The 60,948-nt window shown below is 39.0% G+C and overlaps 4 protein-coding genes across 8 annotated transcripts; 3 read left to right on the top strand and 1 right to left on the bottom strand.

The window, feature by feature from the left end:
- The first annotated feature begins 834 nt into the window (after window positions 1-834).
- Window positions 835-5,775, top strand: LOC121242552 (pyruvate kinase, cytosolic isozyme-like). The gene is made up of 3 exons (XM_041140430.1): window positions 835-1,092; window positions 3,822-4,283; window positions 4,763-5,775. Exons 1-3 carry the CDS (start codon window positions 835-837, stop codon window positions 5,573-5,575), a joined length of 1,533 nt encoding a protein of 510 aa, XP_040996364.1. The 3' UTR covers window positions 5,576-5,775.
- Window positions 5,776-10,167: 4,392 nt separating this feature from the next.
- On the top strand, window positions 10,168-29,678 carry LOC121242841 (alpha-galactosidase 1). Its single transcript, XM_041140819.1, has 15 exons — window positions 10,168-10,492; window positions 10,951-11,009; window positions 11,491-11,547; window positions 11,884-11,918; window positions 12,029-12,132; window positions 12,252-12,327; window positions 18,658-18,716; window positions 18,835-18,900; window positions 19,009-19,092; window positions 27,958-28,022; window positions 28,138-28,220; window positions 28,319-28,409; window positions 29,017-29,066; window positions 29,157-29,297; window positions 29,372-29,678. The coding sequence occupies exons 1-15, from the start codon at window positions 10,284-10,286 to the stop codon at window positions 29,462-29,464; spliced, it is 1,272 nt and encodes a 423-aa protein (XP_040996753.1). The 5' UTR covers window positions 10,168-10,283; the 3' UTR covers window positions 29,465-29,678.
- Window positions 29,679-30,493: 815 nt separating this feature from the next.
- LOC121242842 lies at window positions 30,494-35,101 on the top strand. The gene is made up of 8 exons (XM_041140820.1): window positions 30,494-31,148; window positions 31,226-31,313; window positions 32,075-32,160; window positions 32,973-33,051; window positions 33,231-33,290; window positions 34,432-34,553; window positions 34,659-34,730; window positions 34,874-35,101. Exons 1-8 carry the CDS (start codon window positions 30,790-30,792, stop codon window positions 34,974-34,976), a joined length of 969 nt encoding a protein of 322 aa, XP_040996754.1. The 5' UTR covers window positions 30,494-30,789; the 3' UTR covers window positions 34,977-35,101.
- A 2,338-nt stretch (window positions 35,102-37,439) lies between these two features.
- On the bottom strand, window positions 37,440-57,075 carry LOC121242839 (katanin p80 WD40 repeat-containing subunit B1 homolog KTN80.4-like). 5 transcript variants are annotated; one of them, XM_041140814.1, is made up of 20 exons: window positions 56,922-57,075; window positions 56,669-56,784; window positions 56,316-56,530; window positions 55,897-56,027; window positions 53,756-53,873; window positions 53,382-53,608; window positions 52,535-52,637; window positions 51,803-51,873; window positions 51,605-51,679; window positions 51,373-51,516; window positions 51,018-51,249; window positions 50,313-50,843; window positions 49,588-49,647; window positions 49,381-49,502; window positions 48,200-48,334; window positions 45,189-45,263; window positions 44,985-45,097; window positions 38,299-38,415; window positions 38,139-38,207; window positions 37,440-38,026 (listed from the first exon to the last, which is right to left on the bottom strand). In XM_041140814.1, exons 3-20 carry the CDS (start codon window positions 56,341-56,343, stop codon window positions 37,954-37,956), a joined length of 2,424 nt encoding a protein of 807 aa, XP_040996748.1. In that variant the 5' UTR covers window positions 56,344-56,530; window positions 56,669-56,784; window positions 56,922-57,075; the 3' UTR covers window positions 37,440-37,953. The 5 variants fall into 5 exon arrangements, with proteins under 5 accessions (XP_040996748.1, XP_040996750.1, XP_040996751.1 ...); XM_041140816.1 differs by having other exon boundaries at window positions 37,440-38,023; XM_041140817.1 differs by having other exon boundaries at window positions 50,313-50,837.
- Window positions 57,076-60,948: the final 3,873 nt, after the last annotated feature.

Here is a 60,948-nt window from a genome sequence, read left to right as displayed (position 1 = left end):
TTGAATAGTCTCATTTGTTTTTATAGATAAATTGAGATAAAAGTTAAAAATTGAATAAAATATTATTATAATATATTTTTTAATCTTATTTTTTTAAAATTTAAAAAAATTAAATTATTTATTATATTTTATATAAAAATTTTAAAATATTGTAATAATAAGATAAAATAAGATAAATAAATTGAAAATGAAAAATGTTACTCTCACCGATAATTGGATCCTATTGGTTCCGAAAATTATTTTTTTAATTAATTATTTTTTATTGATATTATGAATTTTTTTAAATATTTAAAAGAAAAAAAAAATGAATGAAAAGAAAAAGTTTTAACCCACCATCTCGTACTACAACCGGTGTAGCACTGCTCATTGAGAAATAATCGTGAAAACAAACTATACCCTTTCCTACAGGCTACACCCATAGTTTTTATTGAATCCCATCGACTCCGCACCACACGCGGCACATAAAAACGAAAGTCGAAAGTCGAAAGTCGATACTTCGAAAGTCCCAGAAGCCACACACGAGAGAGAGAGAGGTGGCGGCTGAGCCTGGGCGAGAAGAAGAATAGGCGTGGTTTTGCATTTGCTAGCCGATTACGCACGCACGCACCCACCTACCCACGAGTTCCGTTGGGTTTAACCGTAAGTCAGATGAATCTCTCCTCCCACAGCACAAACCCACACCCACTCCTGTGGTTTCTGATCTGACTTTAAGATCGCTTTGTCTTCCTTTTATTTTTCTACTTTTATTCTTATCTGATTCACCTCTGTTTTATTTTCTTTTCTCTGTCTTTTGAATTTATCTGAAAAAAAAGTGAATATTTTGATTAAGAAAAAATGGCGAACATCGACATTGAGGGAATACTCAAGGAGCTCCCGAACGATGGTCGTGTCCCCAAGACCAAGATCGTGTGCACTCTCGGTCCCGCATCTCGGTCAGTGCCCATGCTGGAGAAGCTTCTCAGGGCCGGTATGAACGTCGCCCGCTTCAATTTCTCCCATGGAACTCACGAGTACCATCAGGAGACCCTCGACAATCTCAGGATTGCCATGCACAACACTGAGATTCTCTCCGCCGTCATGCTCGATACCAAGGTTCTCCCTTTTTCAACTTTCTTGATTGCCCCTCTTCATTTATTTTTTATTATTATTATTTTGCGAATCGAGTTTCTAAATATTCATCGATTCCTATCTGGTTTTCCTGATGGAGGGTACTATTGAGCTTCATGGTATCTCTGACAAGAATGTTCAAATTGCTGTTTTACATTCATGTAGAAAGAAAGAAAAATACGCGAGGAAATATATACATTTGATCCATTGAACTGAATAAAATATTAGAAGACGATGAATTATTATTAAAAAATAAATTCGAAACCATGGTTTTAAATCAGGATAATTATATCAAGATTTTACGATGTGTTTTTTTTAAATTTATAATTATTTTGAGAAAGATATCTGCTTCGGATTTCTAATTTCCGGCCAACAGATTGAAGGGAAATACACAAAACAAGTTAGACAATATATAAGCATACGGAGCAGAAGGAATAACTAAAGAATATGATGTGCGTTGAATTTCTTGATGCCAATAGACATTATGAGTCATTCCGGGGCAAAACATATGTCTTTTCCTTTCTGATGAATACACATATATGTTGATTCCCTTGGTTATCAGGTGTATTCATTCAGCATGATCACGTGTTATTATGCTTTTGGAAGAATCTAAAGTTTTGTGTCACCTTACAACAAAGGGTTTGTGTAACCTCAAAATACATAAGCGCCAAATAGCTGCACATAATTCTTCCTTTTCATTCCATAATGAATGTTACTTTGATATATACACACATAGATACACACACATATGTATATGTTGCATGGGCTCAGATATGGGCGTCAGTTCTGGTCATCAGATATGTTTTAAGTCTTGGATTCTTTTGATTTCTTAATATTTCTTCCCATCTCCTCTTTTAGGACCCCGACTTGAGTGGTACCGAGTACCAATGCTTGGCAATGGCATTCTATTATGTGCAAGTTCTCTTGAGAATTAACGAAAGGTTGTGGATAAGCATTTAACTAGACATTTGGAATTGGAGTACTACATTCTGCCTGTAATAAAATCATAAGTTTTTCTAACAAGATGTGAAACTTGAGAGGGGTTTTTTTATTTAATTTTTTTTTTCCTGTTGGTGGATCAAGAATTTTAACTTTAAATGCTTAAAACTCCAGATTTTTTCATTCCAGGCAAATCAAGAGGCAAAAGCCCCATTTCTCAAGTAAAAACTGGTTTTCCAAGAGGTAAAAGCAAAACCACCTTAATATGGTGCTGCTGTAGATTAGTAGAAACGAGAACTACTTTAGTAGTAACCTTGTCCAACACCTTTCATGACCATTTGAAAGAAATATTTTGATGCAAAGCAAAATTAATCGCCTTCTATACTCTATTTTTCACTGCTAAGTTATACACCTCTTGTTGATATAGTTTCGTGTCCTCACTCTCCACTCGGTTCTTATGTGGGAAGGAGGCTCCAATTGACCTACAACTCAGTGAAAATTCCACACTGCCTACTGTAACAGTCGAATAACCCACGGTGTATAGGTTATAAAAGCAATCATGGGTGTTAAGTCCCATATTAGCTACTTACTAGGTGATGTTAGACTTTATAATTGATTCGAGGGAAGTTTTAACTTGACTAGTAGCACATATGTGTCTAGTGCTTTCCTTGAGTTCTTTCAAATGGTATTAGAATCACCTAATAATGTTAGTCTCATGATACTAAAGTACGGCATGACATGATCCCGACGAGGATGTCAGAAATTTAAGAGATGCAGTTTGTATCACCCTCACATGAGAATATGAATATAACTCACAGAGTGATAGGCTATAAAGGTAGTAATGGATATTAAGTCCCAAACTGGCTACTTACTAGGTGAAACTGGACTTTATGAGTGATTCTAAGGAAGTTTTTTTCCCCTGAATTTCCTTGGAGAAAACTCTGTAATTGTTCTAAAATTCATTGATGTCAAAGTATGTTTTGATCAGTCCAGTGGATCACATGTTACATGGAAACAAAGGAAAGAGAGGTATTCCAATTTAAATTCTGAAAATTTGTATGGTCCCTTTAGAGCATTGGCAATGGCCAAGTCTAAATTTTGACTAAAATTTGAGGTTTTGGCTAAAGCTAAAACTTTTGGAGAGGGTAATCCATATTGGACTAGCCATTTTAAAGTAAAAATAATAATATAATATTATATTTTAATAATTTTTTTATTTTTTATATTTTGTAAATACACTCCATATATTAATTAATAATTAATTTTTACTTAAAATTATTGTTTCCCAACCATGGGGGATTATGGTACTTACAGGTTTGTTGGGAGTAATTGTAGAGTAAAATAATAGTTTGTAGATGAACAGTAACTAGTCAAATTTGGAGAAAGATATAGATTTACAGTAGCTCAAAAGTGGAGCTTTGGATGTTTGCCTAGTCCAATGCAGCCCACTTTTGAGCTACCTAGCCAAATTTTGACTAGCTATTGGCATTTAGCTAGGCCAATGCTAGTGCTCATCATTCTAAGTCAATTGATGCATTGAATGCTTGATACGTCACGTTTTGCAATCCCCAGGCTAAAATTCTCATATTATTCCTTTTTCAGCACTGAGTTTAATTTTGGATCCAGTAAAAATTGCTTAAATTTGTCTACAATAACTTCTCCATTTGTTTGCTACCTCTAAGTGTGTCTTACTTCTCCATTTACAAATTTAACTTGCTGAGAGTCCTGGTCACTGGCTGATCTGCCTCGTATTTATGTTTCACTTTTCCTTGCAGGGACCTGAGATTCGAACTGGTTTTCTCAAGGATTCAAAACCTATTCAACTTAAAGAAGATCAGGAAATCACTGTCACAACTGATTACAGCATCAAGGGGGATGAGGGGATGATCTCCATGAGCTACAAAAAGCTGGCCGAGGACTTAAAGCCTGGGAATACCATCTTGTGTGCAGATGGTACCATCACCCTCACGGTCTTGTCTTGCAATCGAGATGCTGGGACTGTGCGTTGTCGTTGTGAGAATACTGCCATGCTGGGTGAGCGAAAAAATGTTAATCTTCCTGGTATTGTGGTGGATCTCCCCACTCTGACAGAGAAAGATAAGGAAGACATTCTGGAATGGGGTGTTCCCAATAAAATTGATATGATTGCTCTTTCATTTGTACGCAAGGGCTCAGATCTTGTTAATGTCCGTAAGGTTCTTGGGCCTCATGCCAAAAATATACAATTGATGTCGAAGGTGTGTTGTTTCCTTTCTATGTCAACTTTTAAGTCATTCATATGAAGATATTTAACCTGATTAGATTTAAATACTTTTTCTTGTAGTTATTACCTTTATCTTATATATGATTAATGTACAAAACCTGATTTCTCACCCTCTGAGCATGAGTTACCTCTCTATCAGCAAAAATATAAGTAGTGTGCGGGGGAAACTTCAAAATAAAAGGCTTGCTTTGACTTTCGAAAGAAGCAAGCTATTTTTTTATTATGTGGCATCTCATCTGGAAGTTTGTGTGTGCGAAAAGCTATTCTCTCAATCTACTTGTCTTTATGCAACCTTCTAATTTGCTTAGACACATGATGGGCTCAGTGCAATGCTTGTTTGTTCTCCATGAATTTTGCTTTTCTTTCTTATCAAAGTGAGTTTCTCTTGTTGCTGTACCTTATTAGTTTATGTCAATCAAGCGCTGATTGTTGTGGCTGCTGTGGTTTTCTCAGGTTGAGAACCAGGAGGGAGTAATAAATTTTGATGAGATATTGCGTGAGACCGACTCATTCATGGTTGCCCGTGGCGATCTTGGAATGGAGATTCCAGTTGAGAAAATTTTCTTGGCACAGAAAATGATGATATATAAGTGTAATCTTGTGGGCAAACCTGTTGTCACTGCTACTCAGATGCTTGAATCCATGATCAAGTCACCCCGGCCAACCCGTGCTGAAGCCACTGATGTGGCTAATGCTGTGCTTGATGGTACTGACTGTGTCATGCTTAGTGGTGAGAGTGCTGCTGGGGCCTACCCTGAAATAGCCGTGAAGATCATGGCTCGAATATGTATAGAAGCAGAATCATCCCTTGACTATGGGGTTATCTTTAAGGAGATGATTAGATCGACCCCACTTCCAATGAGCCCGTTGGAGAGCCTTGCTTCATCTGCTGTTAGGACTGCCAACAAGGCCAAAGCAAAACTCATTGTTGTGTTGACACGTGGAGGAACCACAGCCAAGTTGGTTGCCAAGTATAGGCCAGCTGTTCCAATCTTATCGGTAGTGGTTCCAGTTTTGACTACAGACTCGTTTGATTGGACCTGCAGTGACGAGACACCAGCAAGGCACAGCCTGATATACCGTGGATTGATTCCTCTACTAGCTGAAGGATCTGCCAAGGCCACTGATGCCGAGTCCACAGAGGTGATTTTGGAAGCTGCCATGAAGTCTGCAACACAGAAGGGGTTGTGCAAGCCTGGTGATGCGGTGGTAGCGCTTCATCGTATTGGAGCTGCCTCAGTTATTAAGATCTGTGTTGTAAAATAATATGGTATGCAGAATACAATGCTTGGCGTATGGTGGACTTGTGTTTTGCTTTTATCTCATTTCTGCTTATGCTGTTTTTCCTCTTTTTCAAGCTATGTTGGAGGGTACCCAAAGTTGTCTTGGCTTGTTTTTCCTGTTAGTTAATGTAATGAAGTGCTCTACCAGTTGCTGGTAGAAATAAGAGACAGGGCTTCCTGTTTGATGTTTGGTGTTTGCACCGCGTCATTTTTTTTTTAATGTTATTATTAGTTTTTTTTATTTTTGTGCGAGAAGTCTTATTATTTTTATCTGGGTTTTCCTGTTTTTTCTTGTTGATAGTGTCACTGCCTGGCTTCAAAAAGATGAGTCCGTGACCTTAAAATAAGCGGGAATAATTTTGGTGCAACATATCCATTTCTAATCTAATGGTGCATCTGAGGCTGATTTCAACTTGATGATGTTTCATTGCTGAATTATAAAGTGGAGAACTTGGGAATTAAGACCTAATTTTGTTTGTATCTATATTTTTCCAGAAGCTTGGTTTCCCAGCTCGATTATTATTTTCTCAAGGACAGCATGACTTTAGCATTCAATAAATTGAAATGTAAGAAGCGATGAGAAACGGTACTCTTCATTTTCCATCTTGATCTTGGTCATTGGCCAAATAGCTGAATTGGTAATTGGCACCTTGTAGGCACAATTTTGTTTCAACAACACTGTACATGACCATCTATATTGTGATTTCCTTATGTCCTTAAATGCTCATAATTCTCTCGTTATTGCATCGTCCAAACTGCAATTACTTGAAGCCCTACCCAGGTTGATATGAGAGAAGCTCAGGAGTGTCCTCAAAGAATCGAATTTTATGAGAATTATCAGCCAAGTGGTAGATGGCATTTGCATGCAAAAGGGGAATTCATTTGAAGTATCAGAGGCTTGTTCTGGAGATATCGAAAAAATATATAAAAATATACGTCTCTTTCGGCTGCCGAGCTTAATTTTGTTTGAAGGACCAGAGCTATATTGCCTTGGTTGATTTATCGTGGCAATAAATTTCCAAATTCCATGGGAGCTTTACTGCTTTAGTACAGAGCGAGTTTTTTTATTTAATATTTTTCATAATTAAGCAACATCAATGCATCATCATAGCAGTTGAGCCCAGTACGAGCTGTTATCCATCTTCAGCGTCTCTGTAATGTTGGATTTTATCAACGGCACTTCCATACCTGGCTTAGTAATGAATCCCTTGATTTCTTTTTATTGAGTCGAATCAAAAGCCAGTCGGCTGTCACGATGATCTTTTTATCCTTTTCAACAATGTTTTTTTTTTTTTTAAATGATTGAATAGTGATCCAATGAAAAGTTGAAATAGGTATTTTTTATGAGCATGAGTCTTTTTTTTTTTTTTTTTAATAGTCTGAGTCAACTTATCTTATCTTTTATTGACTTTATTTCTAGGTTAAATTCTTGACTTTATCTATTTTCTTATTTTTAGGGATGGGTTGAACCTGGTCAATTCTATTCTAACAGTCCCGCGATTTGTAAGGTCGATTTATTCAACAAGAAGGCGTTGAGAATTTTCAAGTCAATAATCTGCAGAACAAATAAACTTCGAAAATTAGTCCTTGGTTTTCTTGTTTGTTTTGTGCTAACAGTGAAGAGCTCGGCTTGGAGAGATATGTGGGAGATGTGCTCAACCGTAGTAGTGATGAACATGGAGCTCGGCTTGGGCAGGAGATGCACTCGACCATGTGGTAGTGGCGAGCGTGGAACTTGGCTTGGACGGAAAATGTACTCGACCGCAGTAGTGGCGAGTGTGGAGCTCAGCTTTGGCAGAAGATGTACTCGAGCGCATTAGATGCGAGTGCAGAGCTTGGTTTGGGCGGGAGATTTACTCGACCATGATAGTGGCGAGCGTGGAGCTCGGCTTTGACGGGAGATGTACTCGATCACATTAGGTGTGAGCGCGGGGCTCGGCCTTGGCAGGAGATATACTCGACCGCGTTAGTGGCGAGCGTGGAGCTTGGCTTTGGCGGGACATGTACTCGACTGCATTAGTAGTGAGTGTGGAGCTTAGCTTTGGCTGGAGATGTATTTGACTGCGTTAGTAGCGAGCGTGGAGCTTGGCTTTGGTGGGAGATGTACTTGACTGCGTTAGGTGCGAGCACGGAGCTCGGCTTGGGCGGGAGATGTACTCGACCCCAGTAGTGGCAAGCTTGACTTTGGCTGGAGATGTATTCGACTGCATTAGGTGAGGGCGTGGGGCTCGGCCTTGGCAGGAGATGTACTCAACCACATTAGCTGCTAGCGCATAGCTCAACTTGGGCGGGAGATGTACTCGACCGAGGTAGTGGCAAGCGTGAAGCTTGGCTTTGGTGGGAGATGTACTATTCGGTGTGAGCGTGAGGCTAGACCTTGGTGAGAGATGTACTCGACCGCATTAGATGCGAGTGCAGAGTTCTGCTTGGGCGGGAGATGTGCTCGACCGCGATAGTGACAAGCATGCAACTCGGCTTTGGTGGGAGATGTACTTGACGTCGTTAGGTGTAAGTGCGAAGCTCGATTTTGAGTTTGTTTATTTGTATGGATATTTGCCTGAGAGATTGTTTATTGTCGGTGAATAGTGCATATTTCCATGATTGGTTTTTTGTGTGTATTTCCGTGATCATTTTTGCTATTGTTGGTAGTAGTGGATTTTTTGTCCCTTGGTATAAATCGTCATTTGATTTTCCTATTTTGGGGTTGATGTTATAGTTTGTTTGTAGTAACCTATGCTTAAGTGGTCAGGTAACCCGTCGATTTCTTGAGTCCATATTAGGCGGTTGCCGAGCCCATCGATTTGTTCTTGAAGGAAACCTGCGTGAGGCGGTTGTGGAGCTCGGTGGCTCGTTCCCAAAGGTAACCAACCCGCTGGTGACAATTGTGCACAAGTGTAAACACTTGTCGTTTGTTGGACTCGTCATTGATGCTTGGGGGTCACGAGGTCTTCTGACTTGCGCGCCCATTTGGTCACCGTGAATTTTTGGACTTGTCATTGATGTTTCAGGGGATGCTCGACCACACTATTGTGGCGAGAGGCTGTATTCGATTGTGCTGCTGTGGCGTGAGGCGAAGTTCGCCCGTCCTGAGAGGTTTTCACAAAAAACCAAATAGGTAAGGATAATACAAATTACAAGTTTGAAATTTATAAACTTGAATCATTTCCTTAGAGCGTGATGAAGGCTTGGGGGTGCCTGTGATACTGAGCAATCTATTCTAATGAAGACGGATTAGGATGCCCGAGAGGGGCTTTGTAGGCGGTGTTTTGCTTCGCGTGGGTGATTTTCAGCAAAGTGCATTCATGGGTCGTGTTGCCTTTGGGATTCTCATGGAATGTCGAGGAGTTTGGTGGGGAACCTCCAAAAATCAAATTTGTTAGTAGAAAAATGAACTTTACAGTGCATGGCACGGACCGCGCCTTCGTGGGTAAGGGTGGTCGAGGACCACCCTAGCGGGGGTAGAGGATGCCGACGGTCCACGTGGTGGCTGTCGACGCCTCTGCTGAGCCTGTGGCGGGTTGGGCCGAGTGGCCCTTCCATGCATGCACGATCCAGATGTCCCTCAGTGCACTATGCACTTTTAGTGTACAATGCATGTGGCAATAGTCTCTCTTTGTGGTGTGTTGGGGGCACTCTTAAGTGCAAAGTGCATGTCCCATTTTGAGTCGTCGCCTTTTAATTTTCAAGCAGCCATATTTATAAAAATAAGAGGTGTAAGGTTGAGAGCACTATCTTAGGTGAGTTCAATCTGCTTGTTCAGGGATGATTCTGTATGCTAGAAAATCTTCATTCTCCCACTCCAATGTAGAAAATAATTGTATCCCACAGACGACGCTAACTGTTAATACTTAAATTCACCCAACAGATCAAAATGGAAGAAAGAATTATTCCCGGCCTATGGGTTGTTTGGGAGGCAAAATTCACTTTAATGAGTGATTTTACATTCTCTCATGGTTTCATGTATCTTTCAATACAATGGAAGAATTTAGGAAAAATCCTTTAGAGTCATTATATTTGGTGGGGTTTGGGCGTAGGGAATTTCTCTAGAGAGCCTGTTAGATTTGTGAGATCTCCGCTTTATATAGAGGTATATTTTCTTGAAGTGATTGAGTCTGACTTGTTTTGTGAACCCCATTCATTTTAGGATACAGAGTCTCTTTTTTTTTTTAAGAGTAGTCAACTTATTATATCTCTTCTTGGTTTTATCCTTGGGCTAAATTCTTGACTTTATCTATTTTCTTATTTTTAGCAATAAATTAGACTCGATTAATTCTATCCAACAAATAGTATGATGTATAGAATTTTACTTACATATTATGACAATATGTTGTTATTATACATACGTATTAAATAAAGGAAAATATTTTATTTATAAATAAATTACATAAAAATAATTTTATAAATTGATATGATTTGATATAGTTTATCAGATTATAAAATTATTTTTATTATAAAATAGACCTAATAAAGATAAAGTTACGTCAATTTATACAAGAATGAGTCGTTATCGCGAAGTGCCCGTGACCAAAAAGTCACATCGACTCCTTATCCACAGGACCACAGAGTATAAACACGGTCAATCGAGTCATCGACTTTATCCTAAAAAATATTTCCATAATTCTCCGACACTGCCACTGTTTTCATTCGGTCAAGGATAGAGCTTTCGTTTTTAGGCGGAGTGAGTGTGGGGGATGGGTGGAGAAGCAATGAAGATGGAGAGTAGGGGTGTGTGCATTCTTGTATTGATGTTGTGCTCATTGTCTTCAGCCATTGCGGGTGTTTCTGCAACATCAAGAACAGCCGGGTTGATGTTGCCTAAGAATAGCAAGTACGAGTACTACAGAGAGAGACTCAGACGAAATCTGCTTGCCAATGGGCTCGGCTTGACTCCTCCCATGGGGTACTGCGTGCGTCACACCATATAACATATATATACTGCCTCTCTCTTACTTTTTTCTTTCTTCCTTTCTTTCTCTTATTTTCCCCCTCTTTTAATGAGCATTCTTTCTCTCAGTTTGATTGCTGTTGTTTCTTGCTTTGCTTTTATTGGTTGGTCTGACTGAGGAATGACCAAATGAAAAACTTGGTCAGATCAGATCAAAATCTCCTCCTGCACAAAATAGCTGAATATCAACGTAGACCAATACGCACTTCCATCAGATTTTATCTTATTGGGGATTCTGTCGAGAGATTTGTTCAGCTTTTGTTTATTTACCTGTGATTATTATTGGATGAATGCTCTTAACGTCTAACTAGAACAATTTTTCCATTAGCTTAATGAGGCATTGACCGAGCTAAAAGAAAAAGGCTTAGCAATAAAGAGAGGGACATGGGACTGAACATTTTCTTCTTTTGCAGCTGGAATAGTTGGAATCACTTCGGCTGCAAAATAGATGAGAAAATGATCAAAGAAACCGGTCAGTTTACTACCCAAGTTCTATTGAAATAATTAAATTTATCTTTTTACCTTAAACTTTGGAACAATTATGGATTTAACAATAGTATGAGAATAGAGATCTTGAATTCGAACCTGACTCCACACTTTATTTCAAATTAATGAAGTACTTCACATGTTGTGCCTACTTACTTAGAGAGTCTGGCCACACGTGTGGATGATTGTTAGAATATAGTTGGAATAATCAAATTTATGTCTTCCTATTATAAGTATTTGGAACAAGTGATTTAGCATCTACACCCCATTTTTTCCCAATTTTTGAATTTTTATCCTCAGAAAAGGAATTTAGCTTTCCCTCACCTCTCTCTTACTTTAGGAGTCCTGTCAAAGTTAGATAGCCCATTGGTCCCTATAAAAACAAGTTTAGATAGCACAACGACCAACTGCATCTATCAAGGTGGGTGATATCGACTCATAAGAGCTCTTGTTTCTTGGTTTTACAGCTGATGCTCTCATCTCCTCTGGTCTTGCTATGCTTGGATATACCTATGTTAATATTGGTAAGTAGCAATCATATTCTGTTGTCTCACTTTCATTATGAAACTTAGCAACAAGGGGCTGAAACCCTAGGGGTTGACTCAAGTGGTAAGAGCCTTGGTTTTGGTGGTATGCTTCCTCCAGGTTTAAGGTTCAAACCCTTGGGTGCAAACAATTTCTATGAGCCATCGGATTGGGAGAATTTCCCTTTGAATTATCCTAGATGCCCTTGTGGCCTACGGGAAACTCCTTGCCGAGGTCTTATGCACCCCTGGGATTAATTGGGAATTTGTTCCGGATATCCGGTGCCAAAAAAAAAACCAAGAGGCTAAGCAGACTGTTATTTATTACTTTTCCAGATGATTGCTGGGCAGAAATAGCTCGTGATGGAAAGGTATGATTTCCCTCACATTTTGGGTTATTGAAGTAATTAAGAGTGATAAACATTTTGAAGTTTTTGTGGTGAAGTTATAGTGTAAATAAATATTAGATTTTACTTTGCAGGGTAATCTAGTGCCTAAGAACTTAACATTTCCATCTGGCATAAAAGCCCTTGCGAACTATGTTCACAGCAAGGGCCTTAAGCTGGGGATCTACTCAGATGCAGGGTAACATGACTCTCCTACACCCTAATCCAAATTCATGCTGCCTGATTATTGTTCCATATTGATATAAACTAATTCTTTCAAGAAGTAAGACAACGAATGCATTCACCTCCACTTTGCAGCTATCATACTTGCAGCAAAACTATGCCTGGTTCACTTGGTCATGAGGAGCAAGATGCCAAAACCTTTACTTCATGGGTAGGAAATTTAGTTTTCATTTTCTTTAAGTGGATCCAATGTTTACTTTGTGCCTTTGTCTGTAGTAGCTGTCAGTGATGAAAATTTTGTTATTTTTTTATAGGTAAAAATAACTTTATTAATGAGAATGAAATAGGCGTTGTCCAAATACATAAGGAGTATACAAAAGAAAACACCCACTACATTCTAGGAACCAGAAAAAAAAAAACAAGAAAATCATGAAGCACTAGTTCCATTGAGTACAATAGCAAAAAACCAAAGCGTTAAAGTGTGCACAAAAAGCCTTCGAAGTTCCTACAAAGTGTCTTCAAAGTATCTATCATTCATTTCTATCCAAATACACCACATAAGACGCAAATGAACCATCCTCAGAGTCAGTCGTATAGAGAGGTTCTGGTGCAGCAGAAGGTCCCGAATCATGGAGCTAGTGCAACAGATTGTGTCGACAGGGATGGAAAGGCTCCACTTACCTCTGGGAAAGCAAGTGCATATTGGAGAGGTGGAGGTGGCAAGCCTGTCATGGGACTGACAAAGGAAGATGTGCACAGTTCCTTCCTAGAAATGAAAATGCAGCTGTCGGATATACAAGAGAAGGTTGAAGCTCTAATACAGTGCATTGAGGAGGGGCATAATGGGCCTGGGTAATGAAAAGGGCATGGGAAATGAGATCCGAGTGTTTCTAAATGAGGATGGGCCAGGCTCCAAGCACATGAATTTGGGTCCAAACCAAGTTAATGAGGGTGGAGTGAGGCTAGGTCCAAACCAAAGGCATCATAAGGCTGGGCTAGACCCAAACTTAATGGGCCGCGTGGAGGGGGTGAAAAATAAAGAAAAGTTTAGGGTTGAAACCCAGCCGTGTGGAGGGTCAGGGAGGGTGGAGAGGCGGGGACTTCTACCAACGGGAATTAGCCAACCTTGCCGGAGAAGGAATTGAGGTATCCATTGGACCCGCGAGACACCTATTGGAGTCGCAAATAGACTACGGTGGTACAAATGAGCTCTTTGACGGCGATGGAGGACCTACGAGACGGAGACGACGTAGTTAAGGTGTCGATGACCACGGGTCAGGAGCCACTCAACCCATCGGGACCATGAATGACTAAGGAATCATTGACAGTGGCTCAGAGGGTGATCGAGGAGTTGCCAACAGTCAATCTAGAAATGGATCTTAACGTTATCTCATCGGCAGACGTGGGATCTCCAGCACAACACACACAGACAGTGCGGATGGGTAGCAGGGAGGAGGCTCAGGTGCTTTCTTCTCTGGCGAGGGTCTCTGGGCAGTCTCAACCAGTCCAAGTGACGGTAGTGGGGGCAGAGGAGGAGGCTCAGGTGCTCTCTTCTTCGGCGAGGGCCTCTGGGCAGTCTCAACCAGTCCAAGAGACAGTAGTGGGGGGTAGAGGACATGAATTACATGCTTCAGTTGGCACACAGGGAGGTCGAGGTGGACCCAGAGCCACTACGCACCTTGTCTACCTTGCTTACATTGGGAGGCTCACCATCGGACTGGGTGGTTCAGAAAGTGAAGAATATTCAGGAGTGTGTGGGGATCTTTTGCGACGGGTTTGAGGAACAATTCAAGGCATTACTTATCGCCATTGAGGAGGGTCGGATCCAATTCCCTAAATTTGCTTCTAGGAAAAAGAGAGGGCTGAAATGTCTTACTTGTTCAATCAATTACGACGGAAGGGAGGGGAGTACTAGCAAGGGAAGATCTAAGGGAAAGGCTATTTCTCCCTATGAAGCCTAGAATTCTCTCTTGGAACATTCGGGGTCTTAATGATCCCAATAAGCGTATGCAGGTGAAGAATCTCTTACATCAATGGAAGTTGGCTATTGTTTGTTTGCAGGAAACAAGATGGAATTCATCGATCGTAACTTCATCACTAGCATTTGGGGCTGTCCATTCTTGAGATGGGTGTATCTTGACTCGGTGGGAGCATCCGGGGGCATCCTTATTATGTGGGATTCGAGGGTGGTTGAGTCTATTGAGGAGTGTGTTGGAAATTATATGGTAGCGTGTTCATTTAGAAATGTGGAGGACGACTTTTGTTGGGCTTTCGTTGGTGTGTATGGTCCAAACATGGACACACATAGGAAGGTCTTGTGGGAGGAGTTAGTGGGTTTGGGCAGCTGGTGGAACTTACCATGGTGCATTGGTGGTGACTTTAATGTCACTAGATTTCCTAGTGAAAAATCGAGAGAAGTCCGGCATAGCCAGGCAATGAATGAATTTTTTGAATTTATTTTTGATGTGGATTTGGTCTTACCACTTGTTGGTGGCGTGCACACTTGGTCTAATAATTGGGCGTGGTCTCGTTTGGACAGATTTTTGGTCTCCTTCATGGGAGGCACATTACTCTACCGTGTTACAGAAGAGGCTGGATAGAGTTTGCTCGAACCATTTCCCCATTGTACTGGATTGTGGAGGCATTCACGAGGGTAAACGATACTTTAAGTTTGAAAATATGTGGCTGAAAGTTGAGGGTTTTGTAGAGAAAGTGAGGTCGTGGTGGACCTCGTACTCTTTTGAGGATTCACCCAGCTTTATTTTGGTTGGAAAATTTAAAGCACTGAAGAGGGATCTGAAGAGGTGGAATGCTGAAGTCTTCGGACTCATTACTAGTAAAAAAAAGGTCTCATATGGAGGATTTAAAGGACTTCGAGGAAAGGGAGGTGAGTGCTCCTCTTTCTGGAGAGGACTCTTGCAGGAAACTAGCTATCACTTCGGAGTTGGAGAAGGTGTTACTAATGGAGAATTTCGTGGAGACAAAAGTCAAGAGCCCTTTGGTTGAACGAAGGGGACCGTTGTACGAAAATTTTCCATTGGTTGGCTAATTCTCTCCGTAGGAATAATGCTATCGAGGTGCTTTAGGTTGAGGGACAGGTATACTCTGATTATGGTGCTATTAAGAACCATATTGTCACTTTTTATGAAGATCTACTTGCTGAAAAATCCCTGTGGAGACCCAAATTGGATGGTATACCTTTTGAGGTTGGAGAGACCTTTTGAAGCAGAGGAGGTTCTTCGAGTGTTTCGTGGGATGGCCAAGGATAAAGCCCTGGGGTTGGATGGGTTTTTGATGGCCTTTTATCATGATTATTGGGATGTGGTGGGGGAGGATATTATGCAGGTCTTTCAAGAGTTATACACTTTTGATAGATTTGAAAAAAGCATTAATGCGTATTTCATTGCTCTTATCCCTAAGAAAGTTGGGGCAGTGGATGTGAAAGATTTTCGGCCTATTAGTCTCATTAATGGGGTGTATAAGATTATTTCAAAGGTGTTTGCCAATTGCATAAGTAAGGTTTTGAGTAGTATTATATCAAAACCCCAAAACTTGTTTGTGAAGGGGAGACAAATCTTGGATTCGGTGTTGATTGCCAACGAATGCCTAGATTGTAGACTCAAGGAGGGTACACCTGGACTCTTGTGTAAGCTGGACATGGAGAAGGCCTATGACCACGTTAATTAGGATTTTGTGTTATTTACTTGGGAGATGCGGCTTCGGGGAGAGATGGATTTCATGGATTAGGCATTGTATAACTACGGTTCGCTACTCGGTTTTGGTGAATGGAGCACCGGAAGGATTCTTTAACAGCTCTAGGGGATTAAGATAAGGGGATCCCCTCTCTCCTTTGCTGTTTGTCATTATTATGGATACATTGAGTCATATGGTGAGCGCAACTGTTAATAGAGGCTTTATTGCTTGATTCTCGGTGGGAGGTGTTACTATATCTCAATTATTATTTGCCGATGACACATTGTTGTTTTGTGAGCTGGACAGTGATCATATGCAGTGCTTGAGGGTTGTATTACCTTGTTTTGAAGCGGTTTCGGGCCTGAAGGTAAATTTCTTGAAGTCTGAAATGTTTCCTATAGGTGGATTGGGGGCTGCGTTCAAGACAAAATCTATTTGGGATGGTGCGTTAGAAAAAATTGAAAGAAGATTGGCCGAGTGGAAACGGATATATCTGTCCAAGGGTGGTAGATTGACTCTCATTAAGAGCACTTTATTTAATCTCCCTTCTTATTTTCTATCCTTATTCTCAATACCTGCAAGTGTGGCTTATCGTATTGAGAAAACTTTCCGTAACTTTCTTTGGGGAGGAAACTAAGTTCCATCTTGTGGGTTGGGATAAAGTTTGCTCACCAATAATATGTGGTGGGCTGAGGGTGCGTAATGTAAGGGTTTTCAACAAAGCACTTTTGGGGAAATGGTTGTGGAGGTAGCATAGGGAAGGAGAGGGCTTATGGAGAGAAGTGATAGAGTCTAAGTATGGGAGCATTCGCGGCTTGGAGGGTGGGTGGGGGGGGGGGGGGGGGGGGTTGGTGCTCTAATGAAGTTAGGGGGGCACATGGAGTGGAATTGTGAAAAAACATAAGAGCTGGATGGGGAAGATTCTCTCAGTTTTTCAGATTCGCAATTGGAAGAGGCAACAATGTTTAGTTTTGGCACGACGTGTGGTGTGGTGACACGTCTCTTAAGCAGGTGTTTCCTATGCTTTACCAAATTGCTTGTGATAAAGAGGCTGTTGTGGCTGATTTATTGGTACTTTCCAATGGAGCTGTCAATTGGAATGTGAGATTTTCAAGAGTGGCTCAAGATTGGGAGTTGGACATGTTTATTGGTTTTTTTGATTCGTTATGTGCTATGTCGATTGGCAATGAGATGAGGGATAGGTTGTTGTGGAATCTGAGTGGAAATAAAAAATTCTCGGGGCGCTCCTTTTATAAGTCTCTCTTGGGATTTTCTAATGATCATAGCTATCCTTGGAAGGCTATGTGGAAGTGCAAGGTACCTTCCAAGATTGCTTTTTATTTTGGACTGCATCTCTTGGGCGAATTCTCACCTCGGATAATTTGAGAAAATGCGGTCTTGTTATTTTAGATTGGTGCTTTATGTGCAAGAGTGATGGGGAGTCAGTTGATCATCTTTTATTACATTGTGAAGTGGCCCGGTGTTTATGGAATGTGATCTTTAATAGGATACGGGTGGCATGGGTCATGCCTGGAAAAGTTAGGGATGTTATGTGCTCCTGGAGAGGTATCGGTGGAAATGCCCACATCGCTGCTGTGTGGAGAATGATCCCTCACTGCATTATGTGGTACTTGTGGCTGGAGCGAAACAAGAGGGGCTTTGAAGACATGGAGCATTTTGTGGATGAGCTGAAACGAGTTTTTTACAATACTTTCTTGGGCTTCGGCCTTTATTTGTAGTACGGACAACTTTCATGATTTGCTTGTAACTCTCACTAGTGCTTAGATGTAATTAGGTATGTTCATTATATACCACTAGTGTACCTGGGCAATGCCTCTTATATCAATAAAATTTTACTTTTACCTATTAAAAAAAAGACGCAAAGGAAACATTCTCCAAACTGCAACTTCCTGGGGGTAACCTTGAAGATCATTCCAGCAAGCTAGGAGATGCACCACCCTCCCTAGCATTACCCATGCGATATCCGATCTACTGAAAATCTCATCCCAAAGCACTCTAGCCACCACCTCACAATGCAATAATATATGATCTAGAGATTCACCATTCTTTCGTACACATGTATCACCAATCCATGACAATAAGACCACGCTTTCTTAAATTGTCCATAGTCAAGATTTTATCCAGAAAGGCAATCCAAATAAAGAAAGCAACTTTGGAAGGCACCTAACTCTTCCAAATACACTTCCAAGGAAAAGAAGGATGACTGGATGTCAAGACCTTATAAAAAAAACCAAACAGTGAACTTCTTGCTACCATTAGGCCTCCAAAGGTCCAACACCATGGCCTCCTGATCAGAAGCTAAACGAGAAAGGGAAGGGAATGCTGTCTTGAGAGCGAGGTCACCACGCCAAGTATCTTGCCAAAACATGATTCTGGATCCCTCTCCAACTGCAAAACATATAAGAATTGTAAACTCTTCCAGCCCTTCCTAACGTTTTTCCATAAACCCACTCCATACGCACCCCTCACGTTCTTAGAACACCAACCCCTTAACTACTTCCATATTTGAAGTCAATAACCTCCCTCCAAAAAGTCCTGTTCCAGGTACCTCCACAATCATTTCCCAAGAAGAGCTTTGTTAAAAATCCTCAAATTTCGAACCCCAAATCCTCCATTATAAATTGGGGAGCAAACTTTGTTCCAACTGATCAAATGGAACTTGGCATTCTCCCCAATTCCATCCCACCAAAAAGCTTGAAATAACTTCTCAATTCGCTTGGTCACACCTACCCACAAAGGAAACAAGGATAGAAAATAAGTGGGGAGTTTCTGTTCTTAATTTGCTTTCATTATTAACAAATCTTGCAATAATGAACTTTGTTTGCAGGGTATTGATTATTTGAAGTATGATAACTGCAACAATGATGGATCAAAGCCAACGGTTAGGTAATATAATTAGAATGACACCAAAGCAGGCCGCCCTATCTTTTCCTTACTTTGTGAATTGCTGCATATACACTCTGACATTGAGATATTAGAGTATAAGGTATATTTCTTCTTTCAGATACCCCATGATGACCCGGGCACTAATGAAAGCAGGCCGCCCTATCTTTTTCTCACTATGTGAATGGTAATTCCTATGTCTCTAAGTATGGCTTTTCTCCATCGTCTTCTCCTATTTTTAAAATTAGATGGAAAAGCCACTCCCTAACTGATTATTCTGGATTTTAATTAATAGGGGAGACTTGCACCCTGCTCTATGGGGTTATAAGGTAGGAAATAGCTGGAGAACCACTAACGACATTGCTGATAACTGGGAAAGGTACAATAACTTCGTGCTTCTCTCTCTCTCTGAACAGAATCTATCATTGCATCAGTCTCATTTGGTGGAAGTAAACACCAGAGTGCAAATCTCAACCAAAATGCAATTGAGACAGCTGTAGAAACCACAAACTATACCAAAAAAAAAAAAAAAAAACTTATTTACATCCCAAGCATGGTAAGTGAGACTGATCAACCACCAAGCACCCTTTCGTCTCTGTTGGAAGCTTAATAAAAACCAGAAACTCCTGAGAACTACCGCATGCTCTCAAGTTGGCTAGGAAATCGGCAACCTAATTTATCTCTGCATATATGTGCCTCAACTGTACAACTAACTTTTGACAAGTAAAAATCTGTTCCAGGAAATCAAGCATTGGCCAGTGCACATAGCCTTTACCCAGCAGCCAATTTACTGCAACCGAGAATAAAATTCAAACTCTACATAATTCAGCTGTAACTCGAGTTATAAAAGTAATACATCCAATATAGCTCTGATCTCAGCCATATTATGAGAACAAAAACCATAGAAAGAAGAGGATGCAGCCAAGAAACTACCATCAGCACCCCCTCGAGGGCATGGATTACATAACTGCTCCCATCTACATTGAGTTCAATCCAGCCTGTTTCGGTCTTTGCCAACTTAAAATCTGCACAAGAAGACAAGCAGGAATGCAATAAATCTCACGTTGCTGAAGTAAATATGAATCTGCCCTATTCATAATGCCAACCTTAGAAATGTTGATCATAAAGCTCGGGCACAGAGCTATGATTCTGAAACAAACAGCAAGCTTCTCCTTTTTAGAGCCCTCCATATGAGCCTTACATCTCCTTAGTCATAAAGACCAGGAAATTGGGGAAGGTAATTTATGATACATACAACACTTGAGCAGACCAACCTTGCTGAGGTTAATTCTTATGTACTATAGATCTGCAATAAATCTCCAAACAAATTCGACAACGTCACCATTCAATAGAACATGGTCCAAAGACTCTACTCCCTGACCCAAGCAGCAGTCACACTTGGATGATAATGAAATATTCAGCCACCATATGTGAGAATCAAAAGGAAGAACTTTATGAAAACCTTTTCACATAAAGATTGAGATCTTAGAAGGCGATTACTTGCACCAAACCCAACTACTCCACTCCACTCCATGGATTTCCCATCACGATGAGACCTCTGCCAAGAATTTAGTTGAAAGAGACCATCCAGACTGGTTTATCAACACCACCTTTAAGACTCAAAGAATTAGCAAGAATCTTGCCAGTCATTTCAGGACAGCTTCTTGTGCAAAGCCTTTTTCACCTCAAAAATCTTTTTGAGACCCAAACCCCTTGCTCCACAGGCTTGCATGCCTTATCACAACCCACTTTTTTTTGACAAGATCCTCGCCAGAAAAACATTAGAAAACAGCTTTGATACTTCCTGCAACACCTTATCAGGAATGTTCAGGACTGAAAGCAAGTGAAGAGGAAGGTTCACAACTTCTTGATTTTCTGAATTAGAGGTTCCAACATATGCAATTTCAACCTACCAACATGCAAAAGTACCTTGAGGTGTGTACAAGGAAAAAGGCATCTCTAAAACCATTAACAACAATGGATTCCCTACTAACAGAAACTATGGAAGGAAAAATGACAGATTTGGCCGTATTAACCAACTGACACAACATCTTCATATTCACGAAGAACCTCATAAAATGCTTTCAAGGAAGACTTAGACCCATCTAGAAAACCACCAAATCGTCAGCATAAAGCTGAAGTGAGACCAAAGGCCAGCCTCTAGGGCAATGCAAAGCTCTTATTCTCTTATCTTCAAAGCTTGATGCCACAAGCGACTTTAACCTCCTCTGCAAGGATAACAAGGTAGGAAGACAAAGGTTCACCTTGTCTAATTGCCCTTGACGAATTAAAGAAACCCCAGTATGTCCCACTCATCATTTCAGAGGAAGACAAGTAAACACCAATTTCATCCTCAATGCTGAAAAACAAACATCTCCAAAACATAGAATAAGAACTTCCACTCCAGCCGATCATAGGCTTTAGCCGCAGCCACCTTAACCATCGAATTGCTGCTTCTAACTAATCAGTGGATTGCTTGTTTCTACATTTTGAGTTTGCTAGGGCCTAATAGAATGATTTTTTCGGTAGAGTGGGACTAGCATAGGTTATGTCTGGGAGGGTGGTTGACCTGCTAGCTAGTTGGAGAGGGCTCAAGTCTATCCCACAGATTGCAACTATGTGGAAGATGGCTCCCATTTGTTTACTATGGTGTTTTTGGAGGAAAAGGAATATCGGGAGCGGTCTCTGGAAGAACTTAAAAGTTTTTTCTAGAAGACTTTATTTATGTGGGCCATAGCTATAGATTTTAATGGTCTTAGCCTTCATGATTTCCTTGTATCTACTTCTAGTTCCTAACTAGGTGTATTCTCTTGTATACTTTCCATCTTTGGCTATGCCTATTTCAGAATTAAGAAAATATCTTTTACTTACAAAAAAAATCTTGTTAATGCTATGGACTAACTCTTAAGTAAGAGAAATATTCTCAAATATGTTATGAAATCAGTTTATGAAGAATAGAAGAAAGTCTTAGGTGACCACGAAAGAGGAAGAATAGAAATCTGGAAGGGAGGACCACCAAGAATTCCTAGCCGCCTCCAATAAATCCTCCACAAGAATAACAACAACTAAGAAAGAAACTGGAGCAAAAACCATTCGGTCCTGGTCCACTATCCATGGGAATGCATTCAAATCCTCCCAAGCTCCACCACCAAAGGCATTCTGCATAACTTTCATTATCTGTGTCAGTTACCAAAGAAGGAAGATAGAAGCCAATTTATAGTTAGAAGCTGGGCCACTGAAGATAATAGCTCAGAAAAGCAACCCAGTCATGAATCCCTAAAGGAGAGTTAAGAGCTGTACCATCATCCAACACCATGTCTTCTTGAAGAACACAAGTACCAAACTCTACCTTGGTTCGCACAAGCTTGTCTTCCATCTGCCTTGAGTAGTTTTTAAACAAGCTCACCTCTAACTCCATAATCTCATCTTCAAGCTGCTGCAACTTCTTCTCAACCTTACCAAAACAATCCTTATCCCAGCCCTTTAGACAATTCATTATGACTACATCACATTCTTTGAAATCGAAATGGAATAGGGCCATAAGGAGCAAAATCTGGGGCAGCTGTGAGCTGAGTGACCATAGGACAATGGTCGGAATAGACCCTTGGCAAATACTTCATAGACAAGGGCTGTGACACTGTCCACTAGCTAACACTAAATGTGTAGCCATAATTCTATCAAGTCTCACCCAAATTCTATGAACCCCTTGCTTTGCACACACACCATGATGTTGGAAAGTTTCCAAATCTGTCTGGTCAACTTTACTGGATTCCAGGGGAATATTGGCTGTAAATGTGTGAATATTCTAAGAGATTTAGTTTCCTTAGAAGTTAGCATTTAATTTATTCTTTCCTTATTTTCTTCTGCTGTAATTTATAAATACTGCCTTGTATCTATGCTACGAATTAATGAGAATTATTCCTACAAACTACTCTCTCATTCTAGATGGTATCAGAGCAACTCTGGTTCTGATTCGTCTAAAACCCTAATTTCTCTGGCGGCTCAAATCTGACCCTAATCTCTTGGGTTTTCTTCCTTCTTCATCTCTGCCCTTCTCTTCTGTTTCTGTCAAACCTTTCACCATGGCTGATACTTCAAACAAGGCCAAACCCGAAATCAAACCTGAACCAAAAACTACCCATTCTGAACCATACTCTGTCCAAATCACCAACATACGACTGAAGGAGGCTAACTTCCTGCGGTGGTCACAATCAGTCTGGATTTATATTCGAGGGAGAGGGAAGATAGGGTATCTAACTGGTGAAACCAAGGAGCCCGAGAAAACAGACCAATCCTATGTTGTATGGGATGCTGAGAATTCCATGGTGATGGCGTGGCTTGTGAATGCTATGGACGAAGAGATTAGCGCAAATTACATGTTCTATTCTAGTGCAAAGGAACTCTGGGACCAATGTTAGTCAGATGTACTCTGACCTTGGAAATTACTCTCAGATATATGAATTGCAGCAAAAGATCAGCAATACTCACCAAGGAGAAGGCATTGTAACAAGGTATTTCAATGTTCTTAAGGGACTATGGCAGGATTTAGACTTATTCAATGATTATGAATGGGAAAATCCTGATGATTGCAACCAGAATAGGAAGATGGTGGAGAATGCCAGAATTTTTAAATTCTTGGCTGGACTTAATGATGAATTTGATGAAGTCAGGGGAAGGATTCGAGGGAGACAGTCGCTACCTCCACTCGGGGAGGTATTTTTTGAAGCGCGACGAGAAGATTGTCGTCGGAATGTCATGATGAACAAAAAGGAGGATGAAACCGTGGAGACTTCTGCATTAGTTGCTGCCAACCCTGCTCCTTATGGTGCTACTAGCACATATTTGGCCACTGCCAATGTTTCTGCACAGCGGCCTTATTCTAACCAACAGAGGTTTGAAGAAAAGCCTCGAGTATGGTGTGATTACTGTAATAAGCCACGCGACACTCGAGAGACTTGCTGGAAACTCCATGGAAGCCAGCAAACTAGAAGAGTAGTAAATTTGGAAGCAACTATATAGTCCCTAAAGACAATGAAGCCAAGGCTAATTTCCTGAGTGCTAAGCAGGTAGCTCACCTTCTTCAATTGTTGAAATCCACTCCTACATCCAGTCCTCCTACTGGTTCCTTGGCCCAAACATGTGATATCTCTAGTGCCTACTCTTGTGGCTTAGCTCTTGTACCATGGATTATTGATTCTGGTGTATCCGATCATATGACTACTACTTCACAATTGTTTCAATCTTATTACCCTTGTCCTGGTAATAAAAAGGTTAGAATTGCAGATGAGAGTTTTTCATCCATTGCCAGAATAGGTTCTGTCCAAATATCTGAGAAAATCAAACTAAAATCTGTCCTTCATGTCCCTAAACTTGCTTGTAATCTACTGTTTGTTAGTAAACTCTCACAGGATTCTAATTGTCGTGTCATATTGTTTGATTCCCATTGTGAATTTCAAGACCAACTCTTGGGGAGGATGATTGGCAGTGCTAGGATGATTGATGGACTATTATTTCGATGAGAACCTATTCAACAATAAACAAGCTCAGGGTTTGAGTAGTAGTACTAGTTCAATATCTGTATGTGAACAAATAATGCTTTGGCATCTTAGACTAGGACATTCTAGTTTTCCCTATTTAAAACATTTGTTTCCTAGCTTATTTAAAACCTTGGATTGCAACTCTCTTCATTGTGATACTTGTCATTTATCTAAGAGTCATCGAAACACTTAAAAATAAAAAATTTATTGTGCTTCAAAACCTTTTTATTTAATCCATAGTGATGTTTGGGGTCCCTAAAAAATCATTATTGCACCTGTAAAAAAATGGTTTGTGACGTTTATTGGCGATCATAAACGGTTGTGTTGGGTGTATTTGATGAGTGACAAATCTGAAGTTGAAAAAATATTCAAGGAGTTTTATAATATGGTTGAAAATTAGTTTCAAACGACAATCAGTATTTTTAGAACCGACTATGGTATTGAATACTTTAACAAATGTTTAAGAATGTTTCTTTCATAAAAGGTATTCAACATCAATCCACTTGTCGTGACACCCCACAATGGCATTGCCGAGTTAAAAAATCATCACTTATTAGAGGTTGCATGAGCCATACTGTTTTCTATGCATGTTCCTAAATATTTATGGGGTGATGCTCTTTTAACTGCATGTTATCTCATTAATAGGATGCCTACTCGAGTTTTAAAATACATCACACCTTTAGCTTGACTAAAGGAGATTTTCCCTACTTGTTAGATAACATCATATTTGCAACTAAAAGTTTTTGGGTGCACTGTTTTTGTTCATATACCGACCCATCTTCGATCTAAATTTGATCCTAGGGCAGAAAAATGTGTTTTCCTCGGATATGCTCCTGATAAGAGAGGGTACAAATATTTTAATCCCATAACAAAAAAAAATTCGCATAAGTATGGATGTCGTTTTTATTAAAAAATAACCTTATTTTAACCATAGCCATCTTCAGGGGGAAGAAAGAGAAAAGTGAAGATGAGTTCTAGCAAACTTCTATACCTCTCCCTAATGTTTGCCTTGGCATTGACATCCATACTTCTCCTTTAAAAGGTCAGGAAACCAATACTTTGCCTAGTGAAAATAATGGAAATACTAGTGTACCGGTACAAGGCATGAGTGATTCACAAACAGGGAGAGCAATACCACCAGATATTCCCTCATCTGAGCTTCGTGTTTATACCAGAAGAAGAGATTGTTAGAATAATAGAAATCTTTCTTCAAATCCAGAGCTAGGCCAATCATCATCACCTCCACAAGTTGGTCATTCAAATACTCCAGGTACCTCTTCTTCTCCTGCTCCTTCTGTTGATAATTCAGCTGATCTTGATCTGCCTATAGCCCTTAGGAAAGGAGTTGGAACCTGTACCGCACATTCTATTGCCAAACATCTATCCTATCATAGACTCTTTGATACTCATAAGGCCTTTACATCAAGTGTTTCTCATCTGTTTATTCCAAGAACCATTCAAGAAGCCCTGGATCACCCGGAATGGAGATTGGCTGTTCAAGAAGAGATGAATGCACTAATTGCTAATGGCACTTGGAAAATTGGTGATCTACCGGGAGGGAAGAAGACTGTTGGCTGTAAATGGGTATTTACAGTTAAATTCAAGGTAGATGGTGGTATAGAGAGGTACAAAGCAAGACTTGTGGCGAAGGGGTTCACTCAAACATATGGAATTGACTACCAAGAAACATTTTCTCCTGTAGCCAAGATGAACTCAATCCGTGTGTTACTCACTCTAGCAGTTCACTCCAACTGGCCCTTATATCAATTAGATATGAAGAATGCCTTCTTAAATGGAGACTTAGAGGAGGAAGCTTTTATGGATCTACCACCAGGCTTTGAAGGCAAAGGTGGCAAAGGCAAGGTGTGCAGGTTGAGAAAATCATTGTAGGGACTCAAACAATCACCTAGAGTTTGGTTTGAATGCTTTGGGAAGGTGGTAAAGAGTCACGGCTCCTGCTAAGGTCAAGTTGATCACACTATGTTCTATATTCACACTGGTGGAGGCAAAGTAGCTATTCTTATTGTCTATGTTGATGATATTATTCTGATAGGTGATGACAACAATGAGCTTGAGAGGTTAAAGAAGATTCTTGCTAAGGAGTTTGAGATCAAAGACTTAGGTAACTGGAAGTATTTCCTTGGTATGGAGTTTGCAAGGTCAAAGAAAAGAATTTTTGTTTCCCAATGAAAATATGTTCTTGATTTACTTGGAGAAACAAGCTTACTAGGGTGTAAAGAGCAAGAGACACCTATAGAGCCGAACCTAAGACTTCAACTAGCTAAACCTGAAGAAGTAACCAATAGAGAACAATACCAAAGATTGGTAGGGAAACTCCTTTATCTCTCCCACACACGTCCTGACATAGGTTTTGTAACAAGTGTGGTAAGCCAATTTATGCACTCACCAGGACCTGAGCATTTTGATGCAGTTTATAGAATCCTAAGGTATCTGAAGGGGACTCCAGGTAAAGGCTTATTATTTGGAGGTCATGGGAATCTACAAGTTGAAATATACACTGATGCAGATTGGGCTGGAAGTGTCACTGATAGAAGGTCAACTTCTGGCTATTGCACATTTGTTGGAGGAAACTTAGTAACATGGTGCAACAAGAAACAAAATGTGGTGGCAAGGAGTAGTGCAGATGCCGAGTTTAGGGCTGTTGCTCCTGGAATTTGTGAAGTGCTGTGGATTAAAAGATTACTGGAAGAATTAAAGGTTACTAATTCACTACCAATGAAACTGTATTGTGATAATAAAGCTGCAATAGCTATTGCTCACAATGTAGTTCTTCATGATAGAACAAAACGTGTGGAGGTGGACAAGCATTTTATCAAGGAGAAAATAGATAGTGGGGTAATATGTTTACCCTATATCTTGACAGCTGAGCAAGTAGCAAACATACTTACAAAGGGACTTGCCAAAGAAACAGTTTGAAAACTTAATCTCCAAGCTGGCCATGGAAGATATCTTTAGACCAGCTTGAGGGGGAGTGTTGGAAAGTTTCCAAATCTGTCTGGTCAACCTTACTGGATTCTAGGGGAATATTGGCTGTAAATGTGTGAATATTCTAGGAGATTTAGTTTCCTTAGAAGTTAGCATTTAATTTATTCTTTCCTATTTATTCTTTCCTTTTTTTCTTCTGCTGTAATTTATAAATATTGCCTTGTATCTATGCTACGAATTAATGAGAATTATTCCTACAAACTGCTCTCTCATTCTAGACATGATTATTTTGAACTTTCAAAAGGTATATCCAACAACCCATAATCTACTTGTATAGTGGTGTTGATCCCAGCTTAGTGAGAGCCTTTTAATTCAATAGTAATCTAAGTTTTTGTGTAAAATCACAACCCATAATCTTGAATAAAACTATTAGTCATCATCAATAATGACTCCTGGTTTAGAAATCTCACCAATCTTCTCCGTATTTGAATGAATAATGTTAAAATCTCCCCCCAGACATCCGAGGACTCTGCCCGTCAAGTTCTGTGAGTCTCTCTGAAGGCACTTCCTCTCTGTATAACCACAACTTGCACAAACAGTACAAACTTGATGATCAGTGGTTTGAATTGGCTTGAAGGATACATCAGCATCCCATACAAGCCTAACCTTTCCTTGCTGATCTTCATGTTTCTGGTTGAGTTTCTTATTGATTATTCAAATCCTTGATCGGAAATCATTTATTTTGTGTTGTTCTTCCCCAGTATGGTCTCCAGAGCAGACATGAATGAAGTATATGCAGAACTTGCTAGGCCTGGTGGTTGGAATGGTAAGTATTCTCCTATACATCAATCATCAACGTCAATTCATAAAAAAATGAATTTTGGCATATAGTACATGTTTTATCTGAAATTTATTGTATTTATCTCCTTGAGTTTGAATAGATCCTGACATGCTTGAAGTGGGAAATGGAGGGATGACAAGGGATGAATATATAGTTCACTTTAGTATATGGGCTATTTCCAAGGTATTGGCAGTTTTTTTTTTTTTTTTTTGTACTGATGCTCTGTTTAATATGAATGCGGATTTTACCTCCTGTTTGCTTTCATGCATGTGGTATTACAGGCTCCCCTTCTCCTTGGTTGTGATGTGAGGAATATGACAAAAGAGACAATGGAGATCGTTGCCAATAAAGAGGTCATTGCAGTTAATCAAGGTAATTGCTGTGAATTCACTGTTTATCCTAAAAGTTTAAATTGATGGGAAGAAGTAGATTTTATTATTTATATTTATGTCTTAACACTCCCCCTCACGTGTGGGCCAGACTCCCTCTTAATAATTGGCCCAATAGGTGAAATATTTAATTAATTGGGTGAAGTGTAGAGTCAGGATTTGAACCCAAGACCTCTGCTCTTTTACCATATGAAATCACCAGTTGTCCAAAAAGCTTAAGCTGAGGGGACGAGATAAATTATATTATTTATATTTATGTCTTAACACTCTCCCTCAATGAGTGGTGATTTCACATGGTATCCGAGCAGAGGTCATGAGTTCGAACTCTGATTCTATACTTCACGCGATTAATTAAATATTCCACTTGTTGGGCCACTTATTAAGGGTGATTTTGTTCTGGCCCACACGTGGGGGGAGTGTTTAAATATAAATAACAAAGTCTACCTCTTCTCATCAACTTAAGATTTTGGGACAAATGGTGATATTTCACAGTTGCATCAATTTATAACTCATCCGACATTTTCTTCCTATCGGATGAATTATTCAGTGTCAGTGGTTCTAATAATCAACTTAATCATCATGTATAACAGATTCAGCTGGCATACAAGGTAAAAAGGTTAGGTCTGAAGGTGATCTTGAGGTAAAGATGCCCAAATATATTTTCTGATGCATAATATGTTTGTCTCCCTTGAGAAGAGCAAAAAATGACTTTGCAAGTAATTTGTAACAGGTTTGGGCAGGGCCTCTTACAGGCTATCGAGTAGCTCTACTTCTAGTCAACCGAGGCCCTTGGCGTATTTCAATTACTGCTCATTGGGATGACATCGGAATTCCTCCAAACAGTGTTGCTGAAGCAAGAGATATTTGGGAGGTACTTATCGAGATCAATTGCGTTCATTTGTATGGTGAATGTATACCTTGTAATATATATGTGTTTGTTGGCAGCACAAGGCATTGAAGACACCGCTTGCCGGAAACTTGACAGCCACCATGGATTCTCATGCATGCAAAATGTATGTGTTGAAGCCAATTGCTTGAGGTTATCCACAAAGACATCTCCGTTGAGAAGTACATGATGTCATTGGTCTCTTCGAGTTGCCCAATGGTATGGTGGGAGTTTACAACTGTCTTATTTGGCAGGGTTACTGAATTTTCTTCAATAAGAGAATGGAGGAAATGAAATGAAATGTATGTACACATGCATGAATGAAATGTGGATTACGTTTGCAAATAAAACACAAAGTTCACCTGCTGAGCAATTAGTCAGGGATATATATATATATATATATAGAAATATTAGATAGGGATATATACTTTTCGAACTATTAGTTAGGAATATATAGTCTATAGACTAGAGCGTTAAATTGTTGATGCACACATAAGGCTTTTACCCTGTTCCGTATTATGTAGATTTGAATGGTAATCACCACGTTGGTCCAACTTGATATTGCAATAAGTAATCCCAGATACGTCCAGACAAGTCGAGCAAGGTTTTGGTTAAATCTATTATGTTATGCAGACAAATTTCCTAATAATTAAATTATCAATAAAAAATAATTGAACAGCAAGTGCTATGACACTGGTATTTAAATATGTAAAGTAATGTTACAGTTGTGCAAATGTCCTGCAATCGTTTTGAAAAAAGAGATTTATTATTACAAAATTAGTTTTTTTTTTTTTTTTTTATATGAGTCTTGAATTTATTTATTTTTTTTGAAGGGATTGCGAGATGTTTGTATATTTCATAATTACAAATATCATTTCTAGGAGCCAGCGGTTAACCAAAAAAAAAAACTGAACTGCTGCTTTGATACCAATTTAGATTTAAAGTCGTGAGGTTAAATTGTAAACTAGAATGATGTGTCTCCTCATTTCACTGGTATTTTAACGAGACAAACAGAACAGGACATCAAGAAACCCGGTGCACATTTGCAGCTAAGCTGAAAGCCCAGAAACCCAAACTGAATAGGAGATGGACACGATATATCACGGGTAATCAATATAAATAAAAAAGCTTAATTCAAGACCTGGGTGTGCATAATAATAATAATAATAATAATGTACCATAATAGATAACCCAATTCAGGCACTACCATTCCCAGAAACTGATTTCTGTAAATGACGAAAAAATTGAGCGAATGAGGAGCTTGGAGTTGGAATGAAAGGTGGTGCCGGTTGGTGGAAAGTTTGGGATTTTGGGGTTGGGTTTGAGAAGAAGAATATTGGAAGCTAAGTCGGGCTTAGCAGGACCGAGGTTTGCCCAAAGGCCACAACGGCAGTCCATAAAGTAGAGGTTTTTTTTTGTTCGAGACTGAGAGGAGTATTGAGAAGAAGGGATTTGAATAGATTAAGGAAGAGAGGAAATGTATGGCAGAATGACGGCAAATAGCGAAAACTGTTTTGTTATGTGCTCTTCCTTTTATCCCTTGTCGAAACTAAGACTACCTCCAAATTCATTCTCTCCCACTCTCGATATTAATAACGGTAAGGAGAATGGGAAGAAGAAGCAGATTCCTCGGTTAGTTTGTGCTGCTACGCTTTCCGATAATGAGTCCGACAAATTCCTCTTAAGAGAAGGAACAGGCAGCAGAAATAACATGACCAGTGGCGACGAAAGAGTAATGACTGGAACCACCGCCAGAGGCCGCAGATTGCTCAAGATTCGGGAAGAGAAGAGGAAGCGCCAATACGAACGCCTTCACAACTATCCATCCTGGGCCAAGTGATCAACCTCTCTCTCTCTCTCTCTCTCTCTCTCGATTAATTCAATTAACAAACAATCTTTTGACTGAATGCCAGAGTCCTAGAAGACGCCTGCAAAGAAGATGCTGAGCTCCGTGCCGTTCTCGGCGATAGCATCGGCAACCCTGACCTCATGCGCAAACGGGTTTTTCTGCCTTTCATTCTCTCTTTCCTTTCGTAGACTAAACCTTGTTCTTTTTGTATCCATCAATTCTTTTCCATTCTTTGTTCATATTATCGAAGTTGATTTTTGTTTTTCTTAATATTATTATCCTATGGGCTATCTCATAGCTCCAATGGTTTGAAACCAAGCTCATTCATTACCATCCTTAACTCCCTTTTTAAATTTCTAGAGATGGCTTTGGCTTTTTATGTCACATATATGTGGTGAAACTGTAAGCCCCTCCTTATTCGCTGCATCGGTTGAACCTCACCACCCACCAAATGATGCTTATCACTTTCTGAATTAAGTTAATTGAAGCTAATCTTGTTTGATAGCACTTTCTAGAAGATTTTCTCGGGACTGTTCACTTTCACTTGATATCCTGGAATCTTTGAAACTTCTTTGATTGCGGGAGCAGGAGTGGAAACGTCTAGATTTGATTTATATGCACTTTCTTACAATATAGATTTACACTGTATGGCCAGCTTGTTATTTTGCTTCGTTTTTTATTTTATGATGGGATGTTAGGTATTGTTGGCCTAGTGACCATACTTAAAGGAACCTATGACTGCCGTAGATGATGTGTCCACCTTCATCTTCCTACTTATTTTAATGTTGAATAAATTACTGTTTCCTTTTGCTAAGGCAATTGTTTCCTCCTTTCATTTGAGGTTATGCACACCCAGGTCTTGAATTAAGCTCTGAGGATAGAATATTTTATTTATGTTGCTGATATGTTACAGGTTGAAGAAAGAGTTCGGATGAAGGGTCGAGACTTTCACAAATCAAAAACGGGTTCCATCCTTGCCTTCAAAGTCAGCTTTAGAGAGTAATCTACTTAAATTGAACAATACTCGTTCACCTTTTTGTATCTAATTAAGTATGTTAAGCAAATGTGGATAATGAAAGAGTGAAGTAAGGTTTTTTTTTTTTTTTTCCCTACAATCCCAGTAATTAGTGGTTTGCTGGGATTGTAGGGAAAAAAAGGATGATAACAACTCGACATCTTCCATAATTTTTTGGCCTTCTTCTTTTTGGTTGCCCCCTTTTTCTTCCATTCCTCCTCTAGGAGAGGTGATGTTTATCACAATATAAAATGTTAGTTGTACAATTGGAGTTCTCGAGCATCTAAAGAGAAGGAATAATAGGAGATTTATTCGGTTGGAACACATCTTGAAATTGTTTTTAAAAGAGGATGGTAACCCTTAATTTTATTAAGGACCCTCACTTATGGCGGAGAAAAACTGTGGTTAAAGTCACATTTTTGAGATTCCTTCAAGGTGTTTATGTTTAATACATTCTCCCGATTAGAAACTTAACTGTCATGTTATCTTCTTTGCATATATGCTTCGAATTTGCAATTTCTCTATACATGTGCTGGGGTTGTCGTTCTTGCTTACGTCTGCTACTAAGCATTTCTCGATCCTAGTTATACACTTATCAACATGAACATGGTCCCACAGAAATTTCATTCAGTAAAACGATAAGCATAGATGATGTTTACAGTTCAGTTAATTTTACTTTTCCTGGATCTTTGTTGGCTATATAAAACAAATTTTGTTTGTGTGATACCTGATATAATTTATGTTTCGCTTTTATTTATTATTTTTTCTTTCTTTTTTTGATTTCGGTGGTTGACAGCTTCAATCCTCTTGATTCTTTCATATGGTTTGAATTGTATGGACCACCTTCTGATCGAGATGTTGACCTTATCGGTAGTGTAAGTATATCATGTGAAACATTCTCACCGGGTTCTTTCTATTCTGACTGAATTTGATAGAAATTACGATCATTTAGATGTTGAAAAGATTTAATATTCTGCTTTCTTCTTGTTATTTCTTCAGTGTAAATGTTCAACAAAGCCTGCACCGACTTATTTATTTAAGTAAAAATATGCAGGTCATTCAATCATGGTATGTTATGGGTCGCTTGGGTGCTTTCAATTCTGCTAATCTGCAGGTGCAATCATAGTTCTCTGCATTTCCTTTCCTTTCAACTTGCTATTTTCTCACTTTCTGGTTGTCTATATGCTTGTGTGGTCTGATGGTCTGCATATTGCCAAGATATATGGTTCATTTTTTTTTTCATTGATGTTTGTATAATATGTATATGGGTGCCCGGGAAATTTTATTTTCTTGTTCATCATAAATGGGATCACCTAGCTCACACCTTTGGCCAGAAACTTTAATCTTATGACCTAGTTGCTGATTTGCCGTTTGTGGATAAGTTGGGAAAGTGTCATGAATATTTATTGCGTACTGAAACAGTAGAATTTTGGACATGTTTGCTGAAAAATCCTGCACTCAAGAACGAGTAGTGAACAGAAATTCAGTTGAAAAATAAATCAATCAAGAACCATTTGGAATGTTTTACAATATATGGATAATTACTTATCATTTTTTTTAAAAGCTCCCCACTGGAATTTGCTCGCACTCTCCCAAAAGGCGGGCAGGTATGCAGAGAATTTTGTTCAAGCCAAAATTTGAAATGGGGAGAAATTATTTTCAAACAATTAGCAATTTTTTTCCCAGCAAAGATTGAGGATTTGAAACCCAAATCCATCATACACCCAAACAACCAAATCACGGGGAAAAAAAGAAAGACAAAACAACCAGACTCCAAGCAAATTGAAGGCTTGAAACCCAAAGATCCAAATCCAAATCAACCCTAAAGCCAGTGAAAGACAGAAAGAAGGAGACATACCCGTGTAATGTGGTGTGTCGAGCCGTCAACGTTGGCGTGGTGGTATTGATGAGGCTCCGAGAGAGAGATTGGGAAAGAAGCTAGTGCCTTCTCAACGATGGGTAATCGGAAAGCGTTTAAACTTATATATATAAAAAAAAAATAGGTAATAGGATAATAAACTCATTAATATTCATGCTGTTAATACAACCTGACCACTTTTACTGGTCTCCTAAATGAAAGTCATTCAACTGATTCAGACTGATTGGGGCTTATTTATGCTGTTATCCTTGCCTCCTAATAAAGTAATTCAACTGTTGTGCTTCATATCATCATTAACTCATGATTAGCTAATGCTTTAAATTTTAGCCGTTGCTGTTTATAGAATGATTGAAACGTTTAGTCAAATTGATGGCAGCTGGCAAATTCATCAATGGAGTATAATCCCCTCTATGATTCAAAGAAAGGGTTCGATGTGATGCCATCTTCATTTCACGATATCAGTGATGTTGAGTTTCAGGATAACTGGGGTCGTGTTTGGTACAAGTCCGAGGACTCTGTTCCTTTTCTATTTAGTATCATATAGCATTTTGCCCTTTTACCCTTGTCCATAGAAGTGATCTACTAACTCAGGTATGTTAACAGGGTAGACCTTGGTACTTCTGACTATTTTGCCATTGATGTACTCCTCAACTGCTTGACGGTCTTGAGTTCAGAGTAAGTCAGAATGACCAAAAGAAACACAAAAGGAAAGACTGACAATATTTTCAGTGGATAGATGTTTGGACTATCTCTGTATCATCCGTGTTCACTTGTTAAGTCCTGACTAATTATTAGCTTCTGTTCTTTTCTTTATGCAGTTATTTAGGCATTCAACAGATGGTCTTTGGCAGTCGCTGCATGGGTGACTGGGAAGAGGGGATGACAAACCCTGAGTATGGATACAAGTACTTTAAGATCTGAAATTTGTTTGAATTGGAATATTTTTATGTATGCTTCATGTAATTTGGCACTGTATATACAGTAATTTCTTCCCCTCTAGCCATTGGGAACTTTTGGATCTTAATAGACATGCAGTTGATCTGAAATGGGAGGTGAAAGCAGGAAGCGATGACATTTCATGGTAGTTAAAAGAAACTAACGAAACGCTGTTCATGGAATCATGCGGTAATTCTAGCATTTATGTTATCAACCGTATTTTATTAATGGGTTAAAATTTTTACATTGTTATATTGAAAATTAAAACAAGATAAATAAGATGTGTTGCAAAAATTTGTCTTGGTTCTGACATAACATGAAAAATAAACTAGATTATGAAGCAATAAATTAGTTGTGATGTTCTGGACCAGTTGTACTTACTACTTCTAAGTTTCTAATGAAGACTACTTGTTGAGAAAAAAAAAAAAAAAAAAAATTAGTTGTGATGTTGGACATTGAGAGAACTCGACTGCTACAGCTGATGCATTTATGTTCATGAACGAGTCACTAGAATTTGGCATAAAAGAGGAGACCATGCGCTCCTCAAGCATACGCGAAATCTGAAGAAGGAAAAGCAGTCGTTGAGAGCACAAAGCACAAAAGCAATGGACGAAGACATATTATATGGGCCATCTTATCTTCACTAACGTATGTTACTCGCATCATGGCCATGGTTCAAGTTTGGTCTAACAGCGACTTCAGATCTACAAAGGCTCACATTATTATGCACGAGAGATGAAGAATTTAAAGTCATTGTGCTGGAATCCTAGCTACTTCAACCAGGAATGTGCAGCATTGTCCATATTTCTTTCCCCAAGAGCTCATGCATTGAAACTTATCGTCTTCCTCCCGTGGTATGGTGCTTGGCAGACCTAATTACCAACAAAACAGAATATTAGCTTGAAGAGATGAAATGCTTTCAATTACCATAGATATTCTTAGAATCAACGAACTCAGAGAGACATGCACTATATTTTTAGTAAATAGTGATGTTAGGTATACCACAAGTTTTGATACCATCATGTTAAAAACTAATATTGTAGTTTTATATCAGTTATTTCAAATGAAATGTATGATTGCCACGCACTTATTCCACGCTTACTCCATACGTGCAAATTCATGATATACTCAACACATCCCCACTCCTTTGTACAAAATATACCGTCAAACAACAGATTTAGGGCGATTGTGGAGTCACTGAATGGAGTCCTTCATTTTTAACTTTTGATCTCATTCGATCGTGGAAATGAATTGGATTGTAACATATGCAACTTGAAGCATTCCAACTTCATCTTTCTATAAAAAAACTAAAACTTTTTACCGATGCGTTCAGATTGGACATACAATGAGTTTAGCTATAATGACAAATATGTGCATCGAGCAGCCACAGGATGGAAGTTTTGTCGTCGTCTATAATGGAAGTTAAATATTAGTACGTTTGCATACATAATGTGGATAAAAGTTAAGCAATGGGAATTGAGCAAGCATTTGAGAGGGTATGGAAATATATTAAACATTTGACCATATCAGAGAAGGAAGAAGTTGAAAAATATAATATGAAAATAATTTAAAAGAGAGTTTATATTGTGGACCGGTCTATGAATAAGCTTGGCTTGCTCCCTATAAAGCTCGACTAGCTTACTTCTCAATCAATTTTTATTTGGAAGTCGTCATTTTGTATGTTAAACGAGTTGATCTTGTTTGTAACATGCTTCACAAAAAAAAAAAAAAAAAAAAAAAGAAAAAAAAAAAGAGAAAGCTTTCACTAAATAGTTTGCCAGCCAAGCGGTAACTTATATTTCGAGAAATATATTGTGATACCTCATTCTGATAAGTGATAGTATACGGAATCTCATATTGAATATAAAAGTTTTTATTCTTTATAATGTTCAAATGATGTTCCAATTGTATCATTGACTTGTTCTTTTAGTATATAGACCATGTAACTTGGACCGTGTGTTTCAGAATTACTGCATTAGTTGCCAAGTGGATGGAAGTTATGTAATGTATGCAATTATTTTATTTTGTATTTAACTTAAGCTTCATACGAATGAAAACATGATGACTATTCAGCTTAAAGGTTTCCGAGTGTTTGGACGGATATTGGCTTCTCGAATTGCAAAATTGCAAATACTGTTACTTTGTGATTTTCATCTATACAATTTCCATCACAATAATTCTGGTACCCTACATATTCAAGGGTCAACACCATACGTCATTCTTTTTTTGATCGACCTTCTGGCTTCCACAGTTTTGCCTAATCTAGAAGAGTACGCCGATCTAGGAAGGTGGAGACACAGGACGGTAGGAAGTTCACGGGCATCGTCACCCTTACACATTTGCAAACCGGAATGGGATTCGCAATCAATTTACCTTGTCTGACCTCTGCCTTCCAAGGAAGGTGATGATGGGATCCCACTCTCGTCTAAAGCAAGAATGAAAATCTAGTTTACCAAATGAGATATATTTTTTTAAAACTAGAAAATACATCAAGCCAATTCACTATTGAAGTGCACAACTCACTGCAGAGTACTAGGCTACTAGCACCTCCCTTACAGCACCGCCAATCTTTTTACACAAGGAGCATAATTCAAAAACTAAATCAGAATAATGTAGCCCAAAGTTACAATTCGATGAGATATTGGGTTAGAGTGTGAAAAGTAGTGGCTATCTTCACCAAACATATTCGCCTCCACCATTGCCAATGGTGCAACAAGCAACAGGTAGGGTTGCATATGCAATAGCCTTCCGGGGCAACTGATATAGCAGAATTAGCAATTTGTTAATGCCTCCCCTTAACATGAATGTACATATAGAGCGGAGCAAATCTGGGCTAGACATGACAGCCTCAAACTATTAGGGGTTGCAACGAGAGGCACTCAAGTCTTCAAGAAGAAGGAACTCCCTCAAAGCAACAAGAAAAAATTCAAGTGAAGCCAGAAAAAAATGCACTTCCACGCTATTACTTCGTTTGTGAAACTTCCTGGAGAGCTAGATTTAACTCCTGTGCAGACTTTGCAACTGATCCACCCCTTCTATGGGTAAAAGACGAAAGGAAAAAGGAAAATAGCATATTGGGTATAAGTATATAATGATGAAAAGCGGAGTCAAGGACTCAAGCCAGCCAAATAAAATTAGAATGCGCACCTAGCAACGGCAGGTAGGCAGCGTTTGACTTTTTCAAGCTCTATAAAGCATAGGTTGCAACGCTCCAGCCTATGATACCAATCCAATAGCAAGTGACAATGAATAATATATTGATGTTGCATAATTGAAAAAAAGAAAAAGGATATGAAGCCAAACACACCTTTGCTCTGCCTCAATATCCACACCAACTGATGACGATGCTGACAACGTGGAATAAATGACTGAACCAAATATTCTGACGAGTTTAAGCAACATGTCCAAAGAGATGCTCAGATGCCTAATTATGTTCAGACCGTCAAATACAGGAAACTCAACGGCTAAATCATTAATGTAACTAAACTAAACATCATTATATCACGTTTAAAGGTTGAGAATAAAAGCATGAAATTTGGTAAAAATGCAGAGGCAAAAGGCAACAACAGTAAAGCCTGGAGAATTTTGGTTTTTTGTTTTTGTTTTTATTGGCACCGGATGTCCAAGAACAAAATCCCGACTAATCTTGGGGGAACTAATTCAAGTGTACCTAAAATAATTCAAGAGAAAATTCTCCTAGTTCGATGGCCCATTTTTTTTTGGCAAGAAAGAATTTTATTCATTGAATAAAATAGGTGCAACCTATGCACACAGGAAGTATACAAAAGAAAACACCTAATTACATTCTATAAAGGACACGAAAACAGAAAATCATGAGCTGAATCTCCATTAAGCACTATAGTTGAAAACCATTGAAATAAAGAAAACACAGAATTTCCAGATTTCCTCCATGGTGCACTCCTTATTATTAAAACATCTCTCGTTCATTTCCCACCAAATACACCACATGAGACACAAATGAACCATCTTCCACACAGCAGCCACTTGAGAACTTTGCAATCCAATCCAACCGCAAGTAAATCCACTACTTTCATAGGCATCACCCAAGCCATCCCACTCTACTGAAAACACCATCCCACAGTGCCTTTGCCACCTCGCAGCGCAGAAGCAAATGATCTACAGATTCCCCATGCTTCTTACACATGAAACGCCACTCCATAACAACAAGACCACACTTTCTCAAGTTATCAATCATCAGAATATTCCCGAGTGATGCTGTCCATATGAAAAAATTGACTTTGGAAGGCACATGTGACCTCCAAATACTCTTCCAAGGAAAAGGAGAACAATGCTGAACAGTCAAAGCCTTATGGTAAGACCGTACCAAAAACTTTTTACAGCCCTTATGCTTCCATATCATTCTATCCCTCTCATTACCACCAACCCCCAGTGAGTGTAAGAAGCTGAAAAAATCAGAGACCTCATCAATTTCCCAATCCTGTACAGCTCTAGTTAAACAAACATCCCACTGCAATGTTCCATTGGAACGGTTTAACAAATCAGCAACAGTAGAATTCCGATTGGCTGCCAAACAAAAAATAACCGGAAACGTACTAGAAAGAGCCCGATCACCACACATCAAGCCAAAAACGAATCCTTGAACCCTCAAATCTCCCAACCCTTCCTAATAAATTTCCAAAGACTCACACCATAAGCCCCCCCTTGCCTCTTTAGAACACCAACCCCCCACCCCCACCCACCCACCCAAAGCCTTGTTGAAACTTCTCAAATTTTGAACCCCCAAACCTTTGTTTGAAATAGAAGCACAAACTCTATTCCAACTAACAAGGTGGATTTTAGGCTACGTTTGGATATTTAGATGGATTGAGCTGAGTTGTGAATAGTAGTATTTTATGGGACCCATTGAGATGAGTTTATCTGTTTTAGATTGAGATGAGTTTAACTTTTTAGGTTGAAATGTATGAAATAGGTTGAGATGAGTTTAACTTTTATATGGGAAGTTGAAAAAATAGTGGGTCCCATCAATGATTGGTTTGAGATGAGTTGAATTTGGTTCAACAACCAAACACAACCTTAGTCTCCTCACCCATTCCACCCCACGGAAAAGTATGAAATAATCTTTCAATCCAATTTGCCACCCTTACAGGCAATGGAAATAAGGATAGATAATAAGTTGAGAGATTGGAAAGAGTAGTTTTAATAAGAGTAATTCTATCCCCTTTAGAAAGATATAATCGCTTCCAACCTGTCAGCCTTTTCTCAAAATTTTCAACTACCCCATCCCATATGGACTTAGCCTTAAAAGATACCCCAAATGGAAGACCAAGATATTTCATAGGTAAAAAAGCAATTTTACAACCCAAAAGGTCTGCCAAACAGTTAATATTCCGCACCTCCCCCATCGGAATCAACTCCGACTTACCCAAATTCACCTTAAGGCTTGATACAACTTCAAAACATAATAATACAGCCCTTAAGGCTTGAATTTGCCCACGATCAGCACCACAAAAAAAATAAGTGTATCATTTGCAAAAAGAAGATGAGACAGAGTGATAAAACCGTCATTAGCATTTTCCACCGAAAAACCAGATAGGAAGCCCCCCCTCCCCCCCCCCAAAAAAAAAAAACCGCCTCCATCATTCGACCCAAAGCCTCCATGATAATGACAAAGAGGAAAGCGGATAATGGACCCCCTTGTCTTAAATTGCGTGAGCTATGAAAAAAAACCACAAGGATTTCCATTAACTAACACTAAAAACCAAGCAGTGGAAACAAAATGTTTAATCCATGCACACCACCTCTTCCCAAATCCACATCTCCCAAGCATATAGAAAAGAAAGTCTCAATTCACATGATCATACGCATTTTCCATATCCAGCTTACAAATAACACCAGGAACACGTTCCTCAAACAACTATCAAGACATTCATTAGCAATCAACATAGAATCAAGTATTTGTCTACCCCGAACAAAAGCATTTTGGGGTTTAGAAATAATTTTCATACGGTTACCAAGCACCTTTGAGATTATCTTATAAACCCCACTTACAAGGCAAATAGGGTGAAAATCCTTCAACTCAGAAGCCCCAGCTATCTTAGGAATGAGAACAATAAATGTGGTATTAAGAGACTTCTCAAACTTGTGATAAGAATAAAATTCCTGAAAAACCCGCATCACTTCTTCTTTCACAACATCCCAACAAGCTTGAAAAAATGGCATAGAAAAACCATCCGGGCCCAGGGCTTTATTTTTAACCATTCCACAAACCACCTGATAAACCTCATTATCCTCAAATGGTCTCTCCAACCAGCTCGCAGAAAAATGATCCAATGTATCAAAAACCAACCCCACAAGCTTGGGCCTCCATTCAGCTGTTTTGGTTAAAAGAACTTCATAAAACTGCACAATATGATCCTGAATCACGGCAGGGGATGAAAGCACACTGTTATCAGAATGAAGCAGCTCGATGCCGTTACAACGCCTATGTGAGTTAGCCAATTGGTGAAAAAATTTAGCACATTTGTCACCCTCTTTCAACCATAGGGCCCAACTTTTGCCTCCAAGATATCTCCTCCATCAATAAAATCCTCTCAAGCTCAATCATCACTTCTTTTTTCCTCAACAATGCCACCTCATTCATAACCTCATTCTCCTCCCCAACCTCCACCGCATGCAACTCCTCCAAAAGGGAATTTTTCTGATTATCAATATTCCCAAATACTTCAGCTTTCTACTTCTTTAAATCCTTCTTCAGTGCCTTGAGTTTTCCAGCAAGTATAAAACTAGGTGTTCCCGTACATTGATAAGAAGTCCACCAACTCCTTACCCTATCCACAAACCCATCAGCTCCAAGCCACATGTTTTCAAACTTAAAATACCACCGACCTTCATGTAAACCACCACAATCTAACAAAGTAGGGAAGTGATCTGAACAAACTTGAGGCATTCTCTTTTGATATAGCTCAAGAAAATGAGTTCTCCCAAGATGGAGATACAAGGAATCTATTGAGTCTTGACCAGCTCCTACCGTTGGACCAAGTGAATGCTCCCCCTACAAGGGGAAGATCCAAAAGATTCAAATCAAAGATAATCTCTGAAAATTCCTCCATAGCCGAGGACATACAAGTTTCTCCTGAACACTCACTAAGGAATTGAATAATGTTGAAATCCCCACACATACACCAAGGTAATTCCCACAAATAATACAAACCCTCCAATTCCTCCAACAATAAACGTCTATCCCTTTCCAAGTTTGGCCCATAAACTCCTGCAAAAGCCCACTTCCACCCATCCTCCATATTTTTAAAAGAACATGCTACAATAAAATGCCCAATACTCTCCTCCACTAACTCCACCACTCTATTATCCCACATCAAAAGAACACCTCTTGAAGCTCCTGAAGAAGCCAAATACACCCAACCCACAAAAGCACACCCCCACAAGCTATGAATAATACTTCTATCAATAAAACCCATCTTCGTTTCTTGAAAACAAATGATATCAATCTTCCAATTACAAAGAAGAGACCTCATACAAAGACGTTTGTTCACATCATTAATCCCCCTCACATTCCAAGAGAGAATCTTAGGCTTCATGAGAAAAAAAGAGACTCCCTCCCTTTCAATCTGTCCCTCCCAACACTGCCATCCTTTGTATCATAATTAATGGAACATTCTAATCTTCTTAACTCCCTTTCCTTCTTAGAGGCTGACTTCAACTAGCTTCGATAGCAACAAGAAGAGCCTTAAATTGCTCTTCAAATCTTCAACCTTTTTTAAGACCCAATCTGAGGCATTTTTGGTTGAAGCATGGGGCGGGAGGGTACGTATAGGAGTCAGGCTACCCACATCCTCATCAAAGCTTTCCCCCTCATATAATTCCAATTGTAAATTGGGCTCAACCAAATCCCCTCCAGAAGAAGACTCCTGCTGTAAATCTCCAGAAAAAGCCAATAACGAGCTATCATTCATCTCAGGATGCAAAAGATTTTCAATTGGATAAATCGGCTTTAATAACAAAGGAACCGAGTCCAAAAAATGCACTCCATTAACCAGAGGAGCCAAAGACATGAATGGATTAAAATCACCTTCACACACCACCTCCTTTTTAGTGTCCCGTACCACTAATTCGCCCTCTTCCACCACTGGCAACAGAAACATTTCTGACACACCACCAGAGGAGTCGCCAGTGACTGACGAAGTAGTCTGTGCAACCTCCAAGACCATCAGATCAAGTAGTGGCGGCCATTGTGCTAGAAGAGGATACCGCACCCGAGATTCCCAATACACCAATACAAGTCTTAGCCTTCCATACCCGTTTCGGGCTTTTAACTAGGCCCGACCCATTCACTTTAATTTTACCCTTCAAACTTACATCCCTCTTATGACCCATACCAGAAGCCTACCCACCCTTCATAATACCCTACTGTGTATCCATTCCACTTTTACCTTCAGAGCCCATAGGACCCAACCCTAACCCATTTGAACATGAGATCCACATTAAATTTCATATCCAATAACGCATCATGCATGGCCTTCAGCAAGAAATCCTTCCCAACCCCTAACGTGCCTTCGTTAGAATTCAGACCGTCACCCTTGAGAATACGAACAAACTCCTGCATCGACTGCCCTCACGAATGCAACATCTTCCCACCAGACTTCCCATGAACCTCCCTACTGCCCTCCATACACGGTGGCGGCTTCTTCAAAATGTCTATAAAGGTCCCCTTCCATCCCTCTTCAACGTAAGACTGTGATGAAACCTTCTTAGGTACTCTATATTTTACACCCGAAACAGAGGAAGAAGAAACAGCCACTCTCAGCGATTCTTCAAACCTCCTCCACCCCTCGCCCTTTGACCCTTCTGGAATAGCGATGAAGCCACACCTTCTTTCTCGTCCAAACTCCGACAAAGACACAAACCTAGCATAACTATTGTGACATCTTTGAACCACCAACACTTGATTCCCCTTCCTTCGAGTTTTATAAAACTCAGAAGAACCAACAGACACTCCACAAGCTCCCACCGCAGATGCCAACCATTCCATAGCAGCAACGTCGATGGAAATGAACTTAGTGACCCTATGACTGCTCTCTGTGATCCTCCACCACTGGGCATTTTCTTTTTTAAGCTCAAAGAGCTTCTTATCCATATGTATCTTCTGACAAAAACCCATCAAACAAACCAGTACCTAGTTCGATGGCCCATAGAAATCATTTGCACCCAAGGGTTTGAAAGTTAGACATGGAAGGAGCATACCACCAAGACCAAAGACTCTTTAACACTTTGGAAAATTTTATTAGCATACCCCTAGGGGTTGCCTGGAGAATTTTATGTTAGAGCCCTTCTACTCATCATCTCTACACCATACACCACACTTGATTTTTTATTTATTTTTTATTTTTTTTGTTGTATTCTTGCTAAACTAAAGGAATTTTTCCTACTCATCATCTATACACCACACATTTGGTAAGGAAAAAAAAAAAAAAAGATGCCATAGAATTTTTCTCAATATAAATATGAACACAAGCAAAAGATGCCATAGGTACTATCACACCACGGTCCCATTCCATCTTTGGACATACATTAATAGGAGTCACCAGATTTTATGGCTTGGGAACACATTAAAAGGTCTTGAACACATTTACATTAGTTCCTATAAATTGCAATTATCGAATTCTAGCATTAGCACGCTAGGTTTACAGGAAGAGTGGTTATATATCTTTCTAAACGAGAAGCAAAAAGAATGGTTTCCTACAACCAATAGATATTTTTATGGGCAACACTTTATAAATGATCAAAAGAGGTGTCTCCTGATTACACATGGTGAATACCCCAACCAAATAGTGACAAGGAAAAAATCAACTATAAATTGGACACGTCACTATGTCCTGAATACAACTGGGCCTTCTATAGAGAAATAAAATTATTTTCAGCATCAGTGGGAAAAAAACCCAGCAGTGGTATTGACTAACCAGAAAAACAAACCGGAAATAAAAAAAAAACTCTTACCTATCCATGTCACTTTCAAGAAGTCCTATGAGAAGTGGCAGAAGACAAGTGCAAATATCCAATGTAACAATGTCAATTTTCTCAGCCATGATGCTCATTACATCGGCAACAACCTACAATCAACAGCATATAGTCATAAAACAAGAGCTTTTCAGATACATAACAAATGGGAAAAAAAATTCCAAGGCATTACAATATACTTACAGCATGATCAGCCATTTTCGCCATTGCACCAACAACACCCTTTACATCACTCCTTTCCCAATATCTATAAACAACCTGCAAATAATTAGACACAGTTTCAGTAAATTATTTATGTTAGTAAACTAGATGACCATAATCCAAATCTATGACATAATCCAATAATTGAATTGGGCAATAATTTAGTAAAAGAAAACACATAACCAGACGAAGAGAAGCAAAGAATATACTGTTCACTTCTACATTAAGACTTTTAATTCATACCCATGTTGTTCAAGTGTTTAGAAGAGTTATTTATGTGCTTTGCAACAAAAAAGCAAAAGATGCACACACTTATATGAGAAATTATCTTAATATTGGAAGAAATGCTTTTTTGATACGTAGAAGATTATATTAATAAGAATAGGCATAGCCCAAGTACACAGGGAGTATACAAGCGGTAACACCTAGTTAAGAGGAAAAAATAGAAACAAGAAAATCATGAGAATCTAGCCCATTGAAGTCAACAGCTGTAGCCCATAGGAATAAAGTATTAACAAAGAACAATCTAATCTCCTCCAGTGAGCGTTCCCGATCTTCAAAATTTTGATCATTTCATCCCTTCCATATGCACCATAAAATAAAGACAGGACCATCGTCCACAAAGCTGTCATTTGTGGAATACCACCAGTATTCTTCCAGATGGCCAAAAGCTCAACCACAGTAGCAGGCATATCCCAGGCTAGCTCCAATCTTCTAAAGACATCGTCCTATAACGCCCTAGGAATCTCACAATGGAGTAGCAGATGATCCACAGCTTCACCATTCTTTCTGCACATACAACACCAGTCAACAACAATCACCCAACGTTTCCATAGGTTGTCCATAGTCAAGATCTTTCCCAAAGAAGGTGTCGAAGCGAAAAATATCGCCTTTAGAGGCTCCTTGTTTCTCCAAATGCTTTTCCAAGGAAAATGATTGTTCTGCAGGTTTGTAAGGTCTTATAGTAGGAACAAACATGAAATGTACCTTTTCTAGCAAGTACCCACCACATCTTATCAGTCCCTTCTCAAGCTCATGGAGTAAAAGAGGCTGAAAAAATTAGAGAAACTGCCAACTTCCCAATCATGGGTCGCCCTGATAAAGTTCACATTCCATTGAATTGAGCCACCCGACATCTCCATTAGGTCCGCCACCAATGCCTCCTATTCTCTCACAATCCTGAATATTGGGAAGAATTGAAAGCCTAAACCACAATCAATTCATAATTACAAATTGTATGAGGCATATATATAAAACCTAAGATTAGGAACACTTGCATGCACACCGGCCCCCATGGATGTGATCTGGAAATGCTAGACCATTCTGAGTTTGGCCTTTTCTTTTCCCCTCCCTCTCTCCCCCTCAAATGAGTCTCCTTCCCTTCAAATTTCTCTCCTTTGTTTGATATCTGAGATCACCTTTTTGGCTTCCGCTACGCTTTTCATTAATAACACAAAGGATAATTATATACTGAACCCTTTGGCATAACCTTCATTTCAAATTAAATCCAGAAGTTTCAATTCCAACAATGTCCCCTGATACCATCCCAATTGTTGCTATATAGACCTTAAATAGTCTCCAATAACTAAAAGAAACAAAAACAGCGTACTTTATACTCTAAAGCCTCCATGGGCTGTAAGAAACACCACATGATTACCAAAAGATATATTGGTACCAAAAATACCCAAAAAAATGATAGCATCTTCATTAATCCATCTTTATTTGATAGGGTTTTTACACATGAATAAGTCATTCTGTGCCCAAGTAGGTCCCAAATGCAGTTTACATGATTTTGTGTCATTCTTAGTTAACAGAACCACAACAAGAGTCAGAATACAACAATTTTGAAATTATAGAGTTGATACTGATGTTATTATCATAACTCATAAGAGATTTTAGCTAGGCTTTTTTACAAAATGACATCAAGCAATCATAATATCTTTTTGGCCAACCTTGGGCTTCCCATCTTGATCTAATGAGATTTTCACTGGCTTATCTTCATCTTGAACTAACTAGATTTTCACCCACACAATCTCACTATAGCCCAGTTTGGATTCAGAAAGTGTTTCATCTCATCATTACAACTTTCTCAAATTCCCACACAAAATATAATAAACAATTCAACTTTTTCAAATCCCAAAACAATAATAATATTAAAAAATAATATTCTACCAATATTTTTTTCAACTTTCATCTAAAATCATATCATCTCATCTGTGAATCCAAACCAGCCCTATAGATTATTAACTATAAGAAAATCTAAGAAGAATAAAAAATACCCTATCCAACTTGCCGACCTACTTCTTATCACTATTTCATCGAGATTTCCTATGTGCACCCCACCGCGCCCCGCCCGCCGGGGGGGGGGGGGGGGTTGGTACGGTTTCCTTGGGAAAGATCTTACACAATAGACAGCTTAAGGAAACATTCGTTGTCATAAATTAGTGTTATATGTGCAAAAAGAACGGGGAGTATGTTGATCATCTATTACTTCATTGTGGGATTGCCATGACCATGTGAAATGAATTCTTTGCTCGAGTGGGACTAGCTTGGGTGATGCCAAGAAGGGTGATTGATCTCTACGCTTCTTGAAGAGGCCTTCAGGGTAATTCTTAGACTGTAGAAATATGGAAGATGGTCCCAATATATTTACGGTGATGTATTTGGAGGGAGAGAAATGAAAGAAGCTTCGAAATCGAGAGTGGTTCATGGATCAGCTTAGATATTTCTTTTCCAATACTTTACTCCATTGGTCGATTGTAATTGATTTTAATGTGCACTTTCATGAATTTCTTTTTTTTATAAGTAACTTTCATGAATTTCTTGTATCACAAAACTAGCATGCATAGGTGATGCTCTTGTATACTTGGGTTGTTGCCCATTCTCATGATCAATAAAATTTTGCTTACCAATGAGAAAAAAGAAGAATAAAAAGATAAAAAGAAATAATAAAGGCATCGAACAAAACATGAGCATAACTAAAGGTAAATCACCTGTAACTTGGCTGAACGAGACTGCATAGAGCTGACAAACTGATCATGTTGTTCCATTACATCTGCAATACCATCGTCATCACTAGCAGACACCATTTCTTTCTCAAAAGATGGAAGATATCCTCTTTGTTTAAACTGTAACCAAAAATATGATTGCATTTTAGCAAAATGACACCAAATACAACCGTAACACTAAAAACTCTTTAATCTACAAGGTCAGATGAAGTAACATGCTACAAATCCCTTATTGAGCTTTAAGCAATATGAACAGATTGGTGATAATAAAGGACCACTTGTACGGGTACAAGTTCTCCTACCTGTCTCTTAACTTATATGCCATTATATTTCTATTTGGCTCTACCTCAGAATAGCAACTCTATCATTGGAAGAGTATTAATGGAATCAAACACCTCTAAGAGCAACCTTTTTCTCTTGTAATGCTTGCTTAGGAAAAGTGATACCATTATGGCAGATTCATGTTGTATGTGTAGTAAGAGCAAAAAATCTGTTGACCACCTTTTACTCCATTGTGAGGTTGTCAGGGCCTTGTGGAACACCTTCCTTGGTAGAGTTAGATTGGCTTGAGTTACGCCTAGAAGGATAGTAGACCTCTTTGTAAAATGGAGAGGGTCATATTGCAGCCCTCAAATTGGCATCAGCATGGAGGATGGCTCGTATCTGTCTAGGGTGGTATATTTGGATGGAAATGAATGATAGAAATTTTGAATTCCGATTATTTTCTTTTATCCTTTTATGTTCCTAAATGATATTTATCATAAAAGAAAAAACACCCTTAAATTCTAGTGATTACATGAGAAGTTGAAATTCCAAATCCAACCATAAGAAGAATTGAAAGATGTTGACTCCCTTCAATTCTATACTGAGCTTAAAGGATTGGCATGATTTTTTAGGTAAGAGCACATCTCCAAGTACTTATAGTCTCCCTGATATTAACAGAACGATAAATTCTAATAGCAAAGAAAATGAAAACCAAGACTTGTCTTCCCCCCCCCCCCCCCCCCCCCAATTAAAATGGCATTCATAAAAAATTCCCAATAATGTAGTATGTACTCGGTAAAACTGTCATATGAGAATTGTCACGCTATTCAAACATAGAAGGATAATGTACAATATGGATGGATCAAATGAAAAGGTATACAACAATTGAAACACGCTCATACTGCATTAAAGGGGAGCATTTTTGCTGCAGAGACAGTGCCAGGGGGAATACAGGAAGTGGGTCCCTCATAAGTCGGAGATCTTTCTCTTTTCTCCCAATTCACAACAAGTGATCGCGTTCTACCTGGATATTTTGCAGAAAATACCATGAGTGATACTTCATACAACCCCATTCACTCATGAACATCAACTGCAAGTAAAATGTTTACCTCCTCTTTCACTTTCAATTGAACATGCATCTTTCTTCACCTTATGCCCACATGCATCATCTGAGGCAAAAAACAAAAATGGAGTTTAAGAAAAAAAAGTACAATTCAAGCCACAAGTGACAGATGTAAATGTTAAGACAAAATCCAAAACCCATGCTCTAAGAGGGTCACCCCTCATTCGAACAAACCAAAGACCTAGGCAGCAGAAAAGCAACACCGAAACTACCAAATGGCCTGCGACCAGGACTGCAATTAATGGTCAAACAATCAAATGTCCTTAATCTACCATTTGTGAATGCAGAGATGTAATTTCATTTCTAACATTAAGTTTTCCTTCATCATTCTAGCTGGAACTTGAAAATTACTGGACTTTAGTCCAAGCAGTTTCTAAATCAATTCCTCTAAATATGCTCAAAAACTCCATCTGCTTTGCTTTCACATAAGCCTGATAAAGGCCCATTAATTAAGGGACAACTGACAAGGGATTGCCAGATACATTTACAATCAGGTTTTTGTAGTTTCATGCCTCTGTCCTCTAGATGCACAAATCTCACCAGAAATGAGATGTTACTATGAGGACTCAAAACCTCATGGTAACTATCAGGTCTTGTCACATAAAAAGCATTTTGATAGAAATGATATAAAATTCATTATTCTTAATAAGCAAGCAGCAAGAAATGATATAAAAATTAAACAAGTTGAATAATAGAGATTTGAATACACACAATTTTCATGCTGATAGCTAGCAACTGTCTCCGTCATTGAATTTACTTCCTGCTTTCCAGATCCAACAAATCTGTCATCCTTCATGCTCTTTTCAGCAGCAGATATCCCTTGAATCGAACTTTTAACTGCATGAAATATATTCCTATCTCCACCATTTCCCAATTCAACAGCTTTAGAACCTGAGAATTCAGGCGCAACAGAGACAATTGGTTTATCCACTTCATCTCTGATGTTAGGGAACTTTCGGAAGTCAGAAGCCTTTGACTGGAAAGTGAATGGCATTGCTCTTCCAGCTACAGAAACTTCCCTTCTGGACTCAGCTGCTTGCTCTGACCTCATATTGGTTCTGGGGACGATTACAGGTATCACATCCAATTTGTTAATAACTGGAACACTGGCTGTTGACAGCAGCTTTGTGGAATTCCTCTTCGGAGCTGTTCCACTAGGAACTGTCACAGAACTAGCAGGAATTGTTTTTGGAGTAGCATTCAAACCAATCCTCTGAGGAGTAGCAGGTACACTTCCTGGGGCTTCAACCACATCGAAGAATCAGGAATGAGAAAACTGGAGATAATTAGAATTTTTATACAAAGTATACAATTTGCAAATTAAAAATTACAGAGTAAAGCAAAAGGCAGTATTCAACCAAAATAATAACAGGCGAGCATTAAGAAGGCAAAAACGCAAAAAAAATTGTTACATACGTGCCAAAACTTTTGGCTCCTTAATAGGGTCTGCATTTTGAGAAACTGATAACCTTCCTAGAGATTTTATTTCCTTCACTGAAGGATCTGAATTTTGTGAAATGGATAGCCGGCCTCCACTACCTTTAGCAGTGTTCTCATTTGGTACTGACAGATTCCCACTTGAAGAAGATTTAGATTCTGAATGGCCATTTAATCTGGAAACATTACTAACTGCATATGGTTCTATGCGCTGCTCAAAAGGTAAGAAGTTGCAAGCAACTCATCAGTTCAAAATTCAGATCTGACACATACAGCACAAAAAGACAAGAAAAGACCCATTAATAGGAAGAAATGAAAGTAATCAAAGTAATACCGAGATGTCTACAACCCATACTCCAACGCAACTCTGGTTGTATGAGCAGCCAAGAAGTTTTCCGTCATGAACATTGAGATCTGACAGTCTGGACCATCCCACATCTACGGCGTCATGACATCTTATTGGTTCCCATGTGAAAACCTATGAAGTAGCAATAAAAAAAATAACTCAAGAATCATTAGCTTTATATCTCACCTTTGAAAACATCCAAACCATTACAAGAACTCACCTTCAAACTTTCATGCAACCCACATAGTAGGGTCCTACCATCAGGATTAAAAGTCAAACAGCGGACTCCTGTTGTCTGCAATAGCATTGAACAAATCATATGGATAAATTACCTCATATGGAGAATAACAAAAAGGTTAACACTGGCAATTTGGGCCTTCAATAGTATGGGCGTTAGTAACACAAAACACAAAAATACCTCAGGTCCAGCCGAACCAATTAGCTCAAAGGTTTCAAGGTCCCAAAATTTAACACTCCTATCTGCTGAACCTGGGCAAGGGGAAAAATAGATATAAGAAAAGCAAGCTGTAAAAGTGTATTTTGATTCGAGAGGGTCATGCACCCAAATGCAATAAAGTAGAATTTTGCTTTATAAAAGACTGGGTAATTCCTTGATCATTATGAGCTAAGGATGTGCCTTTAGGCGCACAAATCATTTAATAGCACCAGATATCGGCTAGAAACAAGGCTGGGACATCTAGTTGAAATTCCCCTAAGCATGGAAAAAATAAACATACGAGCCATTCAACAATTCCAAATTTTAAGCATGGGACAAATAACTTGAGCTTGTAAAGTGTTTTATGTTTGAGTGATGTTTGGGAATGAAATTATGAGAAGTTTTGAGAATGCTCATCTTTGCCAAACATCTCCTAAGACTCCAAGCAAAGTTTAATATATCAACCCATGCTTTTGATGACATTTTCTTTTTGTTTGATTTATATATTTTGTTGCTATTATTACAAGAAACTTATATGCAGTAAATCATGGTTTTGGAGCTCTTATTGTTGAGATCATGATTGTAAATTATTCTCGTATGTTTATTGTCAAAGGAAGAAGCAAGTATCTTGAATGGGTTCTATAGAATTTTTTTTTTTTTTTTGATAAGTAAATGGGTTGTCTAGAATTATAGTCCATTCGGTTCATTTCTAACCTGTTGCCAGCAAAAACTCATGCGGATGAAAGTCTATGCACTGAACCTGGCCCTCATGAAACTTGAAATCATGCAACAGCTTCCCAGCAGTCAGATCCCACAACTATAAAGAAAAGTGCACAACATAAAGTCCATTGAGAAAATCATAATTATAAATTCACAGTTATTTACAAAAGTATATATGTTTTTTTTAAGTATCTGTCTTCATCTATGCAGCAAACACGCTCAATGCACTAAATTTAGCCAGGTCGGTCCCATTGTATGCCTAGGTAGATTAGATTTGCATATCTATAACTACCCAATGACTGGCAAAGAACCACTGCTTGAAATTAATAAAAAGTTGGCTATAACAAGGAGGCCAATATTGACAAGAACCATAAAAACATGAGTTCCTGCATGAAACAGCCTCAGCTGAAGTGTCAACATGTGCAAGACTCCAAAAAAAGTCCTCTCACAGATCACCAAATCAGGGTGCATTAAATGATTTATTATCATTTTAAAAGCATGAGAGGTGCAACCCTGGTATACAGAATGAATAAAAAAGGATAATCCAACTAGCATGAAAAACTAAAAGGGCAAAAATCTATGAAGACTACCATTTGAAGAAAATTATAAGGCCTCAACCATTGTCTCATGCCCTATCCCCCAATTGCATAACATGTGAGCACAAACAATGTGCACCCAGTTGAAGAAAGCGTTCAAATAAGTTTCTTTACATGTGTCTCTATAGATCATACTAGGGGGAGGGGACTTTTCTTTCCATTCTCAAAGACATAAATAACTTGTATTTCTCTGTGCTAGCTAAATTCCTCAAAAAACCTTGAACTAAGAGTAAAGCAGTTCTAACCTTCACAGTGTTGTCTTCTCCACCAGATACAACCCAACGGCCATCTGGAGTAAATCTGATTGCATTCACCCCTCGAGTGTGGCCCTTGTACGTGTGGATACACCCCTTCTTTCTGATATCCCATATCTTAAGATTCGTATCCAAAGAGCCAGATGCAAAGAACTCCCCAAAGGGATGGAAGTCGACAGATATGCAATTAGATCTGTGACCAGTCAGTGTGCGAACAACTGCATATAAAATCAAATTTCAAAGATAATATAGCATCGATATAATGAAGGCATTCAATGAGGATTAATAAGGATAATCACAACGGATTTCATTGAAAATTCTTGTATAGGGCTAAAGAAAATCAGATATGGATATAAGAAGCATACTCTTTGCCTCCTCTAAATCCCAAAGCTTGATTGTACCACTTGCAGCTCCTGCAGCAACTAGCACCTCTGAAGAATCAAAGCTTACCGAATCAATTCCACTTGTATGTCCAGACAAACTCTGGTAAAGGCAAAATATTAGATTAAACACAATGATCTAAGTCCAAAATGGTAAACTGATCAAAAGGTCTTTTATTCAGTGCACCTTACTGTTAGTAAAATCAAAACTATAGCTTTGTTAACATTTTTTTTAATAGGTAAAAATAACTATATTAAAGAGAATGAAAAAGGCATTGCCCAAGTACGCAAGGAGTATACAAAATAAAACACCTACTACATTCTATGAACCAGAAAAAGAAACAAGAAAATCATAAGCAGTAGTTCCATCGAGTACAATAGCAGAAATCCAAAGCAATAAAGTGTGCACTAAAAGCCTCCGAAGTTCCTCCAAAGTGCGCTACCCATTTTCAAAGCAGCTATCATTCCTTTCCAGCCAAATACACCACACGAGATACAAAGCAATCATTCTCCAAACCGCAGCCACCAAGGGACAACCTTGACAACCATTCTAACACGCTAGGAGATCCACCACCCTTCCCGGCATCACCCATGTGATACCCAATCTATTGAGAATCTCATCTCAAAGCGCCCTAGCCACCTCACAATGCAATAATAAATGATCCACGGATTCACCACTCTTCTTACACATGTAGCACCAATCCATGATAATAAGACCACACTCTTAGATTTTCCATAGTCAAGATTTTACCTAGAGAGGCAGTTCGAATAACGAAAGCAACTTTGGAAGGCACCTTACTCTTCCAAATACATTTCCATGGAAAAGAAGGATGCCTCTGAGAAGTCAAGACCCTATAAATAGATCGAACAGTGAACTTCTTGCTCCCATTAGGCTTCCAAAGCATCCTATCCATCTCAAAACAGCCAATACTCACAGCATACAAGGAACTGAAAAGCTCCTAAAAAGCACCAATTTCCCAATCCTGGACATCTCTAGTAAAGCGAACGTTCCACTAATAAGAACCATTGGTGTTGACCAAAAGGTCCAACACCGAGGCCTCCTAATCAAAAGCTATACGATAAAGGGAAGGGAACGCTGTCTTGAGAGCAAGGTCACCACACCATGTATCATGCCAAAATCTGATTCTAGATCCCTCTCCCACCGCAAAACATATATGACTAGCAAAACTCTACTAGCCCTCCAAACATTTTTCAATAAACCCACTCCATACGTGCCTCTCAACTCCTTGGAGCACCAACCCACACCCAACCCCCAAGCACTATCTATTTGAAGTCAATAACCTCCCTCCAAAAGGAGTCCCTTTCCAGGTGGTACCCCTCCACAAACAACCAACTCCCAATAAGAGCTTTGTTAAACATCCTCAAATTACAAACCCCTAATCCACCATTAGAAATTGGAGAGCAAACTTTGTTCCATTTGACCAAACAGAACTTGGCCTCCTCCCCAATTCCACCCCACAAAAAGCTCGAAATAACTTCTCAATTTGCATGGCCACCCCTGCCGGCAAAGGAAACAAGGATTGAGAATAAATGGGAAGATTAGAGAGAGTACTCTTGATTAAAGTGATTATACCCCCTTTCGATAAATGCATCATTTTCCACACTGTCAACCTACTCTCAATCTTCTCAATGACCCCATCCCAAATGGCTTTAGCCTGAACTTATAAACTTTAACAATGAGATCACATGGGGTAGCCATTAAAAGACATAACTAGAGATGGTTGGGGTGTTATAAGTCACTATTCAGTCATTGATATGGAAATTGAGGCAGATCAGCAGCAACTAACAATTCTAAATTGCTGGGCATAAAATTAATGTAAAAAAGGAACAAGTCAAAGCATTTGAGTGATGGACACACACAGAAACATGTTCAAATACAATGTGAAATTAGAAATAGAAGGATTTTTTGAATAAGTTATAGGAAAATCAGACTATACATGAAAACTAGAAATTAAAGATGCCTCAACACTCTAACCAAACATATTCAAGTAAAAGGTGGCAACTCAAAAAGTACTAACTGCTGGAAATGATAGTTTGAAAATAACGGAAAGAAAGAATGGATAAAGTGATAAAGGGTAAGGAAAGAAAAAGGAGAGAGAACGAACCAGGATGGCGTTAGGCTTGCCAATAGCCCAAAGATTGACCTTGTGATCCTCTCCTCCTGTGACTAGAACCCTGGACGACTTCCTGCCAATCTTGAGGCAATTCACACTGGAAGAATGTGCTACAAATTCCTCTGTTTCAGAAGAGCTGTTAAGGCTGATCAAACTTGAGAAAACAACTACGCATAGGCATTAAAACGTCATTAGAAAAGCAAAAACAAAGAAATAAGAGATCTGCACCCCAATCGACACCAAATCAACGAAATGTACGGGCATTTTTCATGACCATAGCGAAACCCTATATATATATATGATCGGTTAACAACATTTTAACAAGTAACGGGACATAGCGAAACCCTCTATGACAACGATAACGATTAGAAACCCAAAATGTAGTTAGAGCCGGAGGAAGTAAAGGATACGTAGCTTGTAGGCGCGTTTGGTAGCCATTTTGGCATTAGATAGAGAGAAACCCTAGCGATCGTAATCGCAAAACGAATAGAGGCAATAGGAGTTCTCCGAAGCAGACATTCAAATGAAGAAATCCGATGCTGATGCGGAATGAATCAGCGTAAAAAGATCTCATTGAACAGCCCCAGATCTCGAATACCGGCGCCAAATCCCAGCCTTTCAATGGCTCCATTTGCATAATTAATTTCACGAATCACTAAAAAAGGAAACCAAACGAAAAAAACAAAAACCCAAAAAAGAATGCGACTGACTGGAAGAAGTTGGTGGATGAACTCGATAAGATCTTTTGAGAGATTGAAGTCACCTTATATTTTAAAACGAGCAGCTGAGGTTTCTTCGAGCTCCCAACAATGCAAACCCTTTAAAGTTTTGAACTGCCAGCCTTCTTCTTCTCCTTCTTCTTGATCCGCTTTCTTCACCCTAAAAGGGAAAAAAGGACGGCCAGGAGGAGGTATGTGAGAGAGTGAACATCGTAAATGTTTTCACAAAGATAAGTTCGGTACTCATGCATACTGCTGCTACACTAGTTAGAGAGAAGCTGTTTAGATAGGACATACAAAAGTAGAAATTACGGTTTGAGCTTTGTTTGCTGCCAACAACACCAACACCCTCACCGCATTGACAGAACCAACCAGAAGGCCACCCCACCAGCAAGAAAGGAAGGGAAGAATGAAAGAGAAGAGGCGCTTTCACGAATTGTTTTATTTTGGGTCGTTGTTGTGTCCCTCCTCTTACCCAGTAATTGTTCATCTCTCTAAAATTTTTACTAACTTGTGTTCAAATTAATCCTAAAAAATAAAAATAAAAAGTAATAATAATCTTAATATAAATATATATCTCCTATATCTTATATATTAAAAATGGCTATGGCATACGAACATGAATAAATAATATTTTTGTTTAACACTTTTATTCCATTTATGTCCCCATATGGTTGGTTGTTATTACGGTTTTGCCCTCATCAAATATTATGAAAAGTAACTTTTTGTCCATTATTTTTTTTTTTTTATATATACATCAAAATCTACGATACCATAAAATGGTACCGCATGTAAATCAAAACAACCATCAAGAATAAAAATGCATTAATGTAATTAACAATTATGCATGCATATGATCAATTATGTATGTATATGATGAAATATGCATTAAACCCAAATCAACATTTTTCCTGAAAATGAATATTTTCCAACGCACGCTAAAATTCCATTTTTGGCTCGAAATATTTCCATAAAACATTTTTCCGTCATTTTCCGAGAAAAATGGCCCAAATCAATAATCCCACCATTTTTCCAGATAATGGCCCAATATCCATTTTAACCGTATGCACTATGATCTCTCATAGGGATCATCCGCACACCCTGGCTCCCTTCGTCACACCACGGGTAACGACCGTGTGAGTGACTTTGTAAAGAGCGATGCTCAGTTCTGCGTCCAGCGCCTTTGCAGCCAAGCATCCTCTAACCCCCGCCAGTAGAGGGGCTACAGAGTCGGCATGAGAGCTTTATCATCTCGTCCGATCCCGTTGTCACCCAACGATAACCCAGGGGATGTCACTCAGTATATTCCGCTCCCGAGTGACCAAAGGAGATCCACCGAGATAATGCCTCATCTCGGCTTGGGGTCGTGATACACAAGCACCCAAAACCATTTCTCACATGAAAACCCAGTTTTCAAATATACACATGAACATATATGTAATTATGCGAAAATTCAATTTTCATTTACAAACGTGAACATGCTTGCAATTATGCAATCACAACACAATATCCAACAACAAACAAATTCCAACATAGTCTAGTTATACAAACAACTCCATCCTCCAATCCAACAGACCCATTTACCCTCGGACTCAGTCCGGCACAACCAACCAGTTCACAATAAATAAATGAGTTAGTGCAAAAGTACATTTAAATCACGAAAGTTCTTTAGGAAAATACTTACAGTGCTATAATATAATTTTCAAATGATCACGGAGGTGCTAAAAGTGGCAACACAACAATGTAACAGTGAGAAAATGCACATGGCCATGGGTCTCAAAATGCTAGATTTTGAACGGAGACAAACGAAGACTTAAGATTACTAGGGAGAGGCTTAGGGATGTTGGTGAAGTTAATGGTGGTGGTGGTTGGCCATGGGTGGCGGCGTAGGCGGCAGTTGAAGTCCAAAAATCTCAAATCGGAAATGGAGATGGATGGGATTCACTGGTGGCGGATCGGAGGTGAGGATGTGTGTGTTAGGTAGCTAAGGGGTGACCGGTGATGTGGTGAAAAGGTGGTAGCCAATGGCAGCACGACGACAGCGTGCGAGCTCAATGGGTGCCGCGGCTTGAAGCTGCGCTTGGGGGCTGATGGCGGCGCGAGAGGGGCTGAAAATAGAGGGGTGAGGTCGTTGGTCGATGGGGAAACGGTTGGGAAAGGTAGTGACGGAAATGGGTGGCGCACGATAGTGCTGTGGAGGACGACGCAACGAACGGGGGGAGAGAGGGAAGGTGTCGCGCGGGAGGAGAGAGAGAGAGAGAGAGAGAGAGAGAGAGAGAGAGAGAAGAAAAAGAAATGAAGGAAAGAGAAAAAGAAGAGAAGAAAAAGAGGAAAAAAAATGAGGGAAAGAAATGAAGTCCAATTCTCACATCTTGGGTCATAAAAATAATCAAACGAAAAAAATTTCAAAACAACAAGTTAAATAAAATAATTTAGACATAGTGATTAAATAAAAATAAAATAATTAAATCTAACAATAAACAAATTTAAAATAAAGAGCAATTTAAATGCATAACAATAATTAATATTAAGAAAGCTTATCAAAATAAATTTCACAACTTAAAAATCATAAAAATAAACCAACGAAAAATCTGATAAACTTAAAACAAGAAAACCAATATTTAAATTAATAAAAATAACCCTTCAATTAAAATATACTAAAATACGGGGTGTCTCATTCTCTCCCCTTAAATAAAATTCATCCTCGAAATTGGCAAGATCAAACATTAAAACGAGGACAGGAATAAGATTCGACTAAGAGCAGACTTAAGAAACATGGCGCTAGGGTCAATCAAACAAGTTCGGATATTGTTCCCTCATGGCAGCTTCTTTCTCCCAAGAGAAATCTTGAGCCAACGGATCGCCCATTGACACTTTCACCAAAGATATCGTCTTGGATCTTAACCTTTGCTCTTTCCAATCTACAATCTGCGTCGAGGCAACTTTATAAGTAAGATTAGGTTGAAGTTTAATACGTTCTGGGTAAAAAAAAAACGTAGTTCTTGCTGTCCAAAACTCTTCATCAATGATGACACATGGAACAAATAATGAACTTCCCCAAAATAGTCCAGTAATGCAACTCTATAAGCAATAAGCCTAACTTTCTCCACAATTTGAAAAAGGGCCAACATACCCCGGATTAAGCTTTTCCTTCTTACCAAAGCGCTTAACGCCTTTTATAGGAGAGATTTTGAGGTAAACCCAATCACTTACCTCAAAGGATAAGTCTCTTCTCCTTGTATCTGCATAACTCTTCTGACAACTTTGTGCTTCCGCCATCTTAGTCCTTATAACCCAAACTTGATCTTTCATTTCTTGAATTATCTCAGGCTCAATTAATTTACTCTTGTCAACTTCATCCCAACACATAGGTGATTTACACTTCCTTCCATATAAAGCTTAATATGGGGCCATCTGAATGAAGGCATGAAAACTGTTATTATAAGCAAACTCTATTAGCGGCAGATGATTCTCTCAATTCCTCTGAAATTCCATGACACAAGCCCGTAACATGTCCTCAAGAGTCTGAATAGTGCACTCTGATTGACTGTCAGTTTGAGGGTGATATGCAGTACTAAACTTCAACTTAGTGCCTAAAGCTGCCTGCAAACTCTTCCAAAAATGGGACATGAATTGTGGGTCCCAATCCGACACAATACTCTTGGGTATTCTGTGCAAATGCACTATCTCTTTGACATACAACCGAGTTAGCTTTCCCAAAGAGTCGATATTATTGATAGGCAAGAAATGAGCACTCTTGGTCAACCAATCAACAATCACTCAAACCGAATTCTTTCCACTTGAGGTCCTCGGCAAACCCACTACCAAATCCATAGAAATATCATCTCACTTCCACTCAGGAATAGGGAAAGGTTGAAGTTTACCAGCAGGTCTTTGATGCTCAGCCTTAACTTGACGGCATGTGTCACATTTCTAAATAAATATGGCGATATCCATCTTCATCCCTTCCCACTAGAAATTTCTCTTTAAATCTCGATACATCTTTGTGCTTCCAGGATGAACTCAATAAAGAGCCGCATGAGCTTTTGCCAAAATTTGCTCTTTAAATTTTGAATCTCGGGGAATCACTCTACGATCCTGAAACCAAAGAATACCATCTTTATCCAAACTATAATGCAAGGGTCCTCTAGACTTCCTGACTCTCTTCTTGATGCCTAACAACTTTGGATCCCTTCTCTAGAGAGTCTTCAATTCTTCAAAATCAACGACTCGGACATCCAAAACCGAAGATAACAATTCTTCTTACTGCGAACTCTCAATAAGAAGTCTTCTCATCCCACAAAGGAGAGAGTCCAAACCTGAT

The sequence above is a fragment of the Juglans microcarpa x Juglans regia genome, chromosome 8D (genome assembly GCF_004785595.1).
Source record: "Juglans microcarpa x Juglans regia isolate MS1-56 chromosome 8D, Jm3101_v1.0, whole genome shotgun sequence".
Classification (NCBI taxonomy): Eukaryota; Viridiplantae; Streptophyta; class Magnoliopsida; order Fagales; family Juglandaceae; genus Juglans; species Juglans microcarpa x Juglans regia.
Note: the sequence above shows the minus strand (reverse complement) of the source record. Positions and strands in the feature narration are given on the sequence as shown.

Excerpts from the sequence above, each read along its gene's own strand:
- LOC121242839 (XM_041140814.1), bottom strand. The coding sequence starts at position 56,343 with ATGGCTACCAAACGCGCCTACAAGCTAC. Across the intron at positions 49,648-50,312 it reads TAGCTATCAGCATGAAAATT|ATGATGCATGTGGGCATAAG; the intron begins GTGTGTATTCAA and ends TTTTTGCCTCAG. Across the intron at positions 38,208-38,298 it reads GATATTGAGGCAGAGCAAAG|GCTGGAGCGTTGCAACCTAT; the intron begins GTGTGTTTGGCT and ends TTGGTATCATAG.
- LOC121242842 (XM_041140820.1), top strand. The coding sequence starts at position 30,790 with ATGTATGGCAGAATGACGGCAAATAGCGAAAACTGTTTTGTTATGTGC. Across the intron at positions 31,314-32,074 it reads CTGACCTCATGCGCAAACGG|GTTGAAGAAAGAGTTCGGAT; the intron begins GTTTTTCTGCCT and ends GATATGTTACAG. Across the intron at positions 32,161-32,972 it reads TTCAAAGTCAGCTTTAGAGA|CTTCAATCCTCTTGATTCTT; the intron begins GTAATCTACTTA and ends GGTGGTTGACAG.
- LOC121242552 (XM_041140430.1), top strand. The coding sequence starts at position 835 with ATGGCGAACATCGACATTGAGGGAATACTCAAGGAGCTCCCGAACGAT. Across the intron at positions 1,093-3,821 it reads CCGTCATGCTCGATACCAAG|GGACCTGAGATTCGAACTGG; the intron begins GTTCTCCCTTTT and ends TTTTCCTTGCAG. Across the intron at positions 4,284-4,762 it reads ATATACAATTGATGTCGAAG|GTTGAGAACCAGGAGGGAGT; the intron begins GTGTGTTGTTTC and ends TGGTTTTCTCAG.
- LOC121242841 (XM_041140819.1), top strand. The coding sequence starts at position 10,284 with ATGGGTGGAGAAGCAATGAAGATGGAGAGTAGGGGTGTGTGCATTCTT. Across the intron at positions 11,548-11,883 it reads ATATACCTATGTTAATATTG|ATGATTGCTGGGCAGAAATA; the intron begins GTAAGTAGCAAT and ends TTACTTTTCCAG. Across the intron at positions 18,901-19,008 it reads TTTTTCTCACTATGTGAATG|GGGAGACTTGCACCCTGCTC; the intron begins GTAATTCCTATG and ends TTTAATTAATAG.